Here is a 63,834-nt window from a genome sequence, read left to right as displayed (position 1 = left end):
GCTGTGGATATTGTCTACCTGGACATTAGAAAAGCCTTTGATACTGTCTTCCAGAGCATTCTGCTGGGAAAATCCTGGCATCCCACAGATGCACAGTTCACTGGGTTAAAAACTGGCTGGATGGTCAGGAGGGGAGTGGTGGTGAATGGGGCTACATCCAGTTTTCAGGCAGTCACTAGTGGTGTCCTCCCCTGAGGCCTGGCCTGTTTAGTATCTCTCTGGATGAGGGGATTGGGTGACTCTGATTTCTGAGGGAATATTGATCTGCCAGGGGGCAGGCAGGTTATTTAGCAGGATCTGAACAGACTGGGTCATGGGCCAAGGCCAATTGTCTGAAGCTGAGCAAGGCCAAGTGCCGGGTTTTGCCCTTGGGTCACAATGACCCCATGCAGCACTTCAGGCTGGGACAGACTGGCTGGGAAGCTGCCCAGAGGAAAAGAACCTGGAAGTGCTGGTTGATAGCATCTGAACATGAGTCAGCTCATGTTCAATGGAATCCTGGCCTGTAACAGCAGTAGTGTGGCCAGCAAGACCTGGGTAGGGATTGTCCCTCTGAGCTGGGGAGGACTGGTGAGGCTGCACCTCACATACTGTGTCCGGTTCTGGGCCCCTCACAACACAAAGGGACATTGAGGGGCTGGAGTGAGTCCAGAGAAGGGCAATGGAGCTGGGGAAGTGTCTGGGGGGCAAGTCGTCTAAGGAGTGGCTGAAGGAGTTGGTGTTGCTTAGCCTGGAGAAAAGGAAGCTTAGGGGAGACCTTATTGCTCTCTACAACTCCCTGAAGGGAAGGTGTAGCCAAGTAGGTGTTGGCCTCTTCTCCCAAGGAAAAAGTGACAGGACAAGGGGAAATGACCTCAAACTGCATAAGCAGAGGTTAACCTGAGGCATTAGAAGAAATTTCTTCATGGAAAAGGCTGTTAAGCATTGGCACACAACACCACCAGGGTGGTGGTGAGGGTTCAAGTAACTGGATGTGGCACTTAGTGCTCAGGTCTAGGTGACAAGGTGGTGATTGGTGAAAGGTTAAACTTGGTGATCCTGGAGGTGGTTTGCAACTTAAATGGTTCTGATTCTGTGACTTGCCTTTTGTGTTATGGCTTAGGACAGGCTGTAGTTTTCTCAGTAGTGGGAATAGAAATACGCGTCTCTACTTTCAGGAATTGTCTTAATCACCTGTCTATAGAACAGTTCTTATAAGATGTGATTTGGTGGTTTTTCTTCCTGCTTCACAATACTTTTCACTTCTCAGTGCATTATATGTGCAGCTATAAGGTAAGCAGTCTTGGGAAAAGCAAATGGAATGTAAGCTGTCTCTCTGAGAGCTTCCTGATGACTAGACCAGAATTTCATAGATTTTTTTGTCATTGTGGCCGAGACAATTTCCTCTGGATTACTTTATAGATGTCATCACCACATGTGTTTTAAGAAAAAAATATCTTCCTTCCAATAATAAGCAAGTACTTGTAACTTAGCGTTTTCTTCTGTGATCACAAATGGAGAGAGGCATTTAGCTGAAGTACAACACCTAAGCACAAAAGATTTTTTTTTTTTTTTTGTGAGAGTTTTCTATTATTGGTTTATTTCAGGGAGCAGCTTAAAGGAAGCAAGGAATGGCTGAGGTCAGGGAGGAAATGCATGGGAACATCTTAAACTGGCTTTACTGTCTGAAGACAAGACAATAAATCATGTAAATACACTCTAATACAGATGTTTGTATTCCTTTGAGGGAGGAGCTGGTCAAGTGCTTAAGTAGTTCTGCAGCACCTCTAAACTTTTTAGATGTGAAATAACTATTTATTGGACTGTGGAGTACTTCACAGTCCCTATCAGAATTATGTACAAAAAAAAAATCATTTTTATTTAATACCTTTGCATGCAGTCCCAAATGTAAAGCTGCATATTTTCATAACCAGCAATTAAGATATTAAAATATAGGTAATATAGGTAAAAACCCAAACAAACAAACAAACAACCTCTACAAAACCCAAGTTACATATAACCCAAGAGATAAGTACGTTGGATACAGTCTGTGGGTTACTTCTTTCTTTTTTTTCCCTCCAAGAACAGTTTTAAAACAAAAGCATAGATTTATCACCCTTGGCCAAAGAGTTCATATTCAGGGAAGATATTTTGTGGGGAATGAGCTCTTCTCCCTGCCACCATGCACTGGGATCTCAAATGCTTTTCTTACTTGGGGCCTTTGTCGATGCATAAATACAGAGGAAAACAGGAAAGATTAGCAATAGAGTTGTAAATAAGTGCTTAAATGAGATGGGAAAATGGGGAAAATTACTTAAGGAATATAATTGTATGATAGATACTTGCAGGTGGTGTGTATATTTGCTGTTCTTCTTGAGAAGTCCTTGCCAAGAGAGATTATATGCATCAACTACTTTCCCTGATTTAATTTAAATTTAAAGTGTTTTACTAATTTTGTCTCCATTCAGATGGCACAAACAATTAAAATGAAGTTGCCTTCATTTGCAAAGATCACACTTTGTTCTGCTTTTCTCTGAACTGTTTCATGTTTTCTTTATAATGTCTTATTTTTTTTTCAGTTGTCTTTTGAACACATGCTCACCTGCTTTGGAGGATCCAAAGCTGCTAATAAACACCCCATAATATATAGCAGATGCAGAAGTGAATATAAGTGGAAACAGTTGAATAAGGGGAGCAGACCCAGAGCTGTCATCAAGCTCTTCATACTCACTAGATTTTTTTTCACCTGCTCATGCTCGCTTGAGGTGCTTGCTCAAGACCTGTTGGCAGTGACTATATGTTTAATCTCTCACCATTTTTCCCCCCTCCACCTCACAGGCTTTTTCTGAAAGTTTGTGAGTATATTAAATTCATCTTTAAATCCTGCTAAATGTGCTAAACAATGTAAAGTGGTTGCCATTAAAAAGACAAATATATGTGCTGCCAATATTTTAACTAGGACCTCCTTCTAAAATCTGTCCTTGGAGACTCTCTGGAATCCTTCCAGCTTTAGAGAAACTGGTGTGGAAGGGTGAATGTCAGCTTGGTGAGGAGACTATTGGAGGGCTAGGAGATCTTTTGACTATTTTTCTTTATAAACAAAATGCATTTTGGGAAGAAACATGGAAACACCATTTGACAACATTTTATGCAGTGCTTTGAGTCTGTGGCCTAGTCATTGTAGACGTACAAGACCTGTTGAAAATACCATGGCTCTGTGTGTAAAATTGAGAGCAAAAGAAAATTTATCTGTCTTCAAAAATGTTTTTGAAAGCAATTGAAGTTTGTTCTTCTCTATCCACATGTGAAAGATGTGTTTACAGAATTTTTTTCTAGATGTGTGAAGAAAGTTTTGGGCAAGATATCTTTAAACAAGATGCTGAGAATCTTTGATTTGTATACAAAATTCAGTACTCCAGAAATTGTAATTTCATGTGCATCCCTTTCCTTCCAGGAGTATTTTCAGATTCCACACCAGGCTTTGTTGTCTTACGTTTTTTATGGATTAAAAAAAAAAAAGAAAGAAGAGGCAATTAAAACAAGCTTAGAATCAAGCAGCTGATATGTAATACTACAGTCAGTCACATTTTTCATTGTGAACCTTATCTCCATTTGTTGGTTGTAGTAATGTGGTTGTACAGGAAACTTATGGAAGAAGGACCTTCTTGGTGGCACACCAGAATAATTCTCTTGTGTTAAACCAGAAAACTTAAAAGGTTGTCAATTTGATTTCATTTAAGTTCTGCTTACGTGTCCTGTGGTACTTGGCAGTACAATGCTGGAATGTGAAATAAACTATAGAGACAAATATATTTTAGAGGATGTGTGATCTGACTATCTCTGTTGGCAGCACAGAGAACACATCCCCAGTTCCCTACCAGAGAGTACAGAGAAAAATAGTTTTGGTCTCCTTCCCTTTCTCTCTCCTCTTTCCATTATCCCATGTGAAATGAAATGCAGTACTCCTAACAAAAAGTTTTAGCTTTTTTCCCCCCCTAAATAAAACAATAGCATTTCTGCAATTGATTGGTGCATGTTCAAAGGAGTTTTGTGCTTTATGGTGTTTAATGATTTGATCTATCTGTGTTCAATATGACTGTTTAATTTTCTTTGTAGAACTGAGCTACAGGGTCTTCTGCTTTCTGTTCCACAGACCTCTTGAGATTGCACATTTCTCTTTGTTTTGCAGTCTAGTGTCACATGCCTGTTCAGAGGCAGAGCAGGACAGCTGTGAAAATCAGTTTGTCATTTTGTGTTGTACTGTGCCCTTCACTTCCCCCTGCTCAGTATATGCCTTTAAATATAAAGTTCAAACGAGCTCTGCTATAGAAAGACCTGTCTCTGTTCACAGATATTTGTACTGGGCATACAGACAAATTATAAGTGGAACTTTATTCTCTTTTTTTTGCAGCCTCTTTAGGTCTGTGTGGTTGATAGTTTTAAGTATGCCTAGAAATAAGCGCCCACTAAAACATATGGACCCAAGTGCTGACCTCAGTTACATCACTGTAAATCTGGACAGGAACTGTTATCATTTGGTTTTATGCTGGTGCTATTAAGATAAAGAAAGGGAGTGATTTATTAGTGATGAAGGGAGTTTTTATAGCTGTCTCAGCCTTGCACAAGTTTATAGGGATGTTTAAGTACCAATACCCACAGATTTAACTCCTTCTTTTATTATGTGTAAAAAACTCTAAGACAGGTCATTCCTAGCATAGTAAGTGAATGGTATGTAAGGGTATATTAATTAAAAGTCCTGTTATTTGAGCAAATTACTTGTTGGATTTTCTTTAAAGTTTCAGAGTTCTTGTACAATCCTTAATATAACTAGTTTATTTTTTATGCAATATTTTTGTCTGATATGTATCACTATTGCATGAACGCGCATATCCTTGGCTCAAGAGAGGACCATTAGCAAGACAGGGAATGTTTGTAATTTCTTTCAGGGATGCAGACACATAAATGTGTTTTGACACATTTTCTGGACACCTCAAAAAATTTTAACCAACATTCAAAAGGCAGGGAGGCATAAGAAAAACTTTTTACAGGGGTATTGATTGTGGTTCAGAATTGTTACTGCTGCTTGGGCTCTTCTTGTCTTTTCATTCACAGCTCTCTGTATTTTTTCAGGCTGTACTGTAAAGAAGAGAGATAAACAGATAAATAAATTTGCATATGTAGAAAGAATAAAGAATAATATATTTGAAGAATAAACACAAAAGTTTATTATATTAACACTTATCAGTGTTAATATAATAAACTTTTGTCCTGGTTATTTTAAATATTTAATGAGCACAAAATACTGTGATCTTATGAATGGTCTTATGAATGGTCTTTTGAATGGTGTCTAAATAAATTAACATTGTAGGATATAGTTAATTATATTATTGATTAATGTTTTGAACATTTTAAGCCTTTTTTAATGTGCAAAAATGAAACTTTTTGTGAGAAAACTGCCAATAAAATAATTTTAATTTAGAAGTCACAGAAAAGGCAGGAATGCCTTCCATTAAAAGTCCTGGTACTGCAGCACTGAAGTCTGTGCTGATATTGTCTTGTTCACTAATCACTGACTCTGGATAAACTCTACAATTTCTCCTTAAAAGGGCACCACAGTCATTTAACATTTAAGAGAATTGGAAAGCTCAAGATATGTTTATCAACCTCATCAGAAAAAAAGTCAACTTTTAGGAGGAATGCTTAAAAAATAAATCTTTTAAAGAAGGTTTCTGGGTTTTGCATTCTGAAAAACTGTTCAATGTCCAAGAGTATAGTACTGAAGATATTGAATGTATAATTTTTGTATTAATATAAGCAACATGTAGAAATTTTCCTCACATACATATATAAATAAATGCAAAATCAAGACCTTAAAACAGCCCAGAAATGTTTAGCTATCAATGTCTACAGCTTTTCAGAGCAGGCACTACTTTCACTTACCTGAAAGTGGTTTTTATCTTGACATGCATATATAAAACTTTTATGAGTTCCCAAGAATCTGTGAGAAATTATGCAAGTATACTCTGGGGGAAAGGGGCACAAAATCCCCTAAAGGTGGATGTTTAAATAATACAGAGAAATTGTGAACTAACATCAAATCCTTATTGAACAGCTTATAGAGACGTGGTCCTTTCAGACACACTGAGTTGAGAGCTCTAAAATATTAAAGTGATTTCTGATGTTCAGCTTTAAGGCAATAAAAATAGATCTTCAAATATTTATGTATGAATACTGAGCTTATACAATAATAATGGCCATCAGGAGGATGCTGCAGATTTGCAGACCTACCATTTTCTGTGCTGGTATGCTACACATATGTTTCTTACTTACTTATATAGTGCCGAGTCCTGTGTTTGAAGTGCAAAATATTTGATGATTTTTTTATGTACAATATTGAAGCATTCTATACATTGGTCAAGACAAAGACAGAGAGAGCTGGCATGTTAAGGTGCAGAAAGTATGTTTGGTCTTAGACGAAATGTACAGATATACATTCATGGGTATACATGGTTTCAAAAGATTGTATGTTTCTATAATTAATTAATTATTTTCATGCTTGTTATCATTTATTGAAATTGAATAAACTGGTGGGTTCAGAATTTCTCCAATTTCTACCTGGATTTATTGTATCTTCACTTGAAACTCACCTATAATCTACTTCCACCTCACTTTACTCTCTTGTGCCAAAAATCCCAGGCTGTTTTGGTTATTGACCTATCTTGGACATTCTCCAAAGTGTCTCTGAAAAAATAACTTCATGCTATACCATATTCACATATTATTAATTAAATAATATTTCTTTAAATGAGTAAACCTATTGCATAAAACCTTCCTTTGATTTTGTTATTGTTTCTCACCACTGGACCTGCTGCAGGGGGGATGATGAAGATTTCTGACTTGGTGGATTTCCGAGTGTGGTGCTGCAGCTACCTTTGTTGAAGACAGAGGAGGGAAGAAGACCAGGATGTGTACAGACTAATTCACATCCTTAGATAAGTAACTATTTAGAGTTATTTCTTATAATAAAAAAATGTAAGCAGCTTTACAGTTTAAAAAAACTTTAATATAGTACTTGTCTTTGGAAGCAGAAATTTTACCTTTCCATTTGGTTTCAAAGCACATCAACTTCTCCATTTTAACAGACATGCAAATTTAACAGGCAGGCCAACTTAATAGGCTATGCTGAAGATGATCTTATATTTGCAGGATAAAACCAGCATATTTTTATAGAGTTGTGCTTGTTGCTAATACAAGCTCCAGCTCAGCTTAGGAGCTGTAAAAGAAATTAATTCATTGAAGTTCCCTATTGAACCAGCCACTGTGGATAGAGAATTACTTGGGTGTTTCTTGGGTTTTGTTTTTGGTTTTTTAAATATGTGTTTGAAATAAAAAACAGCTGGATTTTTGTGATTGGGATTTTCATCTCTCTCCAGGCATGGGGTCCTCCTATATGTCATAAGGATGATTCTAACTTTAATTATACATTCAATTCTGACTGTAAAAGCCTTGACAGTCAGAAAATTTATTGTTTTTCTCGTTCTGAACTCTACCACACTGAGGTGGGCAGAATTTTATTAAGATTTTAAGGTCTCTTTATCACTGTAAATATAATAAAATACTATGTCATAGCAGCTAATTGTTATGCTACATACTTGAACTCTCTGTTTACTGACATAGATCTCTTTTCTCTTTAAGTAGTAAATATTATTTCTGATCTGGGTAGGCCTATAAATGACTCTCTTAGGCTTCATCATAACTAAGGAGGGTCTTATTGGTTGTTGCAGTTTTCCCTCAAGTAAAACATCTTCCATGTCTCCCATTGTACTTTGGGCAGTAATCTTCTCTGCCCCACACATGATGGACAAAAGTTGGCTTGTTTGGGTTTTGGGGGCAAAAAGGACCAAAATTGTCTCTTTTGTGGCGCTCAGGATCTTAGAATTCAATAGTCTTCCTGCTGAGGACAATGGAGGAACATTCTCTTAATAAAATGCTATATAATCTTCATGAGCCCAAGAATGCCAATATATTTTTTATGGCTGTTTGGGGAATATAATGTACACCAAGACATATTGGTAGTGGCCTGTGGAACTGCGGTAGAGAGGGATAAGGGAGCATATTTAGGAAGATTGCTTGAAGATGGAGAAGGCCTCCAGATAAAAATGTGGAAGACTGGAATACATGTTTTTTAAATATATCAAACTCAAAAAATGTGCTCTGATGCCAAAAAAAAAAGGCATCAGAGCACATTTGCAAAACTTCAGACTTGATTGCAGCTGTAGTTTTGCTGCAGTTAGTGTTCATAATGCACAGTTTTGTATCCTGTGTTAAGGTATCTTGCTTTTTTTAAAGTTTTATGGCTGATCCCTTCAAGATCATCAATCTCAATATAAAAAAAATCATGCAAATAAAAATTAAGCAAGTTGTTCTTTGGTGAGAACATGGATATAACACCATTTGGAACTGATTAACGTTTATTTACCACCCCGAGTGAAAAATACATGCCTTGTGGCTCTTACAGCCTACAGTGGAATGGAAGTGGGTTTTAACCTGTAAAGGGTGATGAAGTGTTTCCTTCATGTTTGCAGGGGAGCTGTTCCCACTCTGACCATGAATTCTGCTCAGTGACAGCTCCTCCAAGGGTGAGAAATGTTGTACAGGTGTTGTTGGGGGCATTATTTGAGATGCTGAGCAGGTGCTTTTTAAATTGTAGGTGAGAAGATGTGTTTGAAAGAGGGATTTTACAAATATGGCTCTGGAAAATGAGAACATTCCATTTGGTCACAGCTGCATTCACTGTACTATGATTTTTTTTCTCTCTGAGTTGCTGGTTTTATCTGAGCTGATCTTTGAAGCACTAATTTGGTGCAGAATCTGTCTCATCATTTTTATGTCACATAGAAAAAAATTGTTGAAGTTAAACCGATACTGTCCTATTTAAAAATAAAAATGTTTAGCTGTCTGATAGGTAAGAGCAGTGTACTTAAAAATTTCCTTTTGAGGGGGTGTTTTATCCCTGAAAGCTAATCAATGGAAAATGGATACTTTCCACAAGATGGCAGTGTAGGTGCATTTTTTTAACTTTCCTGAGTTAAGATAAATAGTTCTGAAAAACCCAAGAGAGCATTGGTGGTAAGTTAGCCATTTATGACTACAAAATAATTACTAAATGTTGTATTAGTGTAGTTTTTAGTCATGTGTCAGATTCTGGGTGATACAGAATTTCAGTAACTTCCACTACTGCTGGGTTTTAATATAATTTATCTAAAATACATTTAACTGTTTTCTTGCAGTTGGTTTTGTGGTTAGAAGACATAACCACTCTAAGCAATGAGAATATTATATTTTGAAAACCTCTGATAAAGTTGAATCTTGTAAGCTGGAAAGTTAATGCTACTTTTTGGCTGAATTTCATTCACCAAACCTTTGAAAACAAACTTCTGTGTATTATTGTGTAGTCAGAATTTCTGCATAGAGACCTGTGGTCCTTTCCTTGGATACCCATTTATCTGTGTGAGAATTTTTAAAGGCCTCATAATGCATTCAGTCCTCTACTTGTTATTAACTGCTGTCTATGTTACAAGCTTAAAAGCAAGGTAGGATGCTCTTAAATAATAGAAATTGTGATTTGAAACTCTTCCTTGCATGTTACTTGGGGCTTTTTCTTTTTTTTTTTCTTTCTTTTTTTTTTTTTTTCTACCTGCATGGAGTAAACTTGGTGATATCCTTCTCTATTCAGTATAATGAAATTTTTTCACTCCTAAGTGCTCCAGCTGGCTTTTGCACACAGTGCTTGAGCACTTGCCGTTAAGTGATCTGATTGGTAAAATGTAAGTTATTTAATTTTCTGGAATTTAACTAAAATAAACTCCCTCCACCTGTTTTCCCAGCTACTTGAAAAGGCTGGAAAAGAATAAAGGTCAAACCATGGTCAGTGTTCATTGTCCAAATAGGGTATTAAGAGTGTATTGAATTTCTAGTGTACAATTTCTTTTGATTTAATTTTGTAAAATTATCTTTGAAGTAGAAGTGATAGAAAGTTTCTTGGACTTTTTTTTTTTTTTGAGGAATGAATTGCATTCAAACCAGATTCAAACCAGATGATTGCTACACAATGCAATCTGACAGTGTAACAAACTCAATTGTGTTTTAAAATCCCATTAATTTGCTGTTAAGCTGGTTGCTCCGAGTTGAGGTAACAATAATGAAAACCCAGAATGTGAAGACTTAGTCTTCCTACAAGTTGTTTTGATTACAGCCATGGGAAAGTGGAAAAAATGGAGGGGTTCTTCAGTAAGAAGGAATCATCTTTCATCACCATGTAAAATGTAATGGTGTTTATCTCTGCTGAATACCTTGTCGTGTTGTAGCTGTGCGCAAAATCTATTCTACAGTCTTGGAGGCCTAACAAGTTTATCTTTGTCCTTTTGGCCTATTTCTTATCTGGCTGGCACAATCAAATCTGTGTGGGTTTCAGGGAAGTGTTGAGGGTTTTAGTGCTTTACACAGGTATGTTACTGATTAGCAATACAGCTGGTTTGTGTATTATATGTCTCCACAACTGTAGTGAGGATGAAAAGAACAACTTGACAGCATATGGAAAATAGAATTAACTTGATTAATCCCAACAACCAGTGCTTTTGTGAAAAAATGTTTATTATTTAGTGGCCAGTAGGATTTGTGTTGTGTTACCTAGGTTATCATACAGTTTCAACATGCTTCTTCCATTTATATCAGCTTCTGATGTTCAGGAATTTCACTAGTTGACTGACAATTATTGTACTGAAAAGTATTTGGTAATATGTTTGTCAGTGAAGTCATGGAAATTTACTGTACAGGTTAACTACTGGTGTTTGTTTAATAGATTTCAGTACCTTGTTGAGGTCTCAGTCACTGCCCTGAGGAATTTACAATTGAAGATACGCAGAGATAAGAAACCCGCATTGAGTTTACTTGGTGAAAATTGTTAGCCAAACCAAACATGACACATCAAGCATGAGAGGTAGCATATACCTTGCATTCCAGCGTTAGTGAGCCAGTGAAAATAATTCAAATTTATAAATTAAATACAGGAAAAATTAAAACTGGATTAAGACTGGAGGAATACTGTGGAAAATGAGGTAGCTTTCATGCCCAGTGAAAGCTTTGAAAGGAGCAGATTTTTATATTCAAAAATGATATAAAAGTTGGAGACAGGATTATTTATTATTCAGAGAAAACTGTTTACATAAAGAAATGGCCCAGAAAGGGTTGAGCTTCAGTATTGTATATAAAAGTCAGAATGAGAGAATTAATGTTTAATACTAGGAGATTTCATTTGTTCCTCAGCATTTTGATGAAAGAGCTGATATGAACTTTGTGTGTGAAATTACTTTTTTTGATTGCCTTCAGAACAGACTTTTTTCCTGAAAGCAATTTGTCTCATTTAGCTTATTGGGTCAATGAGGCCCAGTCCTGGAGCTGAGCCACAAAATGTGCCAATTTCTTGGCAAGCTTAATGCCAGGCTGCTTGTTTCTCGGTTTTCTCTATTTCAGAACACACTACTTCATCAAGTACTGACATCAGTGTCAGTACTTCACAGAGCATTCAAGTGCAAGTCCTGCATAGTTATGTGTGCTAAAATAGGCCACTGAATTTTAATCAGACTTAAAGCTCTCCTTTCATATCTTATCCAACACTGATAGTGATGTATTTTATCACTTACAGAGAATTACTGCACATAAATTGAATGTCTTGTCAGTAAAACCATTGTTATCTATATAAAAAAAAAATGGTTACAGGTCCATTATCAATGTCACCTCAATTCTTGCTCAGTTTGACTGAACAGATTTATATTGGCTTGGTGCAGCTAGATGGAAAAGATAAACAAAACACAAGAAATGGGTTTTATTTTGAAATTTAAAGATTAGTAAGGTAGATAAATTGAATAAATCCAGATTTACCTCATTCATCTTCAAATGTTCTCATTTGTTCAGATGACAAAAGCTTCATCAGCAAGGGGGAAAAAATGTGAAGGGGAAAGCTATGTGCTCTAAGGAAAGAATCTTTTCAGTCTCAAGAGCTTGTAAAAGGAATTTTGGATTACAAAACCCAGACAAGTAGCTCCAGGAGCTTTGATGACATGAATTTCAAAGGGCAAAAGCAAACCGCTTTTAAATACTGGTAAATAGAAGGAAGAGCCATCAGAATAATTTAATAAAAGTAGGCACTGGAACAAAATGATAAGAAGGAAGGCTTAGAGAGCCTTTTGAAAAAAGGGACATGGTGTATGGGGTAAGGGAAAGATACATCACTCTACAATTACCTGAAGGAAGGTTGTAGCCAGGTGGGGGTCAGTCTCTTCTCCCGGGTAACAAGATACAGAACAAGAGCAAATGGCCTCAGGTTGTACCAGGGGAGGTTTAGATTGGATATGAAGGAAATTTCCTAGCCAAAAGGCATTGGAACAGGCTGCCCAGGGAAATGGTTGAGTCCCCATCCCCAGAAGTGCTTAAAAGAGATGTAGATGTGGTTCTTGGGGTCATGGCTTAGTGGTGGACTTGGAAGCACTGGGTTAAGGATTGGAATAGATGCTCTTAAAGGTGTTTTCCAACCTAAATGATTATATGGCTATTGAGTGATCCAGAGCATGAGAGAACATGCATATGGTCCTTGCACAGAACAGGACATCAGAATTAATAAAGGTAATTATTTGGTATAAAATAAAGTCTGCTTGTCACCATGAGAGGGCAGAGGGATAGTTACTAGAAATTAGGTTCATCCTCTACAATAGCTGTGTTTGTGCATATTGAATGTATATAATGCAGGCAAACCATCACGTCTGGTAATCACACTCGATGTTAAATTCAGTAGCAAATTTTTGACTTTTCATCTATTAGCGGAGATATGAGAAGCAGTGAAAAGTACCTGATTTATTTTTTTTTCAGAATTAGGAATAAGCTATTTCTTTACTTTTTCTTATCTTTCCAGCTCCATGTCCAATAGAATAGAATTATGTTATTTTATTTAATTATTTTTCATATCCAGGTCACTTCAATTAGAATAGTGCTTCCAAGGGGTTTGTGCATTGCAGTCTAAGCAAGCTCAGGAGTATGTTTTAATTCAGATGGCTTCCCCAGCTTGTGGATTGATGGACCCATGTATTATTCTCTTTTCAGTTTCCTAGTGGCAAAATTTAGCATGAGGAACAGGAAATGTAGATGTCACTCGAATTATTAAAAAACCAAACCAAAACAAAGAAAAAATCCCAACACAAAAAATATCAGCAAACCCAAGAAACCATCTCTGCAGGAGTGGGAAGTTAGTTTAGAGAAGAGGCAGTAGACCATGTAATCAATCATTAGAGCTGGGTAGGAATTGTGGCTGTATTATCTGTGCCATGGATATTTAGTACCTGTTGAGAATGCTGTACTTTGATGGGAGTCACAGCAGGAGATTGTAACCTGAAGCTAAACAGTCCATTAAGGGATCATGCTACTGCATTTTTTGCTTCTATGGTTCCTGAAATCCTAAGCAAAGGATCTAACTAATAGGTCCAAGGAATAGTACCTTTTATTTTATGTGTTTCTAGTATGGTAGTTCTGGAGTTGTAAAGACTCCTGTGGAGCCCTGGCAATCCTGACTTGCTCTGGGTCTTATTATAAGCACCTCTGATATATGGTAGGGTAGGCTCATAGCATCATTTTTTATTACCAGGTATGCACACAGTTAAAATATGTACTTCAAAATTCTGGAGGAAGAGGAATGATGAAAATGATCTCTAAAGGTCACAGTGCATTTCCCCATGTTTGTCTTAAAGAAAAAGAACAAATGAGGAAGCTCCTGGCTGATGATGTCCTGCTTGCGAGTGAATGATTTCCTTCTCTGTTTCCTTAAAACTTTGTAGGGCTCTTATTTTCTAATTCAATCTCAATCACTAAACAGCAATATATTGTTGAGAGCTATCAAGTGTCTTATGTGGTTGTTAATCCTTTAACAAATATATTTCATATTTCAGATTTTTCTTTTCCATTTTCCTGTACATCCTGGCGTCATACTGTGTTCATTAGCAATATGCGCTTTGGGATGAACCACACATGTTATGGCACTAGTAATATGGACTGGAGTATCTCACTGCACTCCTCACAATAATATTAACAATAATAATAACAATAATAATAATAATAGTGAGTATGAGTCAGTGCAGGAGTGGCTAAGATTAACTCAGAGTTTCAGGGAGCCAAGAGATGATTCATCTTTTGAAATAAAGAGAAGCTGCTAATAAACATTAATAGACATTTTCAGTTTTGTTTGCAGCATACCAGGACTCGCTGTAGATACTGAGGAAGCAACTTGAGGAACTGAGAAGGTCATACCAGCAGCAGTTTTATAATCAATGACTTATGCATGTTGATTTGTCACTGCTGTGGATATTGGCACTGTCTACTGTCAAGATACAGCAAAAAACCTCACTGGTTTTGCTACTGCAGCAGATTTTTTTCACAGTCCTTACTGCGGATCTTTTGCACTTGAGATTTGGTATTTCCTCAAATTTCTGAACACTAAGTGGATAACAACAGCTACATTAATTTATAATATTTAAAGTGGCAAATGACTCAGATAACACGAAAGTCACCACGATGTAGATTCACTGGACAGTAGAATGAATTTGTTCTCCACAGAGTGGATGTGCTTGCTCTTTCATCTCTGCCAAATCATTTCAATTGGGACCTCACGCTACTCTGCCTTCTGTGACAGTCACTCTGAACCTCCTACTTGCTTGTTGTGACAGTCACTCTCTATCCCCCTTCTTCCCTGAAGCCATCTTCACAATAAAATTCTGAACTGTACCCAACTATTGACCATGTGCTCCCAGCTCATGGAGATCCCGCTTCCTTCAGGTGAAAACCAGTGTGATGCTTTCTTTTCACAGCTCTCAGGCAATGTCTCTGACTTCCTTGCTGGTGTGGCCACTTGCAAGAGAGCATTTATATTTCCTAGTCCCTGCATGTGTTTGGACTGGTTTTGTCTGGTCAAAGGAAAGACACAGGTTGGAGTCAGACTCGAGAGTATCACTTGAGAGTGATAAACTCCCATTGGTATCCAGTGTGATCGGGAGTTTTCTGCCCTCGGGAATCCTGTTCCTCCCAACGCATTGCTCAGAGTGCAAGCTAGTCTGATGTGTCACAAACTGTCATCTTTTCCTGTTATATTTAATGAATGTACAAGTCCTGCTGTTGTTACCTGTGCAGTGCCTCAGACCTTGGTGGCCACTAATAACTTATCTTTATTATAGAAACAGAAACAGGAGAGAAAACACAGATGATACTTTTACTGGCCGTGCTTGTTTATGTCCTAGATTTTTTGAAAATTATTTATTCATTTTTTTTTAGTATCAGGCATTTAAGGTGGCCCACACCTACTGCACAAAAAAAGATATGACAGGCACTTTCCTTAACAAAAAATTGCTTCTGTCATTTGGGTGCCTGTAAAATTAATCTTCAATATATTCTCTTAAGCTATGGTTTTGGCATTTTTTTTAATCAAGAGGAAAAAAGCCCTATAATTTTCATTCCAATTCCTCTTCTGCATTATTGGTTTCTCACCGACCTTGTACCTCCTTTGAGACTACCATTCACACACAAAAATGTCCAACACTTTTCTCAGTTTTCCTATTTGCCTTCTTGAGCAGAATTCTCCTGTACAAAGGTGAAAATACTCAGAAATAAATTTTGCAATTTGTCATCTCTTTCAGTGCTCAAATATCTCAAATTCAACATGTGCACTGTAAAATGTTCATTAGTTCTCTCAAAAAAATTGTCTTGAAATCTTGAGACATCTGTTTGTGTTGTGTCTGTATGTGCCTGCTTTCATATGAAAAATTAAGTAAAAATTACTCTAAAGTACACGCCTGACTTTAGAATTTGATGTTTTACTTTCTTTAAGTGAAAAATGTTGAATAGATAGTGATTTCAGAGACCACCTCTACGCCTGCTCTTAATTTTTGTTTTCCCTTTTCAAGGCTAATAGCAACCTTATTTATAAATGGATTTGAGCTGACTCTTGCATATTTGACCCATGTACCGTTAAACATTTTTGTATGTTGTGATTACTTCTCTGTTGATATCTGTGAGTGTACTGGTTTTGGCTGGGATAGAGTTAATGTTCTTCACAGTAGCTTGCATAGTGCTATGCTTAGTATTTGTGACCAAAACAGTGCTGATAACCCAGGACTGTTTTTGTTATTGCTGAGCAGCACTCACGCAGAGTCAAGGTCTTTTCTATTTCTAGAAATGAACTAATGAACTTGAGAGTATTGTACTGCACGTGAAGAGTTTATTGATCTGCCCTTCTTACCCATTCAAAAGTGGGTACTCCTTGGCTTCAATGAATAATCTGTTTGCGTGGAAAATATTCAGACAGTATTTTAATAGCTGCCAGAAGATAACACAGTGGAATTATCTGTAAGACAGATGGAATTAAGAGCATGTAAATATTTTTTTTAAAACAAATATAAAACAATGCTTTTGTGATCAGTGGAATGATTACTACCTTTTTGTTGTCCTGCAGGTTTTATGAAATCAATAGTTTTTTCCAGTCTAACAACTCTTCAGAAAAGAGTTGTATTGTTGTAATAACATGCAATATTAGTGAATTTCTATCCACCACAGGCACTAGGAATCCTTCTACCTTGGAAGATGAACTACTTTGAACAAGTACTTTATTTTTTATTTCTCACACTATCTAGTTATTACATGTTACTTCAGTGGCATTCAAGCAGATTAAATTTCTTTCCCTTTCACAGTGGAATGCACACACGTCACACTTCTATTTTTCTCAGGTAGAACTGGCAAGTGTTATATAAATCAGATACTTCCTAAAACTTTATGTTACTCAAGGAAGCTATGCAGTTTTCCCAGGTTGAGGCATCTTTCTCCATACCTTCTTACAAAAGAACTCAACTCTATTTAATTAGCATTGACGTGATTTCCACTGACGATTGTACAGCGTGTTCAGAGATCTTTGTGTTGCAATGTGGTATTTCTTTTCATTGTGGGATGACTCTGCACTACTGGCCTCCATCATAACAAATTAAAGTTTAACCCATTCATGTTCTGGAAATAACGGGGTTTGCCATGTACCACTACACTTCTGTGTAGGAGTAGAAACCTTCCTTGGTGGAAAAGTTGCATCTTGAATAATTTCATGGGAAAAACTGTAACCATTTTAGGATTTCTGGATAAATAGTTCTCAGACAATAATTAACAACTTCTATATATACACAACAAAGTTCACATTGTTGAACATGGAGTGAAAAATAAGGGGAAAGAAGAAGAGGTGAGAGAAATGAGAATCCATTTTTTTGTGCTGAAGATATATCAGATTCCTAGTAAGGTAGGGAAAGGATCAGAAAATTACAAGACAATTTAATACTGAGCTCTCAGACAGATGGAGTCTATTGTGTTTTTTTTTCTACTCTAAACGGCAGATTAATGCCTCCCAATTAAATGTGCATTTCAGAGTAGGAACATTCCTGTGGCCTTGTGAAAGCCAGACTTGAGGTGATTCATAGAAAGACTCTCCTTTGTGGGAATCCTGAATTAACCAAAATACTTAGAGAGAAAATAATGTAGATATCCAGCACCCTGTAAGACTGAACAGTGCTGCTCAAATTCTTTTTATATGGTCTATTTTTATTCATCTAGTTCTGCATAAAATTATACTGCTACGTGAAAGGGATGTAAACGTGATGCTCCCCGTCCTTCTGTTGTGAAATAAGTCTTCACAGTTCTGTTAGTTTGGAAATTTAAAGTACATTGTCAGTTATTAATTATTTATTAAACAGAAGAGTTGGCAGTGTCGGTTATTTTGGAAGTTTGCATTGCTCTGCTGGTTCCCAGAGTAACTCACACTAACTGAGAAATTTTCCTTCACTTTTAGAGCACTTGGTGGCCTCTTTCTTTTCTATCTCTGTTTTTTGACACTCAGCTGTGACATGGCCTGCATCTCTGTCCTGATACTATGAGTTCAGATGCAACAATGAGGAATTATTTAGTATAATCCACTAAGCTGGGATCCACTACAACAGAATGGAGTCTGTAAAATAAAATTCAGATTTGAATATATGAAATCTTCTTGAGAGTGAAATCTATGAAGAAAGGGACATTTGGTAGGAGTTGTAGAAATCCTAACATGGTAGATTTTTGTAGAGCAAACAATCTTGTCTGGAAAGTCCTGTCTGTGTGGAGATATGCTGGATGATCTAACCCAGCAGGGTCTGTCTAAGCTTTTTATGGAATCCCATAGAAGGACTGGGTGCAAAAGATAAGGAGAAAATTTAATTTTGAAGTCCTATATTATTGTTCTAATTATCTGATATGAAAATCCCTAGCAACAAGAGGAACATAAACTGGTATTAAGGCGAATGGCTAAATTAAAACTGTCTCCAAAGTTTAATCTAAATCCTTCTACTAGATTGCTTATTTCTCACTCAACACAAGAACACTTTTTCACTGTAACTTTTCTTAATAGTTATTGAAAACTATGATTTTTTCACCAGAAATTTTATTCACAGGATATCAGATATCGACGAATAATATTTTTGAAGCTTTTGATGGGGAAAGTTACATGAAAAGAGATGGAGAGTGGAGAAAATTATCATGTTATTATAAAACTCATTTAAACTTATTTAATGCTTAATTTTCTTTTCAGTTTTCCCAGTGGAAATACTCAGCATTCACATTGAAAAAGCTCCTTTTCCAATTTTCTTTTTCAAATCAAATTTGAGATTACTTTGAAGAAGTCATGACTTCTTACAGGTAAGCAGAGTATTAGGGCTGTGGAAAAAAAATTGAAATTGTTTTTTTGGTTGGTTTCACATAATGCCATAAAAATTATATAAATTTTTGGAAGGTCTCCCTGACTTCCAAATTGTGTTGCCTAATACTGGGAAGCAGCACCAGGTTCACTAATAAAGTAGAGTGTGAGGGAATCTACTTTGATATTGCTAGTACATTTCCATAGAAAGTTGTGTAATAATATCTAATAAATTCTGAATTTTTATGATGGCCAAATACATTGCATAATTTGGACATCACTGAACCATCTTGAGGGTGGTTGTAGAGTACAAACCTGGTACAATTTGTTTCTGTATGCTGCCACTGGCAATCCTGCACTTGAAGTGTGTCTTCTGCCTGGGAAAAGAACGGTCTTCTAACGTTAGGCAATAAAATTGAGTAAGAGATGGGATCTTGTGATGTGATGGAGAAATGAGATGTTCTCTTGCAAATACACTAGGAGATCAAGAATTTTCATGTAACATCAAAGCCAAAGGGCTAAAGAACAGGCTGCTGCTTTGTAGAGGTAACAAGACTATTTGTATTTTTCTACAGTTGTTTTGAAGTTAGTTATCTTCTAGACATGAACCAACTTCAGAGGGTGGGAACAGCTGTCCATGCTGATAGGGATATCTTGTTACCGTTGCCTGCTTTCTTCCGACTGTGATAGTGACTGCTATGAGAAACAGGATATGGAAGTCTGACAATTCCTGTGTACTCTCATACATCCACTGTTTACATAAATCAGAGGGAAATACTTTCACTCTGCCTCGCTTGTAGTTTTAATGGAGAAAAGATCCAAAGAGACTAAATGAAAAGCCTGTTTGCCAGAAAAGTGCTTCATGAAACATGCAGGAGAAGCTGCATGCATTTCAGATATGTAACTTTTTTATTAATTTTTTCTTTCCTCACCCTGTAGGAGGATGGAACACAAAAACTTTGCTGTCTCAATTTCAGCGATTTCATAAGAATTTTGACCCCTGTTTTTCTGTTTAAAAAAATCCAACCAATGTAAAATAGCTGCTGAATATTCCCACTAATGTACTCTGTCCAACTGTAGTCAGTTTTGGTGCTTAGGATTTGCCTTGTTTACGATGACTGAAATGCATAGATTTTCTGAGTTCATTATATTTGTGTCAGTATAAATTTATTACCCTGTATTGCATTGCAATTTTTTTTTTTTTATGTGCAAGTGTTTTAGGAAAAAGAACAAGATTAGAGGAACTAACACAGAGTGTTCCCAAAAAGCCCAGCAAACAAAAGGAAGCCAAGATTGCGACAGATAAGGAATGTCATTACGAACATAGCCCAGGGCTATTCTGACTTGTGGCCATAAATGCAGGAAGCAATTTTCCTCCTGGATCCTTTTTAAATATAGGAACAAAATAAAAGTCTGATGACTGCAGGTATAGTGCGTGGGAGATACCGAAAGGTCATATAAATATCTAGGCAATAAAATGAAGGTGCATCTATATGAACTTGTAACTTCTAACTGCTAAATTTTTTAGGATGTTGCCACCAATCCACCAGTATCTGTGATGAAATTACATAACTTTTTAATAGTACTTCCCTTCTTAATAGTCAAATAATGTGGTAGGATGTCCCTGTTATGCTCTGAAGAGTATGTTCACAAAATTGCTTAGAAAACTCTTCAGTTCTGTTTCTATCATGTCAACTACAAGAACTACATGCAGAAGCTTTAGGCATTTTAATAATTAACTGGAGAACTGTCAGGATTGATTAAAAATCCCAGACAAACACCATGTATATGAAACAAATTAACCCTGCTGAGATAATAAATTAAAGAAAAATAAAATTCCACAACACTACCTTCTTTTTAGTACTGATCAAATAGTGTATATGTTTCTCTCTACATGCACATTTTAAATGTTAATGAGGTTTTTTCCCTATGATTAATAAGTAATTGCCAGTTTTTATTTACAGCAAAACCGACAGTACTCTCACCGCTTTCTTATGAGCATTTGTTAACATTTATGTTTGTATATTATACGCATGCTCTTTAATCTCTCCATAAATATGTTCTTTAGAAGGACCTTTTTGGTGCTAAAATTTAGTTGCAAATCTTGCTATTGTGTTTTTGACTCAACTGCATTTTTCAATTTTGTTTCACAGTTCATTTCTTGCAAATTAAAATTGGCATAATGTTCAGCAAAAATATATAGTTTATTGCTTATCTGGACATCTCATTTTCCAGTAGCATATTTCCTGCAGTTCACTGATTTTCCCTGATTTAAAAAAAATTCTGTAAACATTTTTCCCTTGCTATTTATTATGCATTTTAAATTAATTATTTCCCACATCTCTGTTAGTTGGAAATAATTATTAATTAAACCCTGAGGGCAAACCAATTGCTTTCTCTTTAGATTCAGACAAGCATCATCCAAAACAAACATGAGTGAAATTCTGGTGACATAAACAGTTTACACATTACAGGAATTCACCTATAAAATTCAATCAGAAAATTGAAGTTCTTAGAGTATGAAATGACACTTAAGAATGAAATAACCTTCTGTCTAGCTGGGTAAGGGGTTGATGTTGGTGGTAATCTTGCAGGTTTTCTAATTTCTCAGGGTTTTCTAAAAAAGCGCTATTTTGCTTGCCCCCACTAATTAAATGCTTGCTAGGTGCAAAGAGCAGCACTGGTTTCTATAAAAAGGACAGTTAAAGTGGTTAAAGCGCTACCCAGAAGTTTTTTAAAACATTCCATAGCCACCAAGTGCCCATATGAATTTGTCCGTACAAAATACTATCTCCTTTCAAGAAAATTGCAAAAGCTCACAGACTTCTTGAAGGTGGGGCTTCATCTTTAATGTCTTCCTGTTTCAAGTGCTCCACTGAAAATTGTAGCAATTCATTTCTGCACAGTCAAGTGTAGAAACTAGAGTATGCTTCATGCATGTGAGAATAGGTACTGGTAGTAAAACATAACAGCAGTGCAGAATGTCATTGCAAGACTGGGATTTCTCCAATGTACTTAATTTTGCTTAAATTTCTCTCTGGATCCCCAACAAAATTATGAATATTAAAAAGAAAAATTTTGAAGTTATTAGCATTCCAGAAATCATACAGCAGACTCTGGGGGAAAGCATGCAAGCAAATTAAATAATGCATATTTCATTTCATCAGGGATTAGAAATTGTGTTGATCAGTATGTAAACAAAAGAAGGCAGGTAGTTTTTAACTCTAAGTGAAGAAAAATGTTTAAATTTAATCAGTTGAATTTAAAAATAAAATTAATACGGTTCATTCACTTCAGAGTTTGACTTGGCCATCCTTCTGGGTCCCTTCCAACTCAGATGATTTTGTGGTTTGATGCACATTAGAAGGATAGAAAGTTGGCTTCAGTGGCTCTAACTCTAGGCTGCTTTTCCTAGAAGAGGCTCACCTACATAACCCATATTCAGCAAAAAACACTGTTTCTGAAAAAGGGGTTCTTGGTGTTTTCTTGTTAGAGATAGAGTTTTGGTTTTGTTTTGATATTAGTCATGTAAATGTTTAGGGGCTGTGTCAAAACATGAGCTGAATAAGAGATGAAACCGGAAAACATTGTGTAATATTTCTATCGTAACTTCTGGTGTTATTTGGAATGTCAGTGTTATTTATTTTGACCTCCATTTTTCACTCTGTTTTCTAGTTAGATTTTTAATTCCTTTGCCAGTCCCAGACAGAAGCTGCTGGTACTAACTTCTGCAGGTTCCTCTTCTTCAGTAAGGGCATTTTGAGAAACAGTTTAGGGTCAATGTCAGTGGTTTGATAGACCTGAGGACAGAGCAAAAGGCTCCAACAAGTTCCTGGAAGAAAGAGGCTCTTGAGTGTGATGTTGCAAAAAAATAGGAGAAGGAAAGAGGCTGCCTGCTCCTGTAAACACAAACCATTTTTCATGTTCTAGTTCTGTCTTTGGTTGAGAAGAACTTGTTGGTGGAAGACAATGAGAGGATAGTCTGCCACTGCCTAAAGACCTCATAGTACTTCATCTGTTTTCCCTGGTTTTCCATACACACTCTAAGAAGGTAACTTCTGCCAATCTTATAACAGGAAGTCAGGATTTATAATGAATGCAATTTTTCTGAAGCAAAGATTTTTTACTCAAAATAGGGCTGCTGATTTTGCAATGTACTGTTTCTTCTGAGAATAAATTTCACATGGAAATGTCCCAGAAAGGAATTCACAAGGCGTTTTACTGGCAATGTTTCTCTCCATATTTTCTTTTTAGTTGATTCACAGATCTTTCACATTCTTTTGTAGCATTGGCTGGTGCAGGGTTTCTAGTGAGAGAGAGAGGACATGCATATTTGTTAAAAAATGGTTTTATAGTGTACCAGAAATTGTAAATTTTTTGGAAATTAGTGATACACGGAATCCTCTGATACAGAACATTCAATTGCAGAGAAATGAAAGATTTTTTTTTATAACAAACTAGCAACAGACAGCTAAAAGGCAGAGAAAAAGCCCTGAAGCTAAAGGAGAAAAAATTTTAAATGTACAATTTAATCCCTCAAAATTTTGGCAGCCATAAATCAGCAAATGTCATGTATGCTTTGGAAATGAAATATTTAGGTAATCCAATAGGCTTTTCTCCTCAGGCTAACTGTATGAAAGAAAAGCAGAACATGCAAGCCTGGTCATGTACTCAGAAACATCTTTCTGCGAGATCAGGATGTGGGTTTGCTAGTCATCCTTGCGCCTCCACCATCCACACCAGTGCTGATGTCAGTGTTCCCCAGTGGCATGAACTGGCTCAACCTTCTGAAAGTTGTCACACATGTTGTGAGGCACAAGGACTCTTGGATTACTGTGGCACTTTGCCAGCAGCTGGCTTGTTTAGAGGAACAGCTCCTTGAAGAAGGCTGTAACAGGACCGAAATGGGACCAGCATCTGGCAGTCAAGGACAGGGGCAGCGTGGGTATGGGCAGGTTCTTGATTCCACTCTCTCTTCCCTTTTAACTTGTCATCCTAAATGTCAATACTACCTGTGTATTTAAGCATGTCCTCCAAAGCTGTGGCTTTTCTATAAGCCCACTTTTGTTGCTGTTTTCTTTTTTTTACACAAGAAACAGAAGGTGGTATATTTTGTTGCATTTTTTCTCGTGGAGTCTATGTAGTAAAAGTGACTATCTGTGAGCAGGAAAAAGCCCCAAATGAACATGCACACATATTGCTCTATCTAATATTTCTTTTTAAAAATACTTAGGAATCACAGGTGCTAGAGGTCACGTGTTTATTACTACATATTGCCACAAATGATAACAGAAACAGCCTTTTTATGAAGCTTCATTCATAGTAATGCAATGTGACCTTCAAAAACCTGTCGAGTATGGAGTGTTGTTACATAGATATTTTTTAATATAAATAGAGAGAAAGTATCTTTCAACTCTTTACCCAATCAGTTTCTTTCCTTCTATAATGTGTTATACTTTGAAGCCTGATCTGTTTGCAATGCAGTATGATTTCTGTATGAAAACTAGTGTTCATGAAAAAAATAGAAATTGTATTTGAGTATCAGTTACTAGTTAAAAAATAAAATTGCTACCCCTGCACAATAGGGTAGCCACAGCACTTGTGCAGGGTCAAAGTGTGTTTCAGTTCCAAAGAGGTCATGGATTCTTGAGAAAAAACAATATGAGTTCAGGCCAATAATAATAGAAATGCTTTCTATGGTGAAACAGCATACATTACAATTGAAGTAGAAGTATTTTGGCCTGAGCTCCCTAACTGCAAAGGAAAATAATGTTAGTGATTGCATCTAATGCTCCTAAGCTGAAACGGATTAAAAAAAAAAATCAGGGCTGTGCCTATCACTAACAATAAAATTAGCATATGAAGTGGTTCTGGGTTTCCCCTTAATGCTAAAAAAAATGTTTAAAGCCTTTTCAACATGATGCTAGCACAGAAATCAATATTTTCTTAGAAATCACAGGGAAATCAGAGGTATGAAAATATTTAATTAATTTAGAATTTGGTGTTTTTGTGTGAGGAGCCATGCCTTAATAAAGTAATCTCATTTAATTTCTTTACGGAAAGGATTGTTTAGCACTGGAACAGGCTGCCCAGGAATGTGGTGGAGTCACCATCTCTGGAAGTGTTCTAAATACATATGGGCATGGCATCTGAGGACATGGCTTAATGGTGAATATGGTGGTGTAGCTGGGTTGACAGTTCGACTTGGTGATCTTAATAGACTTTTCCAACCTTAATGATTTCATGAGTCTATAATTTGCCTTCCATTTTAAAAATTGTCTGCTTTTGTAAAGAAAAAAGTGCTATGTCTCCATAAATCCTGCAGCAGTGTCCTCTGAAGGTAAGTTCCTTCTTAGCCTTTCAGTCCATTTTGTCTGCTTGCTTTCCCAGCTTGGGAATAAGGCTTTGATATGATTTGCAAGCTGTATAATTAGGACCATCTGGGGATGCATTTCTTTTAGAGTCCAGGAAGGCCATACATAGGCCAAGAAAGGGGATGAGGAAGGCAGGTACAGTAAAATCCCCAAACCTCCTTCTGGGCAGAATTGATGTTGATCCATATTCAGATTATTCATTATAATATGCATTCAGATTATTCTATTCCATCCCTGTCTGTCATGTCTAGATTTTCCTTAATGTAGCAGCATATCATGGCCTAGGAAGCCCTTTGATACTGTGGATACCTCCTCTCCACAGCCATTTCCAGGCCAGTGTAGGACAAGCCCCTCCTTTTCTCAGGCTAGACTCAATGTGTTCTTTTGGTTGACCAAGGGTAACTCAGAAGAAATGAATAACATTGTGTGTGGTGCCCTCATGCTGCTAACAGCACCAGGTTTTTCTTCCATGAACAGAATTTTCCCTTCTTTCATCAGGATGTGCACACGGAGGTAGAACCTCTGCTGTTTCAGGCAGAGGCTGACCTCACAAACAGTTTCAGATTTCTGTGTATTTTTTTCCTTCCCATTACACTACAGTTAGCAGTATTATCTATTAATTTTATCAAGGTAAAATCCTGCAGCCCATTATTCTGTGTATAATTTCTAAATCTCTGGATCTGGTCATGGAAAGTAGAACTTGGCAGCCACACTCAGTGATTACAAGAGAAATCAAAACAAGGGGAAAAAAAGGATAAAACTTGATTTCTCTTTAGGAAGGAAATTCTTAGCCATACACTGTCACTGTACAGTGGATATTTATACCATTGCTTGCCACAATTTGACATGAATTTTTTGTAGACAGATCAGAGTTCAGACTGGTTGTGGGGTGTGGTGCTAGTCTGAAAATTAGCAGTCCCAGAAGGAACACAGTATAGCCCATGTAGAGGGTATTAAAAAAGCAATGTGCAGAACCACAGAACAGGCTAGGTTGGAAGGGATAAAACCATCTGGTCCAACCTTTAATTGGAAATAGAGCATAGATGAAATTATCAAATAGTCTAGAACATCAGAGAGCTCTTTGTCCCAGAGGATATGCCCCTAGGAAGGCTTTCCTGCAGCTTGTATGGATTTTTGCCTGTCTCCTTATGCTTTATTCCCTTGACTGATACCGGCTTTTGTTCCCTCATTAGAATATTGACCTTCACCTCCCGGGCTGTGGACTAATCTACAGCCAGTGAGTGACAAATTTCTTTTCGAGTTCTTCTCTGTTTAGTCATCTGATGAATGTGTTATGCCAGAATTCAAGTGAAACTTACCCAATACCACTCTGATTCTAAAGAGCAGGGGAAACTGTGTCCTCTAAGGTGATCTCAGGCTCTACAGACTCTCTTCCTTGATGGAATCCTTTGCTTCACCTTCTCATCCTTGAAAATCAGACACCCTACCTCAAAATGTAAAAAGATGAAGTTTTAGGTGGGGAAAGGTCAAATATGAAAAATAGTGTAATTTCATTTCAGCCTGGCACTAACAGAACATGAAATTAAAAACAATGCTTTACTTGATAAGGAAGAACTTACTGGATGTAGAGAGGCCCCAGTCCTCAACTAGCAAATGTTCTATCTGAAACCACATCATTTGGAACAGGAAACCCAGAAAAATATGTTTCCTCCAGATCATATTGACGTAATGGTGTATATAAGGTAATTAATATTCTGGATTTCAAACTGGCCTAATGGAATCCTCCAAGACAAAATGATATGAGAAAGCAAACAAAACATTTCCTTTCTTTTCCAGAGAAAGATAAATAGGAATATCTAAGCAAGTCCTGACAAGCTTTAAAATCTGATATGAAGTTCAATTGTATAATGCCACCTAAACAGGATGCCAGATTTGTTGAGAGTTGGTTGTTCCAGCAAATAAACCTTATTTAGGAGCAAAAAACTAACAGTTGGTGACCAGGAACTTTTTCAATCCAGAGATAAAATGTGGTGTATCACACTAAGAAGTTTAAAAAGCCTAACCATAATCTAGATGTTAGAGCAAGCAAAAAAATCATCTCTCAAAGTGTTTACTGTTTGAGCCATTTAGTTAGGAAACAACTCTCAGAGGCATAAAAACTGCACGAAAATAGCAGAACAGATCTCTGAATGGTGGAGACTGATTATTTTGGTATTGCATCCAACTTAAGCTTAAAGAGCAAACAGATGTGCTTGAAGTTTATTGCCCTTTGCACTGTCTTTTCCCTAATTTGATTAAGTAGATGGAGAGAAAGAGAGAACGTGATTTCTCTCTCCACATAGGGCTGGTTATCGATATGCAGCAGGCTGAAGTCAATGGTTCTTGTGACAAACTGATTAAATTTGCTCTTCTGGTGTGCTCTTGCACATCTCCCAGCTTCTGCTAAAAAATACACTGTCCTCATTGATTTTACATCTGTTCTTTTAATCAAAAGTCTGATGTAAGGCAAGAAGTTAGTGTTTTACCAGCTTCAAGTTCTTGCCTTTTCTTTGACTGCCAAGTTAGAAAGGGTGGTGCAGGATGCAAAAAAATACACTGATCTCCACTGCATTTAATGAATACAGTTTTAAAACTAATTTTATACAAATTTATCACTCTATTTATTTTTTTGATATGTAAGTGGAGTTATGTATCCAGTAAGAGATATGCAAACCCCTCAAAAGCTGCCAAAGAATACAAGTTATACAAGCGGGCATGTCACAGGCTGACTTGGTGACTCACGTCTTGGCAGCTGCCCTATAAACAAAGCTACTGAATTGCTTGAATCTGTCAAATCATAAAAACTTCTACGCTGCTCACTTTCAAAGATATGCTGTGAAGAATTACTAGAGAGTGAAAATTTGATCAAAATGCAATAATTACTAATGATTTGAAAAATTAGACTAGGCTTTAGAAATTCAATTAGAGCAGTTGTATTTCAGTCTCTGAGTTTTAATCAGATATGAATGCATATTAAATCTAAACCAAAGATTTGGAAATCAAAATGCATTCTCTTAGTAATTTCCATTTATGCTTTGGGAGTCAGCCAAACAGCAATGCCAGAGCTTCTGATCGTCTGAAAAATTTTTGAATATCAGGTAAATATTGAGGATCCTGTAGTCATAGTTGCTTTAAAGATTATTAAAGTCCCGCTTGTATACTCTGGGCGCTTTAAATATTCAAAAACTTCTGAAATGCAAGGAGAAAAATAGTAAAGTAAAGAATTAGAAACCAGTAACTATGATTGTGCAGGCCAGATCTTTCCTCAAAATTGTAGTACTAGAGAGATATCCAAGTTCCAAGACAGGGATAGCCATGCTGCTCATTAGAAGTTATTTCCCAGTGTCTAGAAGTGTAAAATGTATTTATACTCCACAGTTCAAGAGCAATGAATGTTAAGCATTAACAGTTGTTTGCTGAGTTGCAAGCCCCCTTTAGAAAATCCCAGTACTGAAAATTTAGAATGATTACTGTACTATAATGCTACAGTCTTTATAGGTAGATCTGCCCTAATCTGTACCTGTGACTGTACAGTCTCATCTTTCTTTCTCTTTTCAATTTTTCTGGAATGCTTGTTTTTTGACTTTCAGAATTGAGGACTCAATCACTTCTGCCTGGAGGGGAGTGAAAAGTATTTGTGGTCAATTTGCCTAGACATTAACATTTTATTTAGAAATTGAGTGAGAAGTCAGTTTATGCATGTTTTCAACTACTCTTAACAAATCTTCACAGTTTGTCTCTGAAGCAGCATTTACTGTTAGATAGTTCCTAAGTCCATGTTAATTAATTTCTTCTGCATTTTCTCCAGAATTGTGCAGCTCAGAAGCTGTACCCCAATACATACGGAGATGAATTTTAGTTTTCTGGGATAGGCCAAAAGGACTTTTAACTAAATTTTTTCCTGAATATCAAGAAATTAAGGGACACTGGAAGCAAAGAGCTAACAAACTAAGATGGCTAATGCAGTTCACTTTTATCCAGAAGGTGGAGAACAATGCCATGGAGGAGGGAGGTCTTGGAGAGAGGCAGAAAATTCCATCTTGTTTCTTTGGGGGATTCTCGCACAGTTTTCACCTTCCCTGACTACAAGGGCTGTCCAAAATTCTCAGTCATCACAGAAAGACTTGGCAAAGAATGAAGACTCCATCAGGATCAATTTGCAGTTAATGCAGTGAATGCCTCAGTGCTATATGCTGTGCCATTATTTTTTGTCTAGCACAGACTTGAAGACAGATTCAGCTGACTTGTAGGCTGGTTCAGGCTCACTGAAGTTGATGACATCTTAGCATTTCCCTGAAGCTTAGCATGCAAATCCTGCTTTAAATACAGATGTTTCCCCAGCATGACAAATGTTTCAGTGCTGAAGTGTCATTTAACTTGAGAACAAAAGTGCTTTGTTATAAATGCAGCACCAAGGCTTGAAATTTACAGAAACTAAACACATGTAGTTTATTTTAAATGATTATGATTGCTTTTCAAGCTGTTGCTAATTGAAGAGGCCAAAACCAATGTCTAATAAGGCTTTAGTCTTCATTTCTGTTACACAGACTCCACAGATCTTTGTTGGCACCATGGAGAATATTAATTTATGCTACAAATGTGTTTTCAGGGCCAAATGTTTTAAGAAACTCTCATTGAAAATGAAATCTGAATTTCATTCCAATGTGTAGAGTGAGTACTGAATAGTTTTTTTTCCTTAAGCTGTTTAAATATTTTTTTTCCCAACAGTGTGGTACAATGCCAAATTGAGTGAAAAATAGTGGCCAATAGGAAACTTACTATCCATGCTAATATTTATACAGGCTCTGTGTTGTTCATAGGAATGAACCTTACTCTTTCAGCCACAGAGTTTGCACCATGTACATGTCATAGACAAATCCCTGTACTGCAAGATACAGCTATTTATCTCCAGTTCAGCTGAGTGGCATAAGCTTTGTACTTTATAGAAACACTTTGTTCTATGTTTGTGCTTTTGTTCTTGTTTTTTTTTTTTTTTTTAATGTTTGACATATTAGACATAATGGGGAATGACAAGGAATAATGAGACTACTCAGGTGATATATTTGATGATTTTTCAAGTAACACAATCCCAGAAGTTGGCCTAGTGACCATATTTTTGATTTTGGCCACAGTGTAGCACAGCTGTTCTTTTTAAGCAGAGCCCACTGTTGTATTCAGTTCCCAGTTCTGTTCAATAAATGAAATGGCATTGTATGTGCTTTTATGCCTTTTTTGAGTTTTGGCATTATTGTTTCACTTTGTTTGCCCCTTCTGCATGTAAAAATTAGCAATGCTAGCAGCATAAAAACAGAAAGAAAACTCATATGAAAAAATGTAAATTTGCCCTGTCACAAGGGTGGTCTAAATGGTCTTAAATATCTTTTCCAACCTAAGTGATTCTGAAATTCTAAAGACTCTGTCATGAAATATTTGGGAAATGTCCCGTGTATAGCATCACAAACCTTCCAGTGACTGTGATTATCTATCATAGTATATGAAATAATATGCAAGAAATTACAATAAATAAGAGCATATCCATGCCTCAGCAGGTGGCTGTTGAGGGATCCATAATATGTCAAAGATTATACATCAGCTAATGTATGATTGTTTAAATTAAAGAACAAATCTAATTTTGATATATTTCAGGAACTGAGAAGAAAAATGAAACTGAAAACTCAACTAGGTTAAACATTTTCAATAAAATGTAACTTCTACAGATTTAACCTTATTTCATGATCTTAACACATCAAATCTGGGAGATGAAATCACTGTGAAACAATGCTTCCCAACTTTTGTAGAAGTTGCTATAAAGGACATGCAGAGATGATGAATATTCCTCTAAAAAAACCGATTTCTATTGTATGTGTAGATTGTGAGTGCATGATTGTGATTGTCTTATTGTGATATATGTGAAGATATATGTATATATATATATACACACATATATATACATAAGTATATATATATAGATAGGTAGATATGTAAAAAAATGCTAGCTGCATTTTCCCTGGTCTTGCATTAATATGTACCAAGTACAGTAACTCTCTTAAATCAAAACAACAGCAATAGTTTTGGTAAGTGTCAACTAATTTGTAAACATTGCTGAGGGCAGTGTATTAAAACAGATTTACAATTGCAGAGAAGGATAAAAACTCCATAAAGGAATGCTGTATCTGTTTGAAGTGAAATTGCCAGAGGGATTTTGTACAAGGAAGCTCTTTCATTTTTGTAAGAACTGTTCCAGAATAAGTAGTAGAGAATTCAATATTCTCTGCCCATCTCTGGGTCTTTCTTGAGAACTGCACTGTTTGTGTTTGTGCATGTATGACATTAACTGCTTGTAGTATTAATTGCTGAAATAATGCTTCAAGGTCAAATGCTGTACAAGATTCAGAGGCATTAGTAATTTAAAATACGTTAATTTAAATAGCTAGATGAGCTAAAACACAACTATTTTTTCTGAAGAGTTTTACATTCCTGTATTCCAAAAATCTCTTTATTTCCTCTTCGCTTCTGTGGGTTGTGTTTGCAGCTGTGGGAAAGTGCACTGAAAGTTATCTATGTGTGGGGTTTTTTTTCTGTAAGCAAGCAGAAGTGTGCTTATTCTCATGTCCTAAAGTGAAGAGTTCAAAGCTGTCTGACTGAGAGCTTGATTTCTTATTCTTCTTTCTGTCCTTTCTCAAGATTGTGGCTGCTGGGGAAAGATTCCATTGCAAAGAGAAAACAATCTGCTGAGATACCTTGAGCCATTTCTTTGATGTGGACCATCATGTGAACTAATAATCTGGCTTTACAATTTCTCTGAAATCAGTGAAATGAACAATGTCTTAAGTGAGTATGTTCTTGGAGGCTGCTGAAGAAGCACAGCTGTTTTGGTGTAGCTGCAGTGGGGTTCACTTCTGAAATGCTCTTGTTTAAGGTAGTCCAATGCAAAGGTGAAGAGAAGGAAGTGGCAGAATCAGGGTGACAAATAGGAGGTTAGGTAGATCTTTTGTGTTCTGCTTGGATGTCACTTCCATAAATCCCTGCTTGATGAGGCTAAATCTAGAGCCTTCAGCCATTCAGAATTCCGGGACCAGATGTCATACTCGTCACTGGATGATCATCCTGTCCTGTGCAGCCTCTCTTCTGTGCAAAAGGAGGAGGAATAGAACCCTCTGATCAAAGTGAAAGCTAAAAAAGTGCAATTCTTGTAGCAAGAAATTAATTCCGCCTCTGCAGTAGTAATAATCTCTGTAAAGTTTGCCCAGCAGATACCAGCAGTGAATTAATACAGAACTGGTGAAAAATAAAAGGACCTGAATATATAACTGTTTCAAATACTTCATTGCTGAATGATTGCTTGAAATAGTTCAATTTTTTTCATTACGATTAATTTTTACTGTGAAGATCCTGATTTTATCCTCTAAATCCCTGAGAGAATGTCTGTTAGACTGTCTTTATACAAATCAGAAAACATCCAAATTTAAAATTGGGCCACATTGCATGGCCTTTCACTTAAACAGTGGGGTTTAAGTTGCTTATTTTAAAGATGTTCCAGGTTTAGCATCTTTGCACCTTATTTCTCCTCATCTGATCTCTTCCTATTTACTGTCCCTACCAGCGTAAGAGCATTATGCTTGTTTACTGCCCCTTTCTGTTTTAATTTTAAATGTGACCTGACATTAAGCTGTTCCTTTATGTACTGGAGGGAAAAAATAAAATCAAAGTCATATGGTATTATCTTTCACTTTCATTGCACCATCTGGATTCCTGGAGCTGGAGCTGAAAACTGTCAGCATCTCTTGATGCAAAGCAAATAGACTTAGCTAAAAGGGAAGTTCAAGCTGGAGAATCATCCTGTCAAAAGTTTAGAGAAGTTCAACACTGGAGGAAGGAAATCATCATCTGCCAGAAGAGGCCATAGCTTTAGGTACCTAATGCTTTCCTTTAAAGATTAGTCTCATATTCCTGATTTCTGTGGAAATCAGGTTTTGGTTCTATTGAAATTTATTTTTGGTCTACTGTTTGCAGATTTGGTTCTATTGAAATTTATTTTTGGTCTACTTTCATATCTGGACTTCCCTAATTTCAGAAAACTACGAGAAGGAGTTTTTACTCCATGGTTCACCCTGTCAATAGCAAAATTGAAAGCCATATGATTTTATGGCACTCATAGTACAAGTTAATTCTAGGTCATTCTGAACTGTACAGAATGCAATGAACAATCCACATAATTATGTAGATTACATACCTCTTAAATGCCTTGAATTAAGGCATTAAATAATCAAAATTAACACTGTCATGTAACAAAGCATTTGAAATGCCTTATGATTTTGGCTTTTCTGAAGGATCATAAGCACGGAAAAAAATGGAGTTCAGTAGTAATATTTATTCTTTACCCTAAGAAAAATCCTACTTGAAACTCTAAGGACACACTGAAATGTAAGCTTGTGTCACATGGGGTTGAGTGTTCATTCCAAATAATGATCATTATATCAGTCTAGAATATTACTTGTTATTTTATGTTCTTGGCAATTAGTGTATCCCATTTAAAATATTTATTTTTCCTTTTGGCTGAGTTTCTCTACAACACTGGAACAGTTGTGTTAAAAATGATGGTCTCTTGGGCAAAATAAATTAAGTCTTGGAATTATGTCAAGACTTGTAACTGAAGATGAAGTTTCAAAACAGTCTTTGTGCAAAAAATGAAACTCACTTTCCCCCTTCAACTCATCTTTCTACCTACTGCTTCTCTGGTGTTTTTCTCTTTACATCAAACATATGCTCTCTCTCTTTCTGACTGGAAGTCTTCCAAAGTTTGGGGGGAAGTCTTACAGGAAACCCTTCCAAAACATATGTAGAACTTGTTCTTCCTGTGCAGATAAAACCCCCAGATGTTTTTAAATTCAAACTATCTGAAACTGGAAAGCTGTAATTGGTTTGGGGCACTTTTTAATTAAAACACAGAATTTTGATGGATATTTTTCATATTATGATTTGCATCAAGGATTTTGCTTCACTGTACATATTTCTTCCAACAGGTTCCAGATTTATCTTAGTTTAAATGTTTATTTGATTCTGAGGCTTCCTTATCAGATTATCAGAAGGAAATCAGTGCAGTATATGCCTTTCAGGAAGTTTTCTCTATGGTTTTGATTTGAAAACATCTGTCTTTTGAGTTACAAAATTAATCCAAAGAAAAGACCTATATATGTAAGATACAATTTAAATTCTTTCCCAGATATAGGCTTAGATTTTTCTGGTGTCCTGAAGTCTAATTGCATGCTTTATGAATCTAACTTTTTCTTGTGTGACTATTGATATACCACATAAATGGAATCTTAGAATTATGCCAATTAATAGATTAAAATTTTATAGAAATGCAATATCACAAGTTAATTGAGCAATGACTAAAATCATTAGCTATAATTAACTTCACATTTCTTTCTGGTTTTCTTCCCTCAGGGAGCATACATTGGACTCCTGGCCTTTTATTACTAACATTATTAAATTATTTGTTCTTTCATTGATTCCCTGGGAAGTCAACACACCCTGTTAAGCAGAAATTTCTTTGGGTATAGCAAGGAGCAGAGAGCAGCAAAAGCAATCAAGCCAGCAACGTACTGTCCATAATATTCCTATCATTATTTGAAGTGTGTTGCTAAGAGAAGCTGCTGAGTTACTGTCCTAGTGTGGAGTTTGGTGGTTTCATGTATTGCCTGTACAACTGCTATTATTAAATAATGATAATAATAATTTCCATAGTCTCTAGAGTAAGTTGAAATCCTGCTTTCAGGATTTCAAACAAGGAGACACACAGGGGTAGATGATCATCAGCTTTAGGACCTAACTAACACTTGCTGACTTCAAGTTTTCATCACATCTTTTACACTATTCTGCCACGTTTTGGGAAGTGCTCTGGACAAACATAGAAATGAATACTAGCAAATGAGAGGGTAGTTTTTAATCCAGAGGCATCTACAGATGCTGTCAGGGATGCTAAAGGTGTGGCTAGAATCCTGTGTGCACTCAAAAAGGGCTTTAAAAAATAACGTTAACATATCCAAAAATGCAGGCACTGGGAGAAGGACGAGTAATTCAAAGTATGTGTTTCCGTTTCTTTTCTTCTCCCTGAACAGACTTTTTACTCCCTGACTTCCACAGAAGGTAAGTACTACTGTTTCCACCCCTCCAGTAACAAAAATCAGTGGAATTAAAGGCAGTACTCCTAAGAAGGGTAAATATTAACTTTCCATCTTTTCCAGGAGCTATTAAATCTCATGCTATGAGCCTTATTAAGTTACTGTGCAAAATATTATTTTTGTTAGGCATGTAACCCATGAAATATGAAGATTTTTTGCATAAATATATTTGAGGATTACCCTGGATTCAGAAGGTCCAGTACTGCTCAGGAGGTAGGAAGCTCAATTTTTATTTTCATTGCTACTATGTGACATGCTATGTCTGAGAATATGTACTGTGAAACCAAAAGGCACATGTATAAAACATGACAAAAACCAGATTATTCAGGATTGAAATGAGATTTTACTCAATGAAGGCTAGAAATTAAAGGTTTAGAAAATAAGATTTAATAGGCAAGCAAACATTTCAATCAATGTCAAAATATTCCTCTTTGTATATACAGAGTGAGAAAATTCACACATATATATATATATATATATATAAAAGAAAAAAAATATTTCTGAAATATTTTATAAATATCTAAAATCCAAGAAGTTTAAAATCTGTACTTCCTTTTATGATATACAACAAATTAAGTTGCACATATTTCACATTTCATAAGAGAAAGTTAATTCTTAACTCCCTATGACTACATTTGTGATTTGGATTCCTGAACTGAATTCCTGGTCTGAAGAATTCAAGATGCAAATAAGTAGGCACGACAGTGAAAATAATAACAAAGTAAGTCAGATCAACTAAACTATGCTTGGAGTATGTAGATGAGAACAACCAGAATGAAAAAGAAATGGCCCCTACTACTAAAAAATAATTAAAAAAACCCTTCAGAGCAGTATGTTTATTCTACTAAATAAATACTGTTAATAGTGCTTACAGAAACAGAATAATGTGGTAACATCTTCCCACAACAGATTTTCTCATCTATCTCTTTGTTATTAGGATGAACATTGTCACTGATCTAGAAACAACACTCATCTTTTTTTCCCCTGAAATTACTCTTTTCAAAAAATTTTCTATTTAAGAAAAGCCAAAAGTAATTAGCCCGAAACAATTATTTATCTCTTTGATGATGTAAAAGGTGTTTGGCCATATTGGTGAAAATGAATTCCTTGGGATGCTGTAATCTTCATAACTTCTCCATTTAGAGTATCATCTTCAATTATTGTTATCAATCCTTCAGCAATTATTGATGGGCTGAAAAAAAAAGTTATTTCAGAGTTATGATATAATAGAACATGTAAAAAGGACAAGAAACTCAATGTAAATCTATATACCTGAAAATTAAAAAAATGGTATTTGAACAAATTTATTTTGAAGAATAGCAGAGGTGGTATGAGTGTTTCAGGAGAGATATGTATTCACTTCAATCAGGACATACATCTAAAGTGGCTACTTTACAAATCATCATTTGTTTGCTCTAGTTTCTGATAAATGCCTGTGGACATCCATCTGCCACTGGGCTTCCTATCAAACTTTTCTCTGTCAGGGAAATGGACAGAAGTAATCCTCACACAATCCTCTGCAGCTCTTTGCTGTTGATTTATCCTGCTTCTGTAGCAGAGCTGACATACAAATTAGCATAAAGGTTAATTTCACATGCAGTTTGCTGTGGTCAATAGGTGCAAAATATTTTACATAAAGAAAATTATGGGTGAAACAACACAGTCATACAATTTCCTTTGTGCAGAAGCATCTTGCAAGCTAATTGTAAGAAGCTAAGAAAGTGTAAAAAAATATGACTATGCTTGCCACGTTCTCACAGTCTGTCCAAGCTGTCTGCTTTTGGCCTTTGTTGGCAAGACTGCAATGGGCCAGGAAACTCTTTGATCTGATCCATTGTGGCTGCTGTTGTGCTCTTAATCAGTTTGGTCAGTTCATGGTCTGATTTCTATCTTGGTTCACTTGACAATTTTGTGAAAATTCTGTGCAAATTATATACCCCATATCTCACAAAAAGTTTGATTAAACATATTCATGAGGGAACACCAAAGGCTATTAAAAACTAAAAGAACGATATTAAAATTGCTAATTTGATTTGGACTTTGCTGGGAAATGGGAATGCATAAAGGGATATATCACTGTGCAGACGGTGCTCTTAAAATAGGCTTAGATCTCTGCCATTTTTTTTTCTTTCTATACAGATAACCCATTTGATAGTCTTTTATCTGAGGCAGTATTTCCATTTTGTTTAATTTTGCTGAAAGTGTGTCCTTGTTCTTCATCAACAAAGTGCAAAACCCCCATTGTATCTGACTTGACTTACTCCATCACGCCATAGAATTGCATCATGTTTTTTATCTCATCCTTGTATGAATAGTATTGTCCCATATTCTCTTCTTTATCTATTGACTGAAGAATTGGTGTGTTGACAAATCCTGGACAAATTGTGTTCAGTCTCACACCATAGTTTTCCACGTTAGCAGCTAACTAGAAAAGAGAAAGGGGTAGCAGGCATTTGTCATCAACATTTTCCGGCAATATTGTGTAAGCAAATTTTCAAAGAATGAGATTTACCACAAAGTACTTTTCAGCCGTGCTAAGTAAGGAGATTGTGTTACTACTGATTGTTTTAACAACTAAGTTTGAAGCACGTTTTCTCTAGTAATCATACTAGATTACTGGGAAAAAAATGCATTTCTTTTGTCAGGAGAATAATTCTATGAGAAATCAGAACTCTTCTCATGAAGCTGTTTTTTTTCCTAATACTTTTTGTTCTTAGTGCTCTTTAGCATGTCATTGACAATGTTCTAGGGTGATGATATAACTCTTCTAGGCAAAAACAAGAAAGGTTTTCCCAAATGTATGCTCTGGATCCTATAGGAGCTTTTTTATTAAAAAGAAACTCTGTAAGAAATAAAGTAATCTTTAAGATACTGTATTAAGATACCTTCCTCACATCAAAAGAAATACAGTATGTTCTCTATCCCTACAACTGTAATGCTAAACCTTTCTACTTGCTCTGTTGTCCCTGCCAAGGTATGAATCTATCACTGAGCATCTCCACTGGAAGGCCCCTGTGAACTGATTTTTTTCAGGAAGCAGCTCAGAACATGATGCAAGAAAGAAGCACAAGTTGTTCTGGGAGAGGTAGGACCCCTTGTTTGTGGTTCTGCCAAAGTGTGCATGTAGCAAAGTAGTCTGATCAACATCCAGGTATGAGTTGAATGAACTGAATGAGCTGGATGAGCTTTCTTAGCAGTAGCATAGAACTGATAAATTAGACATGATATATCCAAGAATAACCATAACTGTTAATCACTGTGTTCTATTTAACATTTAATGGACTTCTTTCAGGTATAATCTAAGTCACATGTCATTTTCATGGCAGGGTAGCCTGCTCTTTTGGTCTGGGGAGACAAGAAACTGAAGCGCTAGGTGTAAGGCATTAGACCTGCCCAACATCAGCCTTTCCTGGTAAATACTGTAGTTCACTATGTTTATTCTTTTTTTCCTCAGCATTCTCATGTTCCTTAAAGACAGCATTTCCTCTAATTTACTTTTGAGCTTAGATGTGACATTTATATTTCTAATGAGAAAACAAAAATGGGAAACTAGGTTTCATGTTCTTGATTTGGTAATATGATATATGCAACACTTATCCAGACTATTCTCTTTATGTTAAACTGAAAAAGGAGCTATTTATGTGGGGATGGGTGCATAAAATAGATGGATAAAGTGTAATTGATGTAATTAAATTGATAGTGTAATTTCAGGTGTTTAATTCTGGAAATAAGACTGGAAATCTTATGTGAGCAGATTATCTTTAACATTAATCTGTTAAAGTGTAATTGTATTTTCTCCCTCCAAGTTGCTTTATTACACTGCTTGTTCAATCTAACTAGAAAGTTTTGGAGTTAGAGGCTGAAACTTATAATATGGTCATCTGATATGCCCCATCCTGAATGTGTAATTTTTTATTTTCAGAGTATTGAGAGTCAGTAAGAATAACTAATGATGTGTTCAAGTAACACTTTTACACTTCAGTGCCTATTTATCATAAAAAAAGTCATTGACCTGACTTAGAAACAAGGAAACCAAAATGACTGGGACAGGGTTCTGAAAAAATATTTTTAAAACTTGGATTAGAATTTTGCTTTTGGACTCCTCTCACTGTCCTTAAATTACTCTGCAACATCTTTCTTCCATGTTCTCCAAACCTCAAGTTGGTCATAAACACACAGATGCCATACTTATTCCATCTTCGGATTCCCTTTGTGAAAGGAGGGAACCTCCACTGCTTCACACACTTTGTTTTCTTTCCTAAAATTAATTCTAGCTGTATAGCTATAGAGGAGGAACATGAAAAATGTAAGCATGTTCCCCTGGAGCTGCTCAGACCCTTTTGGGAAATGCATACTTACTGCTAAGGACCGTGTGAATCCAATGACACCGTGCTTTGTAGCACAGTACACAGGCTGGAAGGCAGCAGGCATGAGTCCTTTAAAACAAAAAGGTAGCTGAATGAAGATGTGGCATATTCCTATTTTATGATTATCTTAAACACATGTGTAGGTCTACAGTGTAAAAAACTTGTGTCAGAGATGCAACAAAATGGATTAGTAGGCATTTGTAAATTATATTCCATAATCTGGGATAGGCTAAGAAAAAAATAGATGAATAAAAAAGTGCAGGCAAAAGAAGAGTAATAAAGAATCATAACTTTTAAAAGGAAAAGTTGCATCTATGAACTGTGACTTAAAATAGAAGACATAGTCTGGAAGAAAACACTTAAGAATGAGATTTTTGAAGCATCTATGAATCAAGTATTTAAAGTATTTAAAGTATACTGAGGAGCAAAGTCTTTTAGGTGGGCTTTGATATCTAACGTATGAACAGGAGGCCTGCAGTCATTCACAGTGTGTTCAAGGAGGAAGTGTAGCAATAGGAGAAGCAAAATAAAAATTTTCTGCTAACACTGTAAACCTTTATGGTCTGAGTGGGAGAGCAAAACATTTTTATTTGTTATAGAGAAAGAAAAGCGAACAGAGGTTTTGGAAGAAAACTAAGAATTCTGGTAAGACTGAGTAGATAGCAAGAAGCTAGTCAAGAAGAAATGACAGACCGTGAGCACATATTCATTTCTGCCAATTATGCCAGCAATCTCTAATATACAGTGAAAGCTGAACTGGACCAAATAGATGCTGTGGTTCCACCTGAAAATTAGGCTCTTATGAATAGTAAACTTCAGCCTGTCTGAAGGCTAGAGGATAAAATGTTTTCCTGAATGTGGTATTGTAAAACAGGATAGTAATTTTAATGCCTTAATGTCTGATTCTAATGGAAATAATCCAAATTAATAACTCGTTTCTTTTTTCTTTCATACTTCAGATCTTAAGGTGATACTTTTTAGAAGGGGTGTGACTTACCTCAGTGGAGATGAAGAATTCACTCTCTAGCTCTTAGTATGGATTTGGCAGAAAAATTACATGTGCCAGACTTGCATGGGCTCTTAACGCTGGGATCTGTTTTGTCTGACGGAAAGAACTTTATAAGACAGCCCAAAGCTCTAATTACCAACCTGACAGCTTTAAGGTTTTATCTTGATTTAAATGCTACCTTGATGATCCTGTGAAAGCAGCACTGTTCAATACTGGGAAATGAAGAACTTAACCTATTGTCTGGTTGTTCCTTAGCTTGGACTAATGTGTTATGCTTCTGCTTAAGAACTCACTTTATGAAATGGCTTTTGTACTGTCTCCTGTGGGTTGTGATCACAACAAATGCTTAATATTCTTCTGTTTGTTGACTTTCGATGAACCATTCCTCAGATTATTGGAAACATTGGAATATTGGCACATTAGAAATAATACGATACTATGTTAAAAAAAACCCCAAAATGTCAAGTACTTTTATGTGCTTCAAATAAAGGAAATTCTAATCAGACTGCAGCAAACAGAAATAAAACAGACAAAGTCTACTGGGAAACACAGAGGAAGAATTTAGAAGTAATTTTATTTTTATTTTTTAACCACAGTAAGACAGATTACCTTTTACTTGAGAGGGAAGAGAAACAAAGTCAAGAAATAAACAAAGGAAGGGCACAGCTCACAATAATGAGGTGGAATAAGGTTCAAAGACTTTATTAAATGCCAAAGACAGCAGGAATAACTAGGCAGGAAGAGAGGAACTAGTAGCATTTTTGGGGTTTTTTTTTGAAAACCAGTTCTTTCCTAATTTAAATTAATATCTTTGCTGAAGTGGAGAACCAAGAAAAAAAAAATCTCACTTTTGGATAAAGCATCTAAGACTAGTTTTAACATTCCTCACATAAAACAATAACAGTCCTGTGTCACTTTTGTTCCTGAGTTCAGTACTCAGAACCTCAGTGAGGGCTTTCCAGCTCTGAGCCACTTCCCCACCCTAGGAAGAGCTGGGCCTCTCTTGGTGGTGTGTCCCAGGGACCCTCCTAAAGTATTTTATGATGAGCCACTGTGTCACACTGAGTCTGCTCTGCCCACATATTTATTCAGCCAGTGAGCAGAGATGAGTTCCTAACATATTAGTTAGGGCATTCATTTGTTAGAAAATCTGGATTCTATTTGTGGCTGCCATGAATATTTAATTATCTTATGCAAAGCAGAATGGCAGTGAAACAGACTAAGAGACCATTATGCACAAAATAATGGGGAGAAGAAGAGGAGGGTGTTCAAATGGATGGTGATGGGTCAGTGTACTTCTGGAAAGAGATACATTTGGGTTTTAATCTCTCTTAGATGGGGAGGAGAGCGGTGCTGCTGTGGCTAGATTTTTCTCTCTCTAGATGTTGCTGCATGGTGAATTGAAAATGACTTTGTGATGACTCAAGATGCTCTTTGGTTGACCAAAACAAGTTCAAGCAGACCAAGAATAATCCTATGCTCCAATGCTAACTGCTCTGTTCTATTTTTCTCAGCTCCTGGCAGACTGAGAGAGACAGTTCTTGCCCTTGCTTATATTCTACTTTCCTTTTAGGTGTCAAGATCACTCTACCATTGAAGATAGGGTGTCAGGTGTCTCAGTACAACTCCTTATTTGTCATGATCAAGTTTCAAAAACCACATCCTGAGAAATTAATACTGGAGGTGCAGAATTCTATCAATAAGCTTGATTTGTATCAGTAGGCTTTGCTGAAACCAGTATTTCGTTTCATTCCACTTTGATGAAATGAAAGAACTTTGATAAAAACAGAATTAAGCATCTTTTCCCTGTTATGCTCTCTCACTATGTTGCCCTCAGTTTTCCCTGTTATGCTCTCTCAACATGTTGCCCTCAGAGATTTGAGTAAATTCCTTTCTTTGAATAAGATTTATTAGCTTTTTTAGTTTTAAGCTGGACTTTGGACTTTCTGGTTTTCTCTCTGCATGCCCCCATGCTATCATTATAGTCTTCCTGAGTGCCAAAACAAAGGTGCAACAGAAATCCTAGCAAAATATTCTAAGCTATGCCATTTCTATGATTTTTTTTTGATAGTGAAGTCTGAAGTGAATAGCTTCTAATTCTTGTTAACCTCATTCTGGCAGATTCTGCTGAGCATTTTACTTTTTACAAAAGGGAGGGACCAGAAGCTCTGTCATGGTGCTGAAGGCCTCAGTTGTACAGCCATTGACATTTCTGGTGCCCTGTATCCCTGTGACAGAGTCTTTGCTTGGTGTTGTAACCATTTCTTGTAATACATATAGGATCTGGTCCTAAAAAAGCTTATTTGCTGTGAAGGGTACTTTAAGTATTTCCAGTGGCTGAAGCTTTCAATAAAGGGAAGGCAAACCACCTGTTTGAGGAATCTGAATGTTTGAAGTTGAGTGCAATCAAATTGATATGGCTGTGCAGCAGAAAGGTATCCAGATTCACTACACATTGAACAGCCTCTCACAAAAGTAGCATGATGCTACGCTAAAAAATTGTAACATTTTTAAAGCCCTCTGTAAATACTCTGACTTTCTTTTTTGTCTGCTAAAATACAGATAGATACAAATTCATTTTCACAGAAAACCTTCTTCAAAACACAAAAGCCATCAAAACAAAAGTGTGTGCCATACTTGAATTCCTTTTACCCTTTTACCTTTTGCAAAAAGGGTACAGGTACCAGCCACCACACGGTAAAAGACCATGTTAAGTTTAATAACTTAAACAGCCTCTTGAGTTAAATTTAGTTTTTTTATGCTTTCTCTGCTGCTTTTAACTATTCCATTAAATGCAATTAAAGTGTGGCTTACTAGAGAAGAAGTTTTAGAACATTTTATTACCTGAATTTGAAATTAGGTCTATTCCAATTCACTGATGCAAAAACCTTCAATCATTGAAATTGTTTTTTATGGAGCCAAATTTGAAGTAATACACATTTCTCATTATCTTAGTTTAGCAGAATTACTTCTTGATACAAATTCACAAATCTAATAAAATTAAATTTTGTAGCTTTGAGACATAGTTGAGTGCCTGCTGCATGTGATCACATATTTCTGTCCCTCTTTTAAGTCCTGTCTGGGGTCAAGACTAAAGAAAGGAAGACTCATTACTGGACAGACAGGCTCTGGCTTTGATCCAGCTGAATTAAAACTTTTAAGCATCCACTTCACAAAAATAATATTGGTAGTACCATGGGTGTTTGATTCTGTCCCTAGTCCAAATCACTGGCAAAATTCTCATGGTGATGTAATGATTAATATTAATGTGGATAATTAATGTGCAAAGGAACATTATTGAATTTCACATAAGCACTATGTACAACTCTTCTTGTTGTTCAAAAAGATATAGGAAGATTTGCTGTCTGTCTCTTACAGAGAACTTGGACAGTGGGGATCAAAACCCACTGTTTGTTTAATGATCAACAGAAGCTAGCTCTGAGAAAACCCTTGAAGGGGATGTTAAGTCAATGGAAGTTTGTCTTTCATGTATGGAGTAAACTGCAGGACTTAGACCTTCAGACTGAAAAGGAGAGTTACAATCACAAAGCACAAACAGTAATAAGTAAATAAGCAATAAAAATTAGTATATGTTAGCTTTTAAAGTGTGTTTTTCCTTGCGACCTTGGAAACAATTGTTAAACACAAGCCATGTAAAACCAAACAAAGCAGAGAAAGTGTTGTTTGTCTTAACAAAAAGAACAGCCAAGTTTTTAGGTCTTAAAACCAAAGTAATTTTGTGTTCATTTGAGACCAGTTAGAAAAGGAATCAAACCACTTGCTAGCCCTACCCTTTCTTAAGCACCGCTTTGGGCATTGATGTCTCTGTGAACATGTTTAATATTTTACTTGTGTTGATGACCTCCTGCACTGCAACAGCAGTTTCCTTCAGGTTAATTTGGACCCAATACAATGTCCATTTCAGCCTATAGAGACAAACTTACTGGTATCAGTAGGCAATGTGTCAGGCAGTGTGAAAAATGCTGACTTAAAGGTACATGGAGTCTTTTAATAAGAGCCCCTCACCCTGTGGACATACGTTCATGTGTTAAGTCAGATCCCCAAGATCCATATGCATTATGTCAGTAGGGTGAACTGGATTTTTTATCACAAAAGCTAAGGTCTACAGGAGAACTTAAACTACTCAGAACATCCACACCTCTGCACAATCAGATCACTATAGCTGGTGCTCTCTTGACTGGCTTTTCATTGGTAAAACACATAGGAATATCCTGGAATGAAATGGCTACAATTTGGTAATTCACATAGACACAAAAAAACCCCTCTGACAATCTGAGCGTCAGGCAGCATAGGTATTATTTTTCACAGGCAGTCTGACAGTAGAAAGAGAGAACAACTTCTCCAAACAAAAAAGAGAGAATGCAAGTACTACCTCACAAAATTTTTGAGGAGGGTTGTCAAGTGACTTCATTCTCCATGTACAGTTTCCCCCTCGGCTGTTCTTTTTTGCTGGGAGCCCAGTCATTGAAACATTGAGTATATCTACAGGAAATGGTGCAGAATTCTGCCTCACAACAGGACAGCATTTACAGAACCAACTGATGTAGGATCCACAGAGTTATATTTTTGTACCAATAAATTGAAATACAGTTATAGAATAGGTAAGTAGTGAGCAAAGAAAGTGCTTGTTTAAGCTTGGTGAAATATGAGTGTTAATTTTATGACTTTTCAAGTACAGGTAGATCACAGCTGAAAGGACTTGGAACACAGAGTGGGTGTGTGAAAACTTTAATAAACTAGGTACAGTCTAGCCTTAGAGGTTCCTACATTTGTGTTCCTCTGGAGTTGAATGGAGGAATTTACATCAGGCTCAAGGTTTTAAATGCACGACTGATAGTTTAGGAAAATTACTGATTTGTTTTCTATTGAATTGGGTTTAAAAAAGCAAATGGAATTTGTGGTTGTTTGATATTCCTGCTATTGCTACAATGAAAACCAGTTCAAAATATTTCTAAACAGAAAAGGGCCATAAAAATAAGAAAAAGTAAGACTGATCAGTATGATTCATTTACTTTAGAAGAAAACAGCAGAAATTGTTTATGCAGAAAATTTTCTCACCTGCCAAGGATGACATATTAATGATCACTCCTCCATCACCTCCATTTCCTTTCTTCATGTATTCTATGCCAAGGTAGGTTCCTCTGATCACAGATGTCTGGTATAAAGATGAAGGAATTATTGAAGATACTCAAAGATTATTTGAAACGATTCAAAATAATTTACTGAATTATTGATGTTATTCAAAATATCTATTTTGCTTCTACAAAATATCTATTGTGCTTCTACAAACTGGAACTTGCTTTTATTGTGGTGCTTAGAACCTGTATTGCTTTACCAGTGATCTTACTTACACTTTGAAGTTTTTAAAGTATAAATAAGAAACACAGAGACACTCCACAGTATTGCAACTCAATAACTTCAGAAGCACAATTGCAATAGATAGAAGTAATAGCAGTTTACTTATTTCTCTCAATAAGATATAAATAAACAAACTAAAATATTGAAATGTCAAATAAGAGCTGTGAAGGAAACGAAACAAAGAGTAAGTAAATAATTTAACAAAGAAACACATACCTAATCTAAAAATATAAGTGGCAGATGAACTGATCTAAATCCCATTGTTTTTGTTGAGATAGCCTGTTCTATATTATAAAAAAATGCACTGACTGTATCTGAAGATAACATTAACACTCTAAACTACATTAGGCTCAAGTCAAAAGAAATTCACTTTTTAGGATAAAGTACCATGATATAGTTCTGGTCCCAAGATATTAAAAATGTGTATTGTTTTCTGACTAAAGTTAAAGGAGTTTTACCATTCCTCTCAAATGAAAGCCCACAAAGGCAAATACAGAGAAGGTAAAAAGGGTATGCCAAGAGATGTGAGATGTTGTTAGCATAATCTTAGCTGTGATTTTTACAAACATTTATTTTTTTTTAAAAACAGAACTTCAAGGAAAAAAATTTCTGAGACCTGAATGTATCATTTTGATTCCTTAAAATCTGTTTTTTAACCCTACTGCAGTCAGAAATTCTGCTGAGATTCCTCTTACTGAGCTTCAGACTTTTAAACTGAGATGTCCAAAGACACACCAAGCCTTGGGTTACCAGCCTGCTGGGGAAATCATGAGAGGGTTTCTCCCAGAAAGTCACTTTAGCTGAGAGTGAAATGAATAGTAAGAAAAAGGCAGCAGACATGGTTCCTGGTGGAAAACAATAACTTTAGAGAAATGTAAATTTCTCTAAATTTACTGCATTAGTGATGAGTTCCACAACTATTTCCCAAATTTCTCCTTAAAATGGACAAATACATTGAGACACACTTTTAGTCTTTTGGAAATATTATTTCAGCTTTTAAATGAGAACTTCATTTGTAATTTATGATTGTTTAGTGCTATTTATTGACCCAAATAAATTAAGATGTCCAAAAGGTGAAGTGTGCATGATTATTTCAATATTTTTGACCAGAGAAGGTCTGCAGAATAATGGAGACAGAAATTTCCCTTAAGAAAACCAAAGTAAAGAATCTGTATTGGCTAAAACCTAATAGATAGTGACTGGAAAAACTGGGGGGAAGAAAGAGAAAAGCTTTTACAATCAGAATGTTAACTATTTTTCTGTCACTATCTAAATTCCCAAAGAAAAATTGGAATAATCTGGAGATTATATTTCGTTTTCATTAGCAGATATTTTTAGACACGAATGTTACAAAATATAAAGTAGTACTTCTAATTCATTTTCAGTTATCCTTCATGCTTTTCTGGTTTTAATAGGAATCAGATTTGGAAGAGTGCATGTCCTACTTTATTAATATCACTGGTTTATTTTTTAATTAACATGAGGCTGCCCATTGACAGAGTTACAACAACTTGAGACCTCATTACCAAGTTTGCTTTGGAATCTTGATAATTAATCATTTTTTCTCATTTTCTATAGTTTCAGCGCTTAATGAGATATTTTTCTACAATATATTTTCAGAACATCTATTTCCTGGAATAGTGTAAAACTTCACAAAATATGAATATTTCAAAATTCTGAAATAATATTTTAAATTTTTCTTAAAGAAAAAATGCCTTTTTTTTATTCCTGGAAAGTCTTGTTTAAGCGATTATTTTTTAAGAATTATTTTGATTAATTGAAAAAGGATACTGTTGATTAAATTCTTTAACAGAAACTTTCCAAAGAATTGTCTTCAATACCTTGTTGCATAGCAGATTAAATCAGATTTCTTTTTCATGTCCTGGAAAGTAGGAGAGTCCTTATAAAGGTTGACCTAGTGCTGTTTAATTGTCACATATAAATTTGATTTATTTAAACCAAGATTGTTAATGTACAGTAGTGTTGCTATACGATATACCTATTCTGAACATAAACTTATTGGCACCTCAACCAAAATTAGATTTGGACTTAAGAGTGGAGTGTGTTTTTTCTAATATATATATATATAAATGTATGAGAGGCTGTACAGAAGATATTTGAGGAAGAAAGGGGTTAATGTTAATGATGTCTTTGGAGAGCAGGTGCAGGTCCTGTCATGCCCTGGAGCAGTGGCTCAGCCTGCTGAGCAGAAAAGGAGAATTCCACTTAGGATGATTAGAGAAAATAAATCAGTTGAAGAATGAAGTCGCTTGGGGCTCCTTGAAGGCTTTTCAATTCCTTCTAATTCAGAGATAATAGAGCTAGATGAGTCCTTGGCCAAACCACAATTATAAACCAAGAGAAAAGTGGGTAGCTCGGCTATCCACAGCTTGGCTATACTGTATTTTTCTTTCTCTCCCTCTGGAATCCATTAAGTTAGTACTTCTTCACGAGGCTGGAGGCATGTTCTCCTTTACACAAAGGCATTGTGAGAGGTGGTCTTCAAGTGAAATGCAGACTTCCACCTAGATATTGCCCCTTTCACCAGCTATAGCCTTGTAATCCTTACCTGTGATCCTTGCAAAAACCTCACTGAGTGTGGCTGACCTTGGGTCAAATGACTATTTATGATGTTTGGGCTGATAAAATACAGAATTATTTTGCAGGTAAACTCTGAAGCACATACCCTGCCTGCACTCTCAGCAGATGGCACTTTTCTTCTATTGTGTGCTGGATTTCCCATTCTCTTGAAAGAATCCACCTCTCTCCAATCCTCTCAAAATGTATGTTTTCTGAATGCAGTTTTATGGTTTCAGGTTATGATGAAAATATCTGTCATTTCCTTTCAATTAAATGAAAGAAACTAAAAGCATTTTCAGACTGCAGTTCCCCAATCATATGTTTAAGCCTAGTAATTCAATCAATGGTTCTTAACCAATAATAATTTATAGATTATCTATTAAATAAAAATTCTGGGAAAGTTAAATTTAAAATTACCTAATAAAAAAACTGTCTGACCCAGCTTAAAATGAAAATATGCTGGGAGACTTTGTACAGGAAGGCATTTTAGAGCTATTTTTTTTTATGATTCCTTTGTTTATAACTGCATTTAACTCAAGGGATATTTTTCATAAATATGTCAAGAACAAAGAGTATCAAAGTAGTCAGCTTTGTAACTAAATGTAGGTAAATCAAAAATTGATACAGCTGACTCTTAATTATTTTTCTTTTTTTTTTTTTTTTTTTTTTTAAATCCTGGCTATGGAAAACTAGTATCCTTGAAGTCAGAACATAATCTAAATTACTGTTCTTCTAGATGTTGAAAAGCATGATATCTCAGCAACACTGCTGTTGATTTATCATGAGGACAGGCCATTAAGGTGCACTGGAGGTCTGAGCATGCTCTCAAGGGAGGCAATTTTACTCTTCAACTGCCAGCAGAAAATTTAGTATTCTTTTAAATAAAGTTAAAGTGGTGAGTGTGGGAATATGTTATAGCATTATGTTACATAAATTACAGATTTAAATTAGAGGAGATCAGACGTGCTGAAGTATCATACAGTAATAAACCCAATATGGTATCTGACATCATGGTAAACATTGCAAAATAATTGTGCAAATACTCAAAATATTTGCAGTTGCTTTTGAGAATAAGGTGTCTGTAATCAGTAACTTATTTAATGATTTCTTAAATAGCAATTTAGTTGCCAGTGTCAAAATCAGAACTAAAACTTACAAAATCTTTGATTCTTCAAATTTCTATGTGTCCTTTGGCTGTATAGATTTTATTCTATCATTCTAAAAAAATAATCATATATTGAAATTCTGATTCTAATTAGGCTCAGCGTCTTCAGTAGAGTGCTAAATAATTTTTTCCACCTTTAGGAACCAGTGTCAGCCAATGTGTACAATGTTTTTGTATTCCAACATTATATCTGTCAGTTTTTATACTTTGTGTTTCATTTTAGATTTATCTGTTAAAAAAAAAGATGGTTTTTTTTGGTGATGGTGCCCAGGACATCATTAATCATCATCATTTTCAAGTGACAATTGCTTTGAAAGTAACTGAGTACACAGTGCTTTTTTTCCTAGTGTTTCAGGGCAGCTGTTCCAACTGACATAGTTTCTCACACCTATTTAATAATGTTTTGCTTGCCACCACTTGTCAGATACATCTGGTGCTTCATGCTGAGAAAATACATCAGCATCTTCCGTGCTGAAGATGAGCACTATATTAATATCAAGATGATATGGTAATATGAATTCCTTTGAGAAAACAAAATAGTAATCAGTCATAACATTTTATGTAGGCTCCTGAACTAAGATATTTCAGTGCTTGGGGTACTGAATAAAAATGAAAGAGCCACTAACTTGTGGTTTCATAACGCAGGTTAGCACAGAGCTGGAATTTGACCCAAGATCATTTGCCTTTCATAGAGTGAGGTTGTAAATCAATGACTATCTATAAGGAAACATTTAAAATTACTTTGTGAACTGTGTAAGATGAGCTTCAAAATTCTGAAACTAAAAGTGCTGCTTGTGATACTCATGGAAAATTTTAGCATTTGATGTTGGAAAGGAAGGTGGCACTAATTTTTTTCAGTAGATTTTCTAGGATATGGACAAGTTGGAGCAAGCATGCAAGTTCCATGGCATTCCTATGTATATGTTAGTTTGATTGCTATATGAAATTAAGCTCTTGAGAATGAATTTCCAACTCAAACTGTGGAAAACAAGAAGTCTAGAGAGGAAGAGGCAGAAAGGAAAAAGGAATACATAGCAGGATTAGATTATTTGCTACAAATCAATAGCTCTTTTACAAGGTGGGAATGAAACACTATGCTTTAGCTTTTCATGGTGCAGATTCCTTTACTCCACTCCCCCTGTTCAATACACCTCCACATTCCTGAAGGACATAGGAATAGTATTCCATTTTGATAGCTGGTCTTATGTTCTTAGTTTGAAACCTTTGCTTTTCATTATACTTCAACACTGGTTACTCTAAACATACATTAAAACCATAAGCTAAAAAATCATTGACTTACTGTGCTATTAAGGTAAGTAACTATGTCCTTCCTAGAACAATATCAACAGCAAAAATAATTATACCTAGAGGCTTCTTTATGTACTTAGAGGATTGATTCTTGTGCTACTAATGTCAAGGTGTTACTTTTAATTTTTTGGCCACATCTCCCCTTAGTCTTCTGACATCAAATTATGCTGAAGAATAGGCAAATAAGCCATTGAGGTTGTCAGTAAACCAGCCACCTATGCCATTTCATCTACTACAGATAGCACTGCTTGTTTCGGTTTGTTTGTGTTGCTGGCACTGAGAAATGATGCTTGCCTTTGTCACTGTTGTGGGACCTAGTGGTTATTTCTAGCTGCTTAATCCAGCTATGTGTCCAGGTTACATCACTTTGGGATGGAAGTTCAGCCCTTCTGTTTTCTCCTGGTATGCTGGGAAAGGCCAGCAAGGTGTATGGGCCAGAAGAAGGTTGCAGCATACTCCCATAGCTGGCACAGTGGAACAGCTGTGTGATGATCATGATGCTGTTGTCACAAAAATAAATTCAATGAAACACTTCTGATGTTTGCTTAGTTACCCTTCTGTCTTCTGTGAAAACATTAATTGGCCTTCTGAGAAACAGGTCCTTACTGATAAGCAAACAATGAATTTGCAAGGTTTGCTAGTTTCTGGAACATGTATTTCACCATAAGCCATATTGAACAGAGTCACACATAAATATACAGTGGTGCATTATCTTCTCTGTAGTTCCAATCTACGTATTTTGATGTTGATAGTCTTCATTTTTAGTAAAGGACTTTTCTAAATTCATGGAAATTTGTTACTTCTGTCACTTATGGAAATAAATCATACAAACTCATGAAAAATGTAAAAACTTGGAATTGTTGCATATTTCTACATTTTGCCAAATAATGTAAGACTGTCATGCATCTGAAAAAACTTTATGTGTGCATTTGAATTCTACTTACTTCTGGACAACGCTTAAATAATTGAATCCCATATGATTGAGGGGTTTTGATGTGCCCAGGTTCTGGCCTGAAATTTAAAGTTTTGCCAGAATGTTTTAAAACTGCAACATTATTACATAAACAGAAGATAGTTGTGATTTTGCTTTCAATTTTTTTCATATTTTCATTTGGGGAATTGGTTTAAGTATATATACAAGATTATTTTTTTGTCATAATAAAAGAGTAAGGTGGTCAAAATGCCACATAAAGTACTTCTAAACTTTTGATTCAGGTAATATTTAAAATGAAAGCATAGGTGATACTAGTACTGCTACATTTAACTGTATACTGCAACCTATGTAAGTTTTCAGAAACCTCTGATATGAGCATAAAAATAAATTCTGTGTGTAAACCGGGGGATTGTCTTTAGTATAAAAAGTGCTAAGTGCATTGGTAATGACAAAAGACACTGTAATTATAGTGGACACTCTAATTACAGTGGTTCCAGAAAGCCACATCAAAACAAGATGAAATTATTGAAGCTTCTTATGACACCCAGTTGTGTTTAAATAGCATACATGTTCAAGGCTCGTAAAGATGTGGGTCCTTTTCTTGCTTTAGGGATTTGAAGAATAAAGAAAAGTCAGATTATAAAATTTCTGGATTCCTTAGGTAAAAATTTTATGAATGCAATAAAGACTGTCATGATGAAAGTAGGACCCTTAATAAGAATTTATGTGTTATACACTCTTGTGCTATTCTGTACACAAATATGTGTGTGTGACAGACTGCTGAAACTACACTGGTAATATCTCTTTAAAATGGAACTCTTGTATGGTTGCCAACCTCATTTTTTTATGTGCCATAATAACAAGAGTGTATCCTTGTATGAGTTTCACTGGTTGAACCTTCTGATGATCAAGCTGATATCAATCAAGTAAACACCCTGAGATTTGGAGTTTTGAGGTGAGGAATAGATGGCATTGCTGGACTACTTAGGTAAAAAAAATAGATGTATTAATAAAGTAATGAAAATATGGATGTTTAGCACAAAATGTAGCAAAATGGTGGAAAGCATTGCAATAGAAATATCATTTTAGTAGTCACTACTCCTTCCTACACCCCTTCCCTGGCTTTATCAAGTTGTCTTTTCTTGCTCTCAGGAAACTGTAATGGACACCAGTAGGAATTGCATTTTACTCCATTTTCCTTCGAAATTAAGTCCCACTCTTTGAACCTTCTTCATGCTTTCTCAAGCAGTACTACCAGAACTTCCTTACACTCCTATAAAAACGTTCCTGAAGACCAACCGGTTCTGTGAACTGTTTTAGCCGTAAAGAACACACCCCAGATGTGTTTGTTCTGATTTATCTTGCTCTGTATTGCTCTACTTTTGTACTTTGTACTTTAAACTGGGGCAGGGAATATTTGTTATATCAATATATAAATGAAATCACTAAGACAACGACTGGCATGTAGATTTTTTTCCCCTTTGAAAATAAAAAAATATGTGCAAGATGTGTATCACACATATGGTGGCTATAGAAGCTGTTTCTGTTCTTAGAAATAAAATAAAGAATACTTAAACTATCCTACAAGAGAGAAATCAAGACATTTTAAAAGAATGTATTTCATATATATTTTGCTCCTTTCTACAAGAAACAGAAAAATATTTTATAGAACTTACCCATAGAAGATATTACAGGCATCAGCTATTTTTTTGTTATAATTAAAAAACCAGAAAGTACAAAGCATTATATATTGTTTTACAGAAAGTACAGTAACTAGATAGAAATGCTTACGGAGGTAAGTTGACTCGGTGTTAGACAGGGAAAGAATAAACAAATCAATAGGTGAATGGAGATATTTGGATCTTAGAGTAGCTTTGATTTAACCCCCATAACTGTAATTCTACTCTGTTTGATTGTTTTAGGCGTTCTTTCAGTCACCACCATGTATTTATGAATTTTTTAAACATTCAACTCTGTATTGGGTCATTATGACATTTTTGGTGAACTTGAATATATAATAATGTATAAACTTCAAAATATTCCCTTAGGAGAACAAAATAGGGAGCCAATTTGATAGTTAAGCATGCGGGTTTCTAAAATTTGGATTGCAGATTTTCTGTTACTTGAGACCACTTATGGTCTGCTTCTGCTCAATTACTTTTAAAAAGAAAAAAGAAAAATAGAATGATAGAATTGTTTAGATTGGAAAAGAATCTTAAAAATCATCAAATATAACTCAGCCCAGCACTGCCAAATCCACCACTAAACCATGACCCCAAGTACCACAACTATAGGCCTTTTAAATACCTCCAGGGATGGTGAGTCAGCCACTTTCCTGTGCAGCCTTTTCCAGTGCTTGAAAACCCTTTTGGTGAAGAAATCTCTCCTCATATCCAATCTAAAGCTTCCCCTGCCCTTCTGACCATTTTCTCTTGTCCTATCACTTCTAACCTGGAAGAGGAGGCTGTCCCCCACCTCCTTACAACCCTCCATTCAGATGATTGTAGAGGGTAATAAGGCTCCTGTGAGCCTCCTTTTCTCCAGGCTAAACAACCTCATCTTCCTCAGCTGCTCCTCATAAGACTCTTCTCTGCTTTGCTGCCCTTTTCTGGGCATAATCCAGCACCTCAGTGTTTTACTTGTAGCGAGGGGCCCAAACTGAACGTGGGATTTGAGGTGCAGTCTCACCAGTGCTGACTAGAGAGAGACAATCCCTGCCCTGCTCCTGCTGGCCACACTATTGCTGACACAGACCAGGGTGCCATTGGCCTCCCTGACCACCTGGGCACGGCTGGCTCACATTCAGCTGCTGCAGACCAGCACCCCCGGGCCTTTTCCCAAAGGGCACCTTCTCAGCCACTCTGCCCCAAGCCTGCGCGATGCATGGGGTTGCTGTGACCAAAGTGCAGGACTCAGCACTTCACCTTACTGCAGCTCAGACAATTGGCCTTGGCCCATCAATCCAGCCTGTTCACATCTACAGAGCCTTTACAGAGCCTTCTGGTCCCTCAGCAGATCAACCCCCCACCCAGCTTGGTGTCTTCTGCAATGCAGTAGGAGGAGGTTCTCAACACTGTTTGTTTGAAGCTCTTGACATCAAAAAATTATTAAGACATCACTCTAAGTGAGGATATTTACCTTGACAGCAAGTATCACAGTCAAACATATTTCTCACATGGCCTTCAGTATTTCCAGTGATGACTAATTATCTGTACTTGCAAATTTGACAGGTGGATGGCTACCTACATTAACTTATATCCTGTGTTAAAACCAGGCACAAAAGTAAAAATAAATAAGTAATCTAGAACACAGTCTTCTTTTACACTCAAGGGATCGTACTAAGAGATACTAAGATGCTCCCTATCACTGAGGATGACAAACTACTGCTACTTCACAATATTAAGTTTCCTAATGTTTAAATTTTTGGAACATTTTAGAAATTAAATAAAGAGAAAGAAATATATGTACTTAAATCTTGATTAATATGTAAGGGATAGATACAAAGAAACCCAAGAGAAAGGTGTTATGAAACTTAATTTTTTTTCCATGTACCAATTTTCTCATTAATTTTTCTGTAACTTCTCTCAAATACAGCTTGTGTTATTTGTCCTGGAGTTGTTTTGTTCATTTGTTTTTTTGGAGGCATTAGGATTCAAAGATGGGTATCTTTGTCCTTGAAATTTTTGACAAAAACACACCTAATTTTCATATTCTGAGCTTTCTTGTTGCACAACAAATTTCAAATGAGAAAACTCCAAATTTTACTCTTCAAAGCTTTCTTTTGCTACTTTCTTTGCAGTAAGTATGATCATGGGGTGACTTGTTGAATCATCACTGAATTAGGACTTCACAGATGGTAAACTACAAGCTGAATTTCATTAACCTAGAAATTCTGTTAAAGCTAGAAAGGTCATTCCTTGGAGCTTAGATGTCCCTAGAGGTGTACTTGAAATTAAAAACTCTTCAGCTGAGAAAAAACCCACAGATATTGTGGTTTCATCTGATGAGATACCAGATAATATCAAAGAAGTGGTAACCATTTGAAAATTAAATTTTCCAGGCTTGTTGAATGCCCTGGATTTTAGGGAGTAAGTGCCCTTAAGTAGTGTGCTCCTACAAGTGATGATGGTGAAATGGCCTGTGTTAAAACTCAGATTTTATGCTGGCATGGTTGGTGAGGAAAGTGTGGAGGCCTTGGCTGAACAAATTTACTTGTAGTATCAACAAATGGCAGCCCTAATGAAGGCCAGCTGAGCCTCGCAAGTAACTAAAATGTTCTAAAATATTCATATAAACAGACTGGCCTACTGTAGATGCAGGTCTACTGCCTTGAGCAGTCAATTCTTACACCTATCTAGGAATCAATTGGATTTCTTAGAAAGGGAATGTTTGGTGATAGATAATGCAAGCACCTCTACACAGTGCTGTATATCTTGGTTAGACAATTTTAGGGATCCACCACACACTCAGTTATGTGGTGATTGTTTCAATAGCTGTACTTAGCAATCCAATAATTAATGTTCTGTCATCTGGGAAATCTGTACAAGCCACAAGCTGTTAACTGTATTCCAACATTAAATACTGAAATACAGACAGGAGAAAAGAGATAATGCTTACCAGGTTAACTTGTATAGTGCTTTCCCAGTCCTTCTCATTGTTCACTCCAGCATTATTAACCACAATGTCCAGCCTTCCAAAATGTTCAATTACTTTTTTGAAAGCACCTATAGGAGATCCAAGAGTGACATTTCTTAGAACTTTGGAAAGTAATATATAAAAATACAATGCATGCATAAAAATGAATGGCTTATTAGTCTACCAGAATGTCTTCATTATTTTCTTAAACATTAAATGAGCAACATGCAATTAAATACTTTATCTAACATGCACTAACTTTAGATAAATTTAGGGAAAGTGGAAGGATTAAGATAACATCATTGCCTTTTCATTCAGTTTGATAGTATGATAACAGGAGCTGTAAGTTCTTAGCACTTATACATTTGTAATAGGTAGGATGTTTGGCACCCCAATTACATACATTAAGCATTTATAGTTTGATTTGTAGCAGTTTGGTATAGCTAGTAAAGTCAAGATTTGATACTGTCTATTTTGAATGAAAAGCAAAATCATCAAGTGTTCAGAAAAATTTTCTTAATTCAGTCCAAATTTAACCTAAGAACACAGTTTTTATTTAATGAATAACTGACATGAATATTTCAACTACAAACAATTAATCACGATTCTTGTTTAGATGTATCTATTTATGGTTAAGTTGCTATATATCCTACTTGTCAGGTAACTTTAATAATATATTCTCAAATTGAAATCTTTTTATTTCTGAGGATAAAAATAGTGACTTGTCTTCCAAAGAATTTCAAAATGAGAACTGGGAAACTTCCACAGTGACACTGTGTTTTCCCAGGTGACAGTGTTAGAACTGAGATGAAAGATGTGTATAGAAAACCATGATGATGTCATAATGAGGAGCAAACTTCTCAAGCCTGGCTCTGCTTTGACAAGATGGATGAGATGACTTCCAGATGTTCATTCTGGACTAAGATGTTCCAGGACTGAGGATATTTTCTGACATGTATATATATAATTGCTTGTTTTCCCCTCCAAATATTGTTCCTCATCACAAAATATTTACTATTATGTAAACCAAGACACCACCTCCCCAATATTATTTTTAAAAACATTGTTTGGTATTTGACTCAAAATCAACAGTATTTCAGGTATACAAAAATTGCGCTTGGTAGGCCTTGATGAAATTACTTCACTGAAAGGTGATCCCAGGAGCATCTTCCTTCTCTGGTCCTTAGTGCTTGGCCCTTCATGTCAATCAGGTGCACAGCATCAGCTTGAAGACATCTACCTTTTTCTGCAGCAGTTGCAGGGATTTACAAAGCTTTTCCTGCACCAGCCTTTTCTTTGCCTCAATGCTTCAGGTCCATCATAATCATCATCTTGTGATCAAAACAAGAGCTGGGCAGCTGATGGAACAGGTTTTATTTGTCCAGCTGCCTTTATTGTACAGATCTTCCTAATATTCTTATTCTATACTAGAATATTGTAATATTAATAAATCTTCTGGTTTGGCCTCTCTCCCTTTTTTTCTTTTGTTAGTTGCCAATTCATTCTCTGATTTCTCAACTCTTCAGTCACTTATCTTTCCAATTCTGCATCATCAAGGGCTGAAATGAAAACCTTTGGCTTTATTAAAAGCAGAAGTGAGTATTTAACTTATTTTGAATGAGTAAAATAAATACAATTTGGTTCCTTATTTATCTTTCAAATTTTGGAAACTGGCTAATTCCCTTTTAAGCCCTCTCTAAATAACATCTTATCTAAGAAAGATGCTTCTGAAGATTCTGTTAAGAATTAGAATCTTCAAAAACCACCATGGATAACAGTTATTTTGCCAATGATTTTTTAATTAAACTTACACAGACTTGACTAATTGTAGTTTTCTATTTTACATTTTGAGAAAAGACCAAATGTTTTTGCATATCTCTGTTTGGAATATTTCTGGCAAAAGTTTATCTGCCTACAGTAATCTCATCTATCATCTACCCACAAAAGGAAGAATTTTCTTGTAAATTCTTAGTGAAGTTGTCACCTACACATCAGTATAAGCTGATTTATTCTTCCCTCTTCAAACATAGACTAATTCTGTGTTTGCATTGCACATTAATTAGTGCTTATGGAATTATAAAAAATTAAAAGCAGATGTTTGTTTGAAATATTGAGTGGGGAAGGAAAAATTCAGAGAAGGATTCATTTTAAAGGAAAGGTAAGAAAAACAATGCAAGGTCAGCACAAACACCAGTTCTATGTGAGCTTCTTAAATGTCCCTGGAAGGCAATAGTAAGTATGGTGATTTTTCAAAAGTGGGATGAGATAGGAGATTTTTTGGGGGGATTAGGTGAAAGAACCACCAGAGAAAAAAGTTCAGGCAAGACTTGAAAGTAGATTAAGCAGATAATTTCTTGCCCATAAGCCTCTTGTACTTAGAAATATTAGTTCTAGTACTGGGACTTTCTTCCTACTGTTAGGAAGGGCTAGAGTTAAAAAAAAAGGAACTTCATTCACACACATGACCTTTAACATAAAGTACAGGACTTGATTCCTCTGATGAAACCTTTGAACGCTAAATATGAAATTAATCTAAATTTGTGAAGTAGTAGCTTACAATTGCAAGTGGAAAAATATGAAAATAAAACAACACCAAAACCAGGTCAGAATTCTCAAAGGATTGTGAGACACGATTGCAAATTTAGAGTAAGAAACCTGCAGTAGGATTAATGCAATGATCAGAGAGGCATTAGCAGCAGCAGCCGCCTGTTCTTGCTTTTTTATTTGCAAGAGCCACTTCCAATTTTATTCTGATTACTTTTTTCCTACTAAATTGGTTCCAAAAACTCCCTTGCTGACCTGTCCTTCTCACTCCAGCTCCCGGTTCACACCCTGTTGGTCCTGCACTTGCCTGGCACTAAAGAAAGGAGGAGGTGTGGGAGACAAGGCACACTGAGTAACACCCACACAGCAGCACATGTTATTCCTACCCCTAGGACGCTTTTTCTTGCTCCTTACTCCTCCCACTTGGAGAAAAAGTCAATCATCAACCCAGCTGATAAAAACTTTGCTGATTACAGCAGATCCCAGATTTAAAGTACAGCATCTTTCTTACAAATAGGCAATGTAAAGCTATACAATTAGGAATAATCATGCTATCTTGGAACAGTGGACAGTACAGCTGAATTCTGGAATAGCAACAATGTTTTCTGAAATGGCTATGCTCAATGGTCACTGTTGAGAAAGTGACCAGTGAAGTGTAATGAACGAAAACAGACCAAAACTGTTCACATCTAGTATGGCAGAAATGAATCTGGGGAAAGGGCACTGTCAAAAGAGATGTCAAAATCTGAATCTGAGTCACTACCTATGAATGTACCATTTAATAATGAAACTTTGATGAAGTGATGTGCCTGTTATGAAATATTGTGAAGGTACATCAATGTTATATGATACTCAGTAGGGAACACTGTTTATCCACTAAGTGAAAACAGAGTTGCAAACCATTCATGAGAGAAGCTGCTTCCATTCCATGCATCTGCAAAATGTGTGTGAAATGTTATCACCCTATAGTTAACCCCATGATGAAGCAGCGTGCCAGTTTTTGCCAGTTCTTCTTTCAGCTGTGGCAGCACACAATGAAAGTAAATGCACTGCATGTAAAGAGCACGGCAACCCAGCACAGAATTTATTACTCTTGTGACGAGGGAATGCAGCTCGGAATCTGTACTGAAACCTCATAAAAAGCAAGTCTGAGCTTTAAAGTTTATATATATTACTCATAAAATAGCAATTATCTTCTGCAGAGCCTTTCATGCAAAAATATCACCCACAATACTCAATGGAATTAACTTCTTTGGCTTTCTGTTGTGCCAAGGAACAAAGGGAAATGATGGTAGTAATGCTGGTAGCAATATTTCCCATCTGCAGGTTCAGGAACAAATCGTTTTTGGGTCAGTGCCAGCCGCGATCGGGAGCAGGCTGTCCCGCAGAGCTCCCACTCCGCGGAGCGCTTACGGGGCTGCGGCCCGGCGCAGCGCTCACCTCCTACCTTTCAGCTGCTCCTGGTCCGTCACGTCGCACTGGATGAACAGCGTCCTCTGCGCTTCGAACTGCTCGTCCAGGGCCGCCTTGCTCTCCTGTCCGGCCTCGCAGTTGCGGTCCAGCAGGGCTACCTAAGCGGGGCGGGAGGAAAATGAGCGGCTGGCGGGAGGGCGGATGGACGGACGGACAGGTCGCCCGCCGAGCCGAGCCCCGGGGGCTGCCACCACCCCCCGCCCGCGGGTGCCGGCTGCAGGCAGAGGCGAGGGAAAGGGAGGACGCGCTTCCCGGGGCTTACCTTGGCGCCCTTGCCCAGCAGCGCCTGGACGAAGGCGCGGCCGATGCCCTGCGCCCCGCCGGTGACCAGGGCCACCTTCCCATTGACGTGCATGGCCGCCGCGCTCCTGCCGCCCGCTCCGCGCCCGCCGAGCGCCAGCAGCCCAGCGCGGTGTCACCTGCCCGGCTTCCTTTCTCCCTCCTTCGTGCCCTCCCTCCTGCCCTCCCTCCTGCCCTCCTCCTGCTGCCGCCGCCGCTGCAGCAGCTCATTCCCCCCACTCCCCACTCGTGCGACCGAGAGCCTCCCGGAGCTGCCTGGGCGGGGGGAAGCAGGGGCGGAGCGGGTCATTAAATCCTCCCGAGTGTCTGCATGAGCTCTGGAGAGCGAGAGCCAGAGGGAAGATCAGCTTCATCCCCTCTTCCCAACCCCAGGCTTTCCGGGAAGGACAGGCTCGCAGTGTCCCCCGGAGAAAGGGTCCCAGGGCAACTTCAGCTCCGCTCGGTGGAGAGGGGGATTCGTGTGTGCGTGTGTGTAAATCGCGTGAGAAGCTGTTCCAAGCTTTGATAAGGGCTGTTGGCAGCTCCTGAGGCTGTGTAAGTTTTGGTTGGCCCAAGTCGCATGAGGAATAGGGTGAGGACAGCCTCCAAAACAAAACAAAAAAATGGGCCACTCGTTCTCACTTCAGAGCAACCCACCAGCTTTCTCACTCTCATTCCCCTAGTAGGCAGAATCTACTTGCCTGAAAAAGTAACCATTTATTGTTGCAGATATTAGACATATTAAGATAAGTGTTTTTGTGAAATTTTCAGGTCTGTGGTTAATATACCTTAGAACAGGTTTAACTGTTTTTATAGCTTATAAGCCAAATTCTGTCTGCTATATTAATGTGAACTGTATGCAATTAAAATTCCTCAATACAAATGCATATGAGCGTACAGTAGAAGTAAGAGCATGCTTAATCATGTGAAAACTGAAATAAATGCTCTTGTTCATTAGCTTGTTACAAGATTCACAAATGTTATCCCATAGCAAATGCAATGTTGTGGAGTATTGGGTAGGCAGGAAAAATCCTTTGTTCCAGTCCTGAGCTATATAAACATGTACATCGTGCAAGTGTGCATGTATCTTAACCCACACACTTGTCTTTTATGTTCTCTGTTTTCTTTTGCCTGGTGTATCAGGTTTAAATGTTTTACTTGTGCTTTGAAGGCCCTAAAGTACTCTGACTCAGACTGCATCTCTATCATTAATGTCTTGTAATTTCTTCTTGTTCCTCAGTAACAATGTTCCTATTTTGCCCTCTCTTTTATCCCTCTTCTGTTTTCTACTAGTCTGCCTTTATCTACGGAATTCCCTTCTTTTGTATCACCTAGAAGAAAGAAATTACATCACCCAGCAAACTGTTACAGAACCATTAAAGTAACTTTGTTACCTAATTGAATAAATCAAATAACACAAGATCTCGTTATTATAACCTTTGTCCTTAAAAATGTGAACTAATATAATCCAGCTGCTAGAATGGATCACAGCCATCAAGTTTTCCTAAAGATCATGATTCACCATACTTCAGAAGAGCAGTCAAAGGTGGCCCCTGGGATAAGTGATTTGTTCACATATGATACCTGTGTTTCTGGGGAGGACTCCCATTTGCTTTGGAGCTGTGAATATTATGCCACCCAAAGTGCCATGCCTAATGAGCTCTGTCCCAACCAGATGAGCCAGCTTCCCTAATTTGTTGGGACACAAGCACAGTGACAGGTTAAAGTCACATCATGAGAGCAGTATTACCACATAGGGATCTAACAAGAGCATTGCAATGGACTCTTTCGCCTGCAATTTAATCCTGATACCACCTACCCCTCCTTCCCCTTCCTTCCCTCTCCTATGGCAATGATCAACATCTGTCTTGGTCTTTATTTCCACAATGTAATTTTTTTAAAAGAGCTATGGAAAGGAAAAGATCAATAAACCCCTCTGTATTCCAAACAGCTGTAGCTGGAACGACCTTTGGCAACAGTTTTCTAAATTGTTGATAATTTGGCATGCATGTTAAGAACAATCTGGACTCTTTAGAAATGCTGGAATGCTTTAAGATCTGAGTGCACACACTGTTTCCATTAAAAAAAAAAAAAAAAAAGCTTATAATTCTGTGTCCAGAGATCTGCTTGATTGAATACAATCCTGGGTATCATAGGTTGAAATTGTTTAGAAGTATTCTGATAAACTAAGCCAGAGTTTCTAACCTGGTTTTGTTGGCTGACAGACTCTTGCCATTATTCCATTAAAGAATCCAAATGATACATCTTCCAAGATGGCAAAAAAAGATCCACACTGATACTCATAACCTTGGAGAAATATGTTTGATATAAGAGACAATGTTCCTAACTAGAACAGGATGTGCCAATCCTCTGCAGGATGGAAGTAATAGAAGGATGGCTCTGTGATTTACCTCTGGAGCCAGCAGAGATCACTTGGCTGTAAGGGATATGTGTGCTTTGCTTTCAAACTGCACTGGATTTGTTGCCAACTCACTACAGGTACTCCTAAGAAATTTGCTGTTGCATAGTCCTTTACCATCACAAGTTTTTAATTTGACCAACTGCATAAAATATAAAATATTGCCCATAGGAAGAAGCTTCTTGGAGACATCTGTTAGAAATCCTGAGTTAGCATCTCAGTCCTCTTGGTGAAACTTGGGGGGTAGGGAGTAGTAATGAAATATTTTTCTCTTCTATTCATAAATTGACAGTTTTTGAACCTTTACTTCAATTTTAAAGAGAAGTTTCATAGAAGCATGAGGACTTCCATTGTCAACTTTTTAATGGCCCACCTTTTCAAATAAACCAACCTTCAGAAAAAAAGTATTCAA

At 36.6% G+C, this 63,834-nt stretch overlaps 1 protein-coding gene across 1 annotated transcript; it reads right to left on the bottom strand.

Moving 5' to 3' along the window:
- Positions 1-36,383: 36,383 nt before the first annotated feature.
- On the bottom strand, positions 36,384-61,079 carry HPGD (15-hydroxyprostaglandin dehydrogenase). Its single transcript, XM_054295853.1, has 7 exons — positions 60,987-61,079; positions 60,699-60,822; positions 56,690-56,796; positions 45,786-45,882; positions 39,690-39,766; positions 37,592-37,755; positions 36,384-36,522 (listed from the first exon to the last, which is right to left on the bottom strand). The coding sequence occupies exons 1-7, from the start codon at positions 61,077-61,079 to the stop codon at positions 36,384-36,386; spliced, it is 801 nt and encodes a 266-aa protein (XP_054151828.1).
- Between the last annotated feature and the right edge of the window lie 2,755 nt (positions 61,080-63,834).

This window comes from Melozone crissalis, unplaced genomic scaffold (genome assembly GCF_028551555.1).
Source record: "Melozone crissalis strain CALT ecotype California unplaced genomic scaffold, PUWL_Pcris_2 ptg000006l_1, whole genome shotgun sequence".
Taxonomy (NCBI): Eukaryota; Metazoa; Chordata; class Aves; order Passeriformes; family Passerellidae; genus Melozone; species Melozone crissalis.
The sequence above is the reverse complement of the archived record's forward strand: the minus strand, read 5'-3'. Positions and strand labels throughout refer to the sequence as shown.

Excerpts from the sequence above, each read along its gene's own strand:
- HPGD (XM_054295853.1), bottom strand. The coding sequence starts at position 61,079 with ATGCACGTCAATGGGAAGGTGGCCCTGGTCACCGGCGGGGCGCAGGGC. Across the intron at positions 60,823-60,986 it reads TGCTGGGCAAGGGCGCCAAG|GTAGCCCTGCTGGACCGCAA; the intron begins GTAAGCCCCGGG and ends CGCCCCGCTTAG. Across the intron at positions 39,767-45,785 it reads TAATATGTCATCCTTGGCAG|GACTCATGCCTGCTGCCTTC; the intron begins GTGAGAAAATTT and ends TTTGTTTTAAAG.